Here is a 72,089-nt window from a genome sequence, read left to right as displayed (position 1 = left end):
GTTTTCTTGGTATCTTGTAGGTTGTCTGAAAGACCATGGGGGATCCCATGGAAATCATAGGAGTGATGTATGTCTACGATCTGGCCCATAACAATCACTTGGCTAAGTTAGGCCATTGTAGTGGTGATTGTAAGACCGTAGGAGGACCACAACATTCGATTGGGTTGAGTCAGACCCACCATTAATGTTTAGGCTTGTTTAGCTTCGATTTTGGGCGAGGCCCGTTTGTTTATGTTATATTGGGTGAGACTTGTGGGCGAGGCCCTTTTTGTTTATGTTATCTTGGGAGAGACCCATAGGCATGGACCATTGTTTATGTTATCTTGGGTGAGACCCGTGGGAGAGGCATGTTTTTTATGTAATGTTAGGTGATACCTTTAGGCGAGGCCTGTTTGTTTATGTTATCTTGGGTGAGACCTGTGGATGACGCCCACTTGTTTATGTTATCTTTGATGAGCCCGTGGGCGAGGACCGTTTGTTTATGTTATCTTGGGTGAGACCTGTTGGGTTTTGATCATTCTAACACTCCTATGGTGTACATGCAACCCTATAAACCTTGGATCTATGTTTTCTCTATTATACATGCAAATATTAACTATTCCAAGGTTTCATCCTAACTAGCATATTATGAAGCACCTATACTACAAAGTTCTAGTTAGATGACATACCTTATGATGTAGCTTGATGTCTTCAAGCTTTAAGAGCTTAGCCCCAATAGTGTGGAAGCCTCAAATGGAATCATAAATCACCAAAACACCTTGGAAGAACTTGAGAGAATATGTATGCACACTAAAATCGGCCCACTCTTATTTTCACACACTTGTACCAATTTTGTGAGCCAATGACCCCTTTATATATTATGAAGGATTAGGGTTACATCCATGTAAACCCTAATACCCATGACCTTTCATTTACATAGGATCCATGGGTTAAAAGCTCCATGGACCATCCATGAAAGCTTAGCCCAACCTAAATGAACTTGGCCCATTCCATATATCTAAGAGTCCATATTTAATTAGTTCTTTTTGATCACTTAATTAATTCTAAATTAATTCTTGATCAATACTAATTAAATAATATGATTCAATATTAATATATTAGAATTTATAATATATTAATATAAATCATAAATATACTATTCTCAAAAGACTACCCATATAAATTGTGCCGGTGAAGTGCAACCCAAATGGACCATGCCGGGTAACCCAAATGGACCATTCCATATATCTAAGAGTCCATATTTAATTAGTTCTTTTTGATCACTTAATTAATTCTAAATTAATTCTTGATCAATACTAATTAAATAATATGATTCCATATTAATATATTAGAACTTATAATATATTAATATAAATCATAAATATACTATTCTCAAAAGACTATCCATATAAATTGTGCCGGTGAAGTGCAACCCAAATGGACCATGCCGGGTCGGGTCAAGTACATACCAAATATAGTTATGGACTTAGACATTAATCCAACAGTCTCCCACTTGGATAAGTCTAAAACTATTATTCAGTATGACTTCAAAACCTAACTGGCAATCGTAGCTCTTAAAGCCGCTGTCGAACTCTGACCTTGTCAATGACTTGTCTATTAGATAAGGGATCATATATTCCTCCATTCTCGATATCATATGGACTGAGACATGGATTATAATCATTCTCTCTGTCCATTTGTTGTTTCCTGATTTTCGATTTATGATGACTGACTGATTGAACAAATCAAATCAGTCCTGGCTTGGCCAAGCACTCACATGTGTCATCGCTAAATCATCGAGGGGCCCACAGATATCGCTTTTATCCTGAAGGTAAAAGGAATGGATAAACTTCGACTCATATGGCTTGTTCTACTACTTGTTGAATCATACACAAAGGCACGTTTTATAACATCGAGTTACCAAATGCGTTTTCGTGCAATCAATGTATAACTGACTCATAGTAATAACTCATATCTCTAGGTTTGAAGAATATAAGATATTATCGTCTCATGATCACTCGTGATAAAATCCATGAAGTGATTCAAATGAGCGCGGGTTGAATCCAATACTCAGAACTTATGAGCACTCATGAGTGTTGTAGCACCACTTTGTCCACCAACTTGGACCTCTACAAACCAACCCATGACAGTCTTGATTCATATCTACTTCCAACATATGACCGACTGTGGATGGTTTGAATAACTTAATCATTCAGGAAGAGCGACTTAGTTATTCTGGAAGTCAAAACATGCAAAGTGAAACACAAGAATAAATGAATCAAATATGGTATCAAACCCTATGAATATAAATAAACACTTTTATTTATCACCATACTGATTACTCATTATTCATTGTTTCGGTTTTATCAACTTTATACTTGAATTAAAAACACTAGTTGTCCCTGTTGGGTTTTGAGCATTCTAACACTCCTATGGTGTACATGCAACCCTATAAACCTTGGATATATGTTTTCTCTATTATACATGCAAATATTAACTATTCCAAGGTTTCATCCTAACTAGCATATTATGAAGCACCTATACTACAAAGTTCTAGTTAGATGACATACCTTTTGATGTAGCTTGATGTCTTCAAGCTTTAAGAGCTTAGCCCCAATAGTGTGGAAGCCTCAAATGGAATCACAAATCACCAAAACACCTTGGAAGAACTTGAGAGAATATGTATGCACACTAAAATCGGCCCACTCTTATTTTCACACACTTGTTCCAATTTTGTGAGCGAAGGACCCCTTTATATATTATGGAGGATTAGGGTTACATCCATGTAAACCCTAATACCCATGACCTTTCATTTACATAGGATCCATGGGTTAAAAGCTCCATGGACCATCCATGAAAGCTTAGCCCAACCTAAATGAACTTGGCCCATTCCATATATATAAGAGTCCATATTTAATTAGTTCTTTTTGATCACTTAATTAATTCTAAATTAATTCTTGATCAATACTAATTAAATAATATGATTCCATATTAATATATTAGAACTTATAATATATTAATATAAATCATAAATATAGTATTCTCAAAAGACTATCCATATAAATTGTGCCGGTGAAGTGCAACCCAAATGGACCATGCCAGGTCGGGTCAAGTACATACCAAATATAGTTATGGACTTAGACATTAATCCAACAGTCCCATGCTCCAAGCATGTACACTATGTTTTTCTTAAACAATAGCTTTGCCATACACCAAGTATGCACTCTATGTTTGTCTATGATCCTTACTTTGTGAAATAAACCAATTAAACATAATTTCAATGATTCTAATTTCACACTCCCAAATCCTTATCGAAAAATGTGAGAATTTCAAATTCCTATCATTTATCGAAATCTGTTTAGATTTTAAACTTATATGCACTGACCCTCCTGTAAAGAATATGTACAAAGTCACAAAGACTTGTCAACAGTCATTATAAGGTATTCCAATGGAGATCAATTCCATGGAAACTAAGTCTCATATTCAAAGTACATTGCTTTGGACATGCTTCTTGCATTAAGTTTTCTAATCTTACATAGATAACTTCCACCTATGGAGACAACTCCATATTCTCATTTTGACTATCACTTCTGAATAAGAGATGCCTCTTTTCAGAATATGTCAATATGGTCCTTCCAAAATTAGCACTATACTTCCAACTGTCCCTGAGCAACCAATCTTTGGTAAACCTCAGATTGTCCTCGACAATTGCTTAATCATTTTAGTCATATCCAATTCTAGACCTTTTCCCTTCCTAATGCCTCTGGGCATTTGGAAAAATTTAGAAATGACAAATATTATAGCACATGCAATCGATCCTGTACCCAAAGCAAATGGTACACGATTCATGATGTCTCACATAAAGACATGATTCTAGACCAGTCTTTTGCTACAATATTTTTATTTGCCATGTTTTCAAAATTTGACTATGAAGAGGGATGCCGTAATCATAATCGAATTTTGAGAACGCAATATATAGAATTTCCTTAAGTTGAACCAATCCAACATGAAATTCATATATATATATATATATATATATATATATATATATATATATATATATATATATATATATATATATATATATATATATATATATATTCTTGACTAAAGATGATTAAGGTCTCAATCTAAGCCTTTAGAACTGAAATGAAGTATATCCTCTCCCTTAATTATAGCAAAACAACTTTTTCAATCCCTGCAGCCTCACGAATTGAAACTTTTGTTTTCTATAATTAACATTGCTAACTTGCAACACTAACAATAATTATCATGCTCCCACTAACATGATGATTATTAGCATAACACTTATGCTCCCACTAGCTTTGACATGTACTCAGAAATCAGCTGGACTTCTAGAAATCAATACTTTATTGACTTTCTTACCAAAGTTCAGATTTCTGATACGAGATGCTTTGATAAAACTTTATCAAAATCATACACCTTTCGTTAGATAGCATGCATGTGTGTCTAAACAATTTCAGAACTATGAAAAGGGATGCCGTAATCATAGTCTCAATTGTTTAGACCTTTTGCCATCTGCTTCAAATCTACTTGGTGGAAGTGTTACCTCACCATCATTTTCATGAATCGGAGAGAAACCTTATGACCCTTAGATTTTATGGTGTATGTGTTCTTATCCATGTGAATCGTCAAAACCATAGTCACAAGACAAGGATAATGACAAATCCAAACTCATATGGACTGAACTTATGCAATCTTAACTTCTTGCCACCTGGCAGTACAGGGCCTGCCATTGCTTCCAAGTTGTTATGCAACCAATTGAGAACTTTCAGAACTCCTATGCAAAGCCAACTTTAACTGGAATGGGCACAGAATATGTCAACACGATAGGTTATAAACCTCAAGTCGTGTGCTAGTGAAGAACCTCAGGTTTTATTCTTGATTAGTTCTTGAAATTCTTTTTAGGATCTTTAAGACTCCCACTATCATCTTGACATATAAGACTATCTTGCCAAATATTCAAGAGATAGTGCGGATTCTTTATCAAGACAAACACTTCACACAATTGGCCTTAGTTGGTCTTTGTTTTATCCAAAACATCACAACTTACCAATTTCAAATGTACAAGAGTAGGACACTTTTACTCTTACATTTGACAAGTGTTTTAAACCTTTCTTTAAGATATGTCACTCAAGTTACAATCTTGGAGTATGACTCTAAGAATTGTTTTGGAACGAAGTATGACTCATCTTCCTGATCTAACCATTTCAACAATTCATGACTCCTCTTCTTAGTCATAAGTATGCACTAAGATGACCTTTAGAGGACTAATTGTGATATGATTTCTAAATCATTAAGATGATCACAAACATGATACTAAAGTACTCTCCCATCTTTTCAGATTTGAGAAACTTTTATCTTTCTGCCTAATTTGATTCTTCCCATTCGTTCTGCCATACATTGAGACTTTTCCAATGTTTCAGAATTATACTTAAACTTGTAAGTATAACCATATTTACTAAACTTTAGTAAATCAGATAGTCTTAACGAGCTTTGTGGTGGACATGACCAGTGCACAAGAATGTGTACTCGATCCCTTTAGTCCTTCACTTGACTCACACATCCATGTGAACAAGTAATTAGTCTTGATTTTCCAATGCTTGAAAGTTCTCATTCATCATACTATTCAACTTGCATGATTCCAAGTTTCGGCCCAATTGAAACTTGGGTGATGAGGAACTTTCCTGATTTGGTAAATTTAGACACTACCACAAATGAAAGAATCAAATCTATTTTCCAATATTGCTGTCAGTGGAATCATATAAGCAACAATTTTCCACAAATGCCATTGTAAGGATACTTCAAATAAATAAAATTAAACAATTTTCTTTTATTTTAAAACTTTGCGGAAAAACTTATCCTTACAATCCACATGGAAAATTGTTGTTATCTGTTCCTTAGCAATATATCATAACTTCTTTAGCAACTGCTCAAAATTCTGATGCGATCGAAATCCACCTTCACGATCAGAATCAACATATACTTCCTTTAAGATTTCTCTCTGTTCTTTGATTCTTAAAACATCAACATGTGACCCAGTCACATCATGTAATGAGGATCTCAGAATAGAACTTAACAGAGTTAGATAATGGGCTCTACCTGATGTAGAGTCAAACTTATTGACTTTAACATCCTTAGGTAAATTTGGCAGCTTTGCAATCAACGCCCCTTCCTTTGGCAAAATAAACATATGGACCCTTTGGTAATGGGACTATCTCAGACTTAGCCTTTCTCTTTACCATTTGGTCAACCGGGTTGACTACAGCCAATCCCTTTCCATTGGGAAGAGAATGCTTTTTCTGGATTTCCAGTGTCACCATTGTCACTGTCCATAAAGTTTTTGGGAAGTTGATCTTCTAATCAAATTTGCTTTACTCTCGTTCCAAATCATTGCTGATTCAGCAGCACCAAGCAAATAGATATGATCATTAAGGTTCATGTCATAGTCTGTTTCATAGTAGTCCCAAAGGAACTCACTATGTGACTTAGAAAGTGATTGAACATCCAACTTTCTCAAGACTTTGACACCCAACTCTCCCGGCTTGTCAATATGTGACTTCATCTCTAAGATGTGATCACACATAGACCTTGCTTGCCATTAGGGCTTGAGTGACCTTGAACTTGTGGGTTAGGGAGAATAATTGGAGGAGGTGGAGGAAGAGAAGTATGACTTCCATGAGCCAAACTTGGGAAGTCATATTCATTAGGAAAGCTTGGTTTGGGAAGATCGTTGTTGTCTAAACTAGACATCAACAATGAGAGAAATTCACGTAAAGTTGATTTAAGTCCTTAATATAACACCCAATATGATATATTAAGGCTAGGACCCAACAAACTATTTTATAACATGGAAGAGGGATGGCGTAATCCAAACTATAAAATATTTGAAGGTAGGTGAATGACGATTCACCAATTTCCACCAAGATAAACGAAATGTATTATTAGGTTTTAATTGGTTTTGAAACTCCTAGATTCTTTTGAGATTCATTGAACTTTTCAATGGCATGTTTCAATCTCGAGTGTGCCCTTCAGGTTTTGTGACTGGGATGCCGAGGATCACAAAACAAGGTGTGAAGTAACCATGCAAATATACTTGGTACCCTTAATATTTACCCCTCAATCGATGTGCCGGTTAACCACACGAGCTCCACCGATACTATGATAAATATTAAGTTACCCTTTGCCTACTTTGTTAAATCCAGGTTAGTGTGCCGGTTAACCACACACGCTCCACTAACGGTTTAAACAAAGTGCAAAGTGTAATTTCATGGATTAGCACCTTATTCACATTTTCCTAAGTAACTAAGATTGGGAATTAATAAAAGTTTTAGTTACTTAGTATTTATCATTAATACTTTTAATGAAGGGAGAATTATAGTCCTTGTCCTACCTGTTCGGCTAACGACCCTCCACCAGTCAAGGAAGCGGTGGGTGAGAGTGGACACCCATTAAACTGCCATTTTATAGGCAGTAACCTTATACCCCCCTTATAGACCGGCTTCGTGAATGAGGCCTACTAATGGTAAGACGACTTGCTCTTATACATATAATATATTAAACTTTTAATATTATAATAGTATAAGGGTGTATTTTAGACATTTAAAATACTTGGTGGTTTAATCTATTAATTAAACTATACTCTTAATTTAATTAAATTTAAACCATGTCATTATGGAATTATTAATTCTCTTTTAATTAAACACTTTAATTATCTATTAATAAAGTCCATAAGAGTTAATTGAATTATTCAATAAAAACATCATAATTCCAATTAATAAATTCAAAATTAAAACCATTTAATTAATTGTTTAAGTTATGAACCCAAGAGTTTTAGAATTCAATTCTTTTTTTTTATCATAAAAAAACTTTTTCCAAATTCCAAAACTTGAGGGCAAGTTTTGTAACTCTTGAAAACTTTTGGATTCCATAACTTATGGAGTTAAATACTTGTTTTATGATGAAACTTTTCATGTTCCATAACTTAAGAACAAGTTATAGAATTCTTTAAAACATTAAGACCAAGTTTTGTAACTCCATAAAAAACTTTGAATCAATTTTTTTTAAAAACCTTTTCATATCCATAACTAATGGAGGTTTCAAAAAACTCTTTAGATCAAACTTTTAAAACTAATAAAATAATCATATCATTTTATCTTTTACTAAATTTGACCTAATTCAACTCATATAGCAAATGATTCAAATTTTACAAATAATTAGTTTTTCACAAAAACAAGTAATTATCTTAAAATTTGAGAAACGCCATGTTTTTTTTCCTTTTTTTTTCCAACTTGAAAATAAAACATTTGCATCAATATAACAAAAAACAACCCATGGCTCTGATACCACTGTTGGGTTTTGAGCATTCTAACACTCCTATGGTGTACATGCAACCCTATAAACCTTGGATCTATGTTTTCTTTATTATACATGCAAATATTAACTATTCCAAGGTTTCATCCTAAATAGCATATTATGAAGCACCTATACTACAAAGTTCTAGTTAGATGACATACCTTCTGATGTAGATTGATGTCTTCAAGCTTTAAGAGCTTAGCCCCAATAGTGTGGAAGCCTCAAATGGAATCACAAATCACCAAAACACCTTGGAAGAACTTGATAGAATATGTATGCACACTAAAATTGGCCCACTCTTATTTTCACACACTTGTGCCAATTTTGTGAGCCAAGGACCCCTTTATATATTATGGAGGATTAGGGTTACATCCATGTAAACCCTAATACCCATGACCTTTCATTTACATAAGATCCATGGGTTAAAAGCTCCATGGACCATCCATGAAAGCTTAGCCCAACCTAAATGAACTTGGCCCATTCCATATATCTAAGAGTCCATATTTAATTAGTTCTTTTTGATCACTTAATTAATTCTAAATTAATTCTTGATCAATACTAATTAAATAATATGATTCCATATTAATATATTAGAACTTATAATATATTAATATAAATCATAAATATACTATTCTCAAAAGACTATCCATATAAATTGTGCCGGTGAAGTGCAACCCAAATGGACCATGCCGGGTCGGGTCAAGTACATACCAAATATAGTTTATGCACTTGGTTTCGAGAATCCTTTTGTTGGTGATTGTAGATTTTTTCAATCGGAGTGGTTTTGGCTTATGGAAGGAAGTAGACTTGGAGGAACCTATAATGGGTTTAGAGGGTGTTTTATGAAGTAGATGGTAATGACAGATTTCAATGATGAAATTTAATTTAAGTGGGGGAGAGTTGTAACACCCATTATCCAGAATGGACCAATTGATGATACAAAGGAGTCAAAGGCATGGTTTTTGATGAAAATCATATGACATGACGTGATATGAAGTGTGTCATGATGTGACATGTCAATTGAAGAACGCATGCATCAGATGGACACCATGACGTGATATAAAGGGTATCACGACGTGGTGAACGTTGCAGCCCAATCCCATGATTTTTAGGGTTCCTTCCATATTTAAATCTATTAACTCATGACTTAGGGCATCCTTTTCAGTCTCCAACCTCCCTCAACGAAACCCTATCCCCATTTCATGTTTGTGAGCTTTTTTGATTGATTGGAGGCCTCATTCTTGGTTTTTGGTGAAACTTGAAGAAGAAAGAAGTTCATTGTGGTGAAAGGAAACAATGAGCTAGCTTAGATCTATCATTATCTATAAATTTCTGAGTTGTTGGAGGTATAAAGTTCACATATTGATCCTTGTTCTTCTTGTTTCAAGTTGATGTTCATTTTAGATGATTTTGGTCCCATCCATGAATGTTCTTGGAGTTTGAAGAGCTCTAGAGCTTTTTGTGACTCTCAAATGGTCCATAGGTTTGTAAGAATGAAAAAAGAGTCATGTTTGAAGCTATTTTTGGGTCCATGAACAAGTTAGGGTCATATTAAGGACTTAATTGATTTAGGGCTTAAGATCTCTTCTTTTGGTGAGGTCCTAATGAAAAAAATAGGAAACTTTATCCATTAAATCATTATGAAGGATTAGATCTTATGTTTTAAGCCTTAATCTATAAGGATTAAGCTCTTAATAAAGATTTGAGGAAATCTACCAGTTATCATGATGTAGCCAAGGATTGGCTACGACGTGATAAGTTTCCTAATCGTGACTGTTTTGATTTCTCACGATGTGGTGCATGGAGTGCCACCACGTGGTCTTTACTTTGTCATGGTTGATCGTTGACTTTTGACCAGTTTGACATTGGGTCAAACTTGGAGGATTTGGGTTTCTGATTAAGGATTTATATGTCTTGGTCTTAGTCGGTTCGAGGAATCGATCAGTGCAAGGAGTTAGAGTGCTGCCGAGCTTCTTTGATTGTGTGATTCACCTGAGTTTCTCACCATGCCACATATCCCATTGTATATCCTTTGCATGGTAGGATAAATGTACTATTGGAGTACAAGTACACTAGTGTCCTAGGGTAAGTTCTTGTTATGCCTTGCAATTTAGAACAGTTGGTGCTTTAGTATGATAGACTAGTAGGGTCTTGACTGTTGATCGTATGATTCTATTAGGAGTTATTTTTGGTTTATATAACTAGAGTAGGCCAGTTACCAGTATTATATATGAATGACTATCGAATGACTTGTTTGAGAAGTGGTCAATGGAAGGGCAACTAGGGAATGATAGTTGTCAAGGGTATGCAATATTTTAGTATATGTTATGTGTTTCTGTTACCTAATTATGTGGTAGTGATAATTTAGGTTCTATGTAGTCTAAGTTAGATAGCCTACAAACTCTTGGTCTAATGCCTTATTGCGATGTTTTTGTTTGAGCGTTCGATCTCGGGTGGATCATCTATTTGACTGTCTATCTGACCCCTAGTTACATATGACTTTATGGATAGTATGGAAGATCAGGATGTGGATCCTGGTAGTAGAGTCTAGGTTGGGCCTGTGTACTCCTTGGGTGGGGCCTGTTATGTATGGTTGGACGAGGCCCATTATGTATGATTGGGCGGGGCCCGTTATGTGAGTTGGGCTGGGATGTGAACTCTTGGATTGGGCGCGTTGCATATGATGCATGTATACGTGGATAGGAGTTTGGTTTGCATGACGCTAAAGTTGAGAATTTTACGTGGATGCATCGTATGTATGGTGGAATTTGTGATATACTGGGGAACTTACTAAAATTTATGGTTACAGTTGTGGATTAAACTTGTTGCAGGTCATTTGTGAGAAGGCTCAACGGGACTATACACATGCATCAATGATATTTGTTTTCGATGTTTTTTTAAACTTAACTATGATAATGTATGGTTTCCAATAAATCAAATGTTACTTAATGGCTTTTGAAACAAAGGTTTTAATTAGTTAATTTGTTGTAAAACAAAAAATTTCTTTTTAATTTCTTTGGGACATTAGACCTGAATCAACGAACATCATTGATAAGAGATATATCTAGTTTTTCTAGCACCTGATAATGGATTTTGGGCCCTTGTAGTCCTTTATTGATAAAGTAGATGGGAATTTTCCAACCTTCTCTTCCAACAATTATTACGATGCGGATAGCCTCTTTTCTGGTTGAACAGTGCATGTATAGATCTCCTTTCTGTGGGACTTGCCAAATTCAACTTTTATTTAACCGCTGTACTGCATCCCTAGTTTCCCGATTCCACCCAAAATCATACTTCTTCATACATCCCTTCAAAGCATGGAATAATGGTAATGACATATCTACCGACCGATGATGTATCGGTTGAGTGTTGTGAACATTCCATTCAACCGATATATTCCTACATTTTACCAGAAAAAGGAGTCTAATTTAAATCATTTACTTTGGCTAGGTTAGTTATTATTCCTTTCTTTGTGATGTAGTATCCCAAGAACTGTCTTTCGTCTACCCTAAAAATACATTTTGATGGGTTAAGTTTCATCTATCTCATCTTAATGTTTGGAGGGTTCCCTCTTTTTTTTCATTAAGTTTCTTTCATATATTATCTCCATGACCATGCCATCGAATTATACATCTTCACTTGTTGCATCCGCTATTCTAGGATATTTTGGGGTACAATGCAACTAGTTATATCTTGGGATTGGATTTCATAATATTCACAATATATGGTGTGTCACATATGTGTGGTTTTCAATTGGATTTGGGTTGAATTTAGGCTTTTCGGTTACTTCCTCGATTTTTTGGCATAATAATTGGTGTTGTTTCTCGATTGAATGGTTGGGACTTGGAATTGTCTTTTTGTCCTCATGAGTTTCATCCGCCTATATAATTTTCTTCGTTTGATCCATGTTGCCATCCTCTATATTTTTTATTTTAGAGTCACCATGGTTGAGTGGCTCTAATGGATTCACCAATTTCATTTTGAGTTATGGAGATTATATTGTACCAAAGATATTTAAAGTCATGGTTATAATGCAAGCAAAGAGGTGTGCGGTGCACACTTGCATAAACCTAAACTAGAATATGTATATAAAATGTTTAAGGAAAATGAAGAATGTTTAAACTCTTACACTAAATTTGTAAAACATGATATAAATTAAGTTAAAATGGTTTCGAATGAAAGATATTGTATGCCCAAGAGTCATTATAAAGTGATATTGCTAATAACATATGATCCTAATTTCTCGGCTAGAAAAGACCGATTTAATTTATGCTTTTTAAAATAAAATCAGAGAATTTTAAAAGATGTTGCGGAATTGGTCCCCAAAACAAAACATGATAAAAGTTTGTCAAAACCTTTCTTTAAGAAATATATAATTTCCTTTTATATCAAAACCTCGGGATGCCATGTTCCGATACAGATCAAAATCATAAACAAGACATTATAAGCCTTACAACAGTTATTTATAACTACTGGCCTATAATCCAAAAATCACTCATCATCATCATCCGACTATGCTCGGGGTCCACTACCTGTAATATAAAAAGCTGAGTGGGTCAGGCTTGGGAGCCTGGTGAGCATATAGGGTTTTCAACCCACAATAATAATAAACTTATTAAATTCATCAATCAACAATAACTCTCATTACCCGTTCCCGTTATCCTCACTTTACGTCCCTAAACACTTATCACAAGGGACCTAGCCTAAAGAATATCATCGGGATGGACACAACTGCTAAGGGGTTTCCTCAGCCATACATGTCCTAAAGGCAACCATGAGGGGGGTGGAGTACAGCGAATGAACGCTCAAGTTCATTAACACCTACAGGTTGCGGGCCTGCTAGCGTTTCCACTGGACTGTCTAGAAAAGTCCGTGGTCGTCATCCAAACTCCGCTAGATGACTGAATCTCAATCACATCGAGGCCTCTCATCGCTTTATTTCATCACTCACCAACTATCTACCCATGTTTTACCCAACATATTTGTAGATAAAAATACATATACAGTTTAAAACTAGTATAAAACATCTATTCAACAGTCACCTCAAATAAACAATTAATATATTTACACATAGCACGTATTTTAAGGTAAATACTTCATATCTATGTGTAAGGAGAAAGTAACTACACACTCACCTGATTTAATGAAAATCGGGCAGCAATTCGTTTCCTAAAACGATCGTTTCTAATAAAACCGGGAGTTTTATTGAGAAACCGAGCTCTGCGAGGGGTCGGGCTTCGCAACCGAAAAGATAAATTTTCCGGGCTTTCGGGTACTTCGGGACGTGTTTCGGGTGCTATAATCGATACCGGGGCTTCGGGGGATGTGAAAATAGCCAAAATATTGAAAAAGGGGCCAAAATTGCCAATTTTCCAAAAGTACCCTGGAAGGTTGGCAAGCCTTCTATATATAGGCCCGAGGCTGCTGATCGGACTGTTGAGAAGAGTCCACGCGGCAGCAGATCCGAAGAGTAGTCCCTATGGCTCGCACGTGGGCTGCGCATGCGAGGGCCTCGCTGGCAGTTCCTGATTGGACCGAAGTCCGGGTCCGAGGAGGGGGGCTCGTGGCTCATGCGAGGCTCGGATGTGATGAGTCACTGTACACGCGTCGGACGTAGGCGAGGCGGCTTCAGACAGCTCTCCGGATTCGAACACGCGTCTGCCAGCTGCTCGGATGACTCAGCCATTTCGGACACGTGGCAGATTTTGGGCGAGGGTGACGTGGCCGAAGCCACCTATGCGAAATTTCTCGATTTTTGTGCAAAAACTTCTAAAATCCATAACTTTCGCATACGAGCTCCTTTTTTGACGTTCTTTAAATGCACGCGTAGGTAAAATTACGCTCTACAACTTTCGTTTGGACTTCGTTGTCTATATTTAACATTAATTTTTATATTATTATTTTTAACAGACCGGGACAGGAAATCCGTTAAAAATTCATAACTTGTTCATCCGACGTCCGTTTTCGTCAGACTTTTTACTGTTGTACTGCTATGGACGAGACCTTCGATTCTCGTTTAGGTCGTGTCTGCTAAAAATCACTCGATCTAAAATTCGAGTTTTTAGCTGTCTACTACAAAGCTGAAACTTCGAAAAATCATAACTTCCTCATACGAAGTCAGATTTGGGCGTTCTTTTTATACATACTCTCGGTTTAACGAGCACTACGAGTTTCGTTTAGATCACTAAGGCTAAAAAGTAGTTTATCAAAAACTCACTTTTTACGACATTCGGCACCGTGCCAGTTTATCGCGAAACTTCGACAGGTCATAACTTCTTCGTTATAACTCGAATTTCGGCATTCTTTATATATCCGTAATCCTTGTCACGACCACTACAACTTTCTTAATAAATATCGGCTTTATCTAATATTTATTTTCGACGCTCATTTTTAGTCTTAATTAATTAAACCCTAATAATTAAGCATAAAACACATAAAACACATAATATTCACATAATTCCTTTTCATTTCTTTAAAATGAGTCACAAAGGTTAACCTAGACTATCATGTCAATATTAATGCCTAGCCTAGAAAAAAAGGCATTACAATTCTCTCCTCCTTAGAATGATGCCGTCCCCGGAATCACACATCAGCAAACAAATACGGGTAGCGATTCATCATGTCACTATCCGTTTTCTCCCCAGGTGAGATTTGACCCATTCGTATGTTTCCAACGCACAAGCACTAAATCGACCATCTTGCGTCACAACTTTTTAGGCTTACGGTCAACGATTGCCTCAGGTTCGTCCATTAACCTCTTGTTTTCATCCAACCTTAATTCAGAAATGGGAATTATGTCGGACACATCTCCCATGAACTTTCTCTATTAACACACATGAAAGGTATTATGAATACCCTCCAGTTCTTCCGGTAATTCTAGCTTGTAAGCTTGATTCCCGATCCTCTGAAGAACTTTAAATGGTCCAATAAACCTTGGACTCAAGTTTCCCCTTCTACTAAATTTTATAAGTCCCTTCCACGGCGAGACTTTAAGTAAAACCGAATCTCCAACTCTGAATGATATCGGTTATCTTTTCTTGTCAGCATAGCTCTCTTGAGCAGCTAACATCCTTTCCCTAATCACTTTCAACTTTTTAGCAGTCTGATGGACTATTTTAGTCCCATAAACTGCTTTTCCCCAGCTTCCAGTCAACATGACGGCGTTCGACACTTTTCTCCATACAAAGCGTGATAAGGTGCCATATAGATGCTTGAGTGGAAACTATTATTATAGGAAAGTTCTACTAAAGGTAAATGTTAATCCCAGTTACCTTCGAATTCCAGGGTACATGTTCTCAGCATATCCTCCCAGGTTTGAATTGTTCGTTTGTTCTGACCATCGGTTTGCGGATGGTAAGCTGTATTCAAACACAACTTGGTACCCAATTCCTCTTATAAACTCCTCCAAAACCTTGAGGTAAAACGGCTATCACGATCAGATACAATCGTTAACGGAACACCGTGAAGCCTCACAATTTTCTTCACGTAAGAATTCGCAAGTTTATTCATAGACCATTTCCCGTTGGCGGCTATGAAATGCGCACTCTTAGTGAAGCGATCAACGACCACCTAAATCATGTCGTGACCGTTCCTTGTTCTGGGCAGTTTAGTCACAAAATCCATGGTAATGTCCTCCCATTTACCCATGGGTATAGGTAAAGGTTCTAAACCCCCATACGGTTTCTGATGTTGTGCCTTAACCCTAGCACAAGTTACACACTCGGCCACATACTTAACAACATCGAGCTTCATCGTCGGCCACCAGTAATAGGGTTTTTAGATCCCTATACATTTTCGTACTGCCGGGATGAATCGAGTACATGGTTTTGTGAGCTTCTTCCATCAGAAGACCTCTTACTCCTCCCGTCTTAGATACCCAAATCCTATCTTTGAATACCTTCAATCCTTGACCGTTTGTATCAAACACCAACGTTTTTCCCAAACGTTCCTCCTTTCGGTCATTTTTCTCTAAAGCTTCCTCCTGAGCTTTCTTTATACTTTCCATAATTGTCGAGACAACTTCAATTCTCAACGCTCTTGGCCTTTTCTTTTCAAGATTTACCTTCTGATTGAGAGCATCAGCAACAACATTTGCTTTACCAGGGTGGTAAAGTATCTCACAGTCGTAGTCCTTGAGTAATTCTAGCCAACGCCGTTGCCTCATGTTCAATTCCTTCTGAATAAAGAGATATTGAAGACTTTTATGATCAGTAAGAAGTTTGCACTTAGTACCGTAAAGATAATGCCTCCATATCTTTAAGGCAAATACTACCGCTGCCAACTCCAGACCATGAGTGGGGTAGTTCTTTTCATGCTCCTTCAATTGCCTCGATGCATTCGCTTATCATTTTATCCCTTTGGGTCAGAACACAACCAAACCCAACTCCAGAGGCATCACTATAAAATGTGAAGTCATCAACTCCTTCAGGTAACGAAAGAATCGGTGCTTCGCATAACGTCTTCTTAACTTCTCAAAACTTCCTTATGCTTCTCATTCCAAGTAAAAACAGCTCCTTTGTGGGTCAAAGCTGTCAATGGAGTCGCGATCGAAGAAAAGCCTTGGATAAATCGGCGATAATATCCGGCTAATCCTAAAAAGCTTCAAATCTCCGTAGGACTTTCAATCGTAACCTTCAAGTTACAAGATAAATCCTTGTTGAGGACTCCTTCTACTTAGAATAAGTACTTTCCTTCATTTATTGTAACAGTCCGATGGGTCATGTTCTAATGATCTCTCATTGTATAATTCACTACTTAGACTCAGATCTCCTAGGGACAAATTTCAGAACAAACTATACCTACCTTCATGTTCTAATGTGATACAATCACAGTTCAACATGTATCATTTCTAACTACCAACTTCTTCAACAATGAGTGCGATACTTCTATTGATCGCTTTGATCATCTTTCACTTCAATCATTTGGCTTAAGTCAAATGCTACATCGAACTTGGTTCTCTGAACCACATAATAAACTCATCTTAGTCGGACTCGATTCGATATGACCTCTAAGGTCGGAATAACAATAATCTTCTTAGTCATTACCAAAACGATGGTAACGGCAGACTAGAATAAGACAGAATCAATTACTAGCTCCTTGGTAACCTTGTGAATTTCCCTAATCCAAGTGTGAGTCATGTGCTTCCAGTAGTATAGATCTCTACTACTATTCACACCTACTCATACTCGTCCCAAGTACTGTCTCGCAGTCCCCAAGTCCGAAAACCACAAAACAATTTAACACATACGAATGTGTCCAATTAATCATAAAATTTTCCTAGACTCTACTAGGACTTCTTCCATGCGTATCTTCAACCATCAATTCTACTTCAACTTGGTTGGTGATGGAAATTCCAGACGATGGGACAACTTCAAGAATTACACCAACCATTCCATTCATCAGATGACAAAACCAGGGTTTATATTATTTCCTTGAAACGATTACACAAAAGTTCAAGTTTACCCTATACTATGCCTCTAATAGGCTAAACCACTTGTTACTATTCACATTACTACTTCGTAACTTGATCTTCGGATATCAAGTCTTTACTTCTACTTCCTAGCGTTATTATTTGCTTCGTCAAGGATATTCTGAAATTCCCTTGGCGTTGGCGGTGCACTTGGCCTTGTTACTTCATTTTTCTTCGGACAGTCCTTAGAAATATCATCTTCTTCCTTACATACGTAACACACCCTCTTGGGAATCGTACACTCATTAGCGTAATGCCCAATTTCTCCACACCTATAGCACTTCACCTTCCTGTCACAATTCCCAGAGTGTTTATTTTTGCACTTCCCACACCATTTTCCTTTACCTCCTCTTTTGCCAGACTTTGAGAATATGTTGCTCTTGTCGGGCCTTGAAGACCCCTCAAATTTCCTCTTTTTGTCAACTTCAACCTTGTTGGCGGTCCCGTCATTGATCATTTCTTCAATAGACTTAGCAACCCTGATAGTTGCCTCAAGAACAGATGCCTGACGTACTGGCACAGTAAGTTCATCCTTACTTTGTTGAAGTAAACGTTTTATTTCTTCCATCTGTTGATCCAACACCGTACGCACCATTGCCTGCACCCCAGTCATCGTGATTGGCTCAGGCTGCGGATTATCGTTTCCGAATTCACTTTGCGTACTCGCCATTTCGATCTATACACCGATCGTAGGTGATTTTAGATCTTTATTTTCGATAGACGCTACGTCTTCATTATTACTCCGAAACGTTTATATGTTATTTCTAATATCGTAGTCATACGTTTAGAATCCTACACACATAAGGTTTCCAGATCCGGTCGGCAATAGACCATAGATCCGAACAATTAATGGCATATATGGCAAACATATAGCATTTAGCACATAAAATCATTTTAGGCACCTTTCCTAAAATAAACTAGTGCTCGTGTCTAAAATATGGTAGACACTCATCTCACAATCATCACTTAGCATTCTAAGTTTAAGTCTAGAAATCCTATAATTTCTTAGTTCACTTAAACTAATGCTCTGATACCAACTGTGACATCCCCTAATTTCTCGGCCAGAAAAGACCGATTTAATTTATGCTTTTTAAAATAAAATTAGAGAAATCTTTTTAAAAGATGTTGCGGAATTGGTCCCCAAAACAAAACATGATAAAAGTTTGTCAAAACCCTTTCTTTAAGAAATATATAATTTCCTTTTATATCAAAACCTCGGGATGTCATGTTCCGATACAGATCAAAATCATAAACAAGACATTATAAGCCTTAAAACAGTTATTTATAACTACTGGCCTATAATCCAAAAATCACTCATCATCATCATCCGACTATGCTATGGGTCCACTACCTGTAATATAAAAAGCTGAGTGGGTCAGGCTTGGGAGCCTGGTGAGCATATAGGGTTTTCAACCCATAATAATAATAAACTTATTAAATTCATCAATCAACAATAACCCTGATTACCCGTTCCCGTTATCCTCACTTTACGTCCCTAAACACTTATCACAAGGGACCTAGCCTAAAGAATATCATCGGGATGGACACTACTGCTAAGGGGTTTCCTCAGCCATACATGTCCTAAAGGCAACCATGAGGGGGGTGGAGTACAACGAATGAACGCTCAAGTTCATTAACACCTACAGGTTGCGGGCCTGCTAGCGTTTCCACTGGACTGTCTAGAAAAGTCCGTGGTCGTCATCCAAACTCCGCTAGATGACTGAATCTCAATCACATCGAGGCCTCTCATCGCTTTATTTCATCACTCACCAACTATCTACCCATGTTTTACCCAACATATTTGTAGATAAAAATACATATACAGTTTAAAACTTGTATAAAACATCTATTCAACAGTCACCTCAAATAAAAAATTAATATATTTACACATAGCACATATTTTAAGGTAAATACTTCATATCTATGTGTAAGGTGAAAGTAACTACACACTCACCTGATTTAATGAAAATCGGGCAGCAATTCGTTTCCTAAAACGATCGTTTCTAATAAAACCGGGAGTTTTTATGAGAAACCGGGCTCTACGAGGGGTCGGGCTTCGAAACCGAAAAGATAAATTTTCCGGGCTTTCGGGCACTTCGGTACGTGTTTCGGGTGCTATAATCGAGACCGGGGCTTCGGGGGATGTGAAAATAGCCAAAATATTGAAAAAGGTGCCAAAATTGCCAATTTTCCAAAAGTACCCGGGAAGGCTCGCAAGCCTTCCATATATAGGCCCGAGGCTGCTGATCGGACGGTTGAGAAGAGTCCACGTGGCAGTAGATCCGAAGAGTAGTCCCTATGGCTCGCACGTGGGCTGCGCATGCGAGTGCCTCGCTGGCAGTTCCTGATTGGACCGAAGCCCGAGTCCGAGGAGGGCGGGCTCGTGGCTCATGCGAGGCTCGGATGCGATGAGTCACTGTATATGCGTCGGACGTAGGCAAGGCGGTTTCGGACAGCTCTCCGGATTCGAACACACGTCTGCCAGCTGCTCGGATGACTCAGCCATTTCGGACACGTGGCAGATTTTGGGCGAGGGTGACGTGGCCAAAGCCACCTATGCGAAATTTCTCGATTTTTGTGCAAAAACTTCTAAAATCCATAACTTTCGCATACGAGCTCCTTTTTTGACGTTCTTTAAATGCACGCGTAGGTAAAATTACGCTCTACAACTTTCGTTTGGACTTCGTTGTCTAATTTTGACATTAATTTTTATATTATTATTTTTAACAGACCGGGACAGGAAATCCGTTAAAAATTCATAATGTGAATTATTATTTCTATGAAATAATAATAAAGAGAACAAAGCTAGTCACATATATCATATAGTATGATTATTTAAGTTGTGTACAATTTTTTGGGCACTTTTAGGTAACCAATTTAGTTACATCAACTAGCTAGATGTGCATAAGGTAACTGGCAATTGAATCTTGTCTTTTTTTACTTCATGGCCGAATTCTAGAGGGGACAAATCATGGGTTGCTTTTCATCAGTTTAATCTCCATGCCATGCTTGTAAGACTGTCATACCTTTTACTTTATTGACTTGCTTTTTGCCCATGCTCTTAGATATACACAAAAGGCTTAATCTGAGAAGTAAGTTGATCTTTTTGCACACTCTATACAACCTTTAAGGGTTGCCAAATGCTGAGGGCATTCTTGCTTCCATCTCCTCTTATCTTTTGAAATTTGGTGCTACAAGTGAAGGCTTAAAGTGTTACTTCTCTTTAAACATATTTTGGAATATGTATTAAGCTTAAGAACAAGTTTTTACAAGTGAATGACTAACATCTAATGGTGGTTTCATCTTGCTTCCTGGATACTTCTAGAGAACTTTTTCTTTGGAGCTTAAAACCATCTTCATCAACTTTCTAATTTCCAAAAGGAACCATAGTTTTCAAAGGTTATTTTGCTTTCCGTTCTATAGTTGTTTTAATGTTTCTAAATCTTGCAAAATGATCTTTTAGTGGGAATAAAACAAGTAATACTTTGTTCAAAATTAAAGTCTTCCGTTGTTATCATTGTGTTTATGAAACAATTTTTGAATAAAAACCCAATAGTTAGTACCAGAACCATTTTTGCATGATTAGTTGGATTATTCTTAGGTTGATGAAGCTTTGTTTTTAGAAAACATGAATGGTTTTATATTTGCATGAAAAACACACACACACACACACACACACACACACACATATATATATATATATATATATATATATATATATATATATATATTTTCTTTAACAACCTTATAATTGTTATTTTGTGGTGACAAAAGTTTACATGCATTTTTGTCACAAAAGACGTTTTTGAAAAATAAAGAGTTTTTTTTTATATAATTTTGAGTATATATATATATATATATATATATATATATATATATATATATATATATATATATATATATATATATATATATATATATATATATATATATGTAGTGCATAAACTAGCCAATGATCATTCTGTTGTCGCATGTGTTGTTTTATTGAAAAATGGTTGTAATATTTATTTATTCATATGTTATAATTAAATGTATTAGTTTTCTTTGTTTATTTTTGTAAGTCATAGATTAGTTTTAGAAATAATTTATTTTGTACAAAAATTTAACAAGAAATGAAGATGGAGCCATTTTTGAAGATCAAAAGTTGATTTTCACAACTTTAAAGTGTGCAGGGGCTATTGCAACCTTTTCTGTAAACTGTTGCTAAAAGCGTTGATGTTGGCAGATTCCCTTGGAGCTGCTGGTCCTAATGCAACACTTTGTGCAACCTTTTCAGAAAAGTGTTGCATATCCTTCAAGAAGCTTTTCAACTTTTTTTTGCAAACAATGAATGTTTTCTTAAGTGGGAGCTTTTACAACAACATTACTAGAAGTTTTTTTGGCCCCTTCAAATGCCCCTTTAGGAATGGACTTGTCATTTTGTGATGATTTACAAAATGTCATTAGATGGTTGGTTTATGCGCATATGTTTTTGCATGTTTGTGTTGTTTAATATTTATGTTGTTTAATATTTATGTTGTTATTATTACGTTATTGTTGATAAATTAGTTTTTCAAATGCAAAATAATATTTGAATATAAATAAACATCACAAAGGAGTTTCGTTTTAATGAAATTTACCTTTTAACATAATATGATAAAAATATTTTTAAAATAAAACAAGCTTTATTTATTGAAATTAATAACCGATAAAACTTTGGGATTAAAATTATAAAATTATAAAATAGAGATTTGTAAACTTATTAGACCCAAAACCTTATTTTATAAAAGGAAGTTTTGTTAAAAGGCTTACAATTTTTCTAAAGAGCTCAAACGGTATAACTTAATACTAGGTATTAATTTAAAATTTGATTACTCCAATTATATAAAACCGGGTCTTATAAAAAAACATTATTAAAATCTGATTTACATAAAATAAGGTTTTTTTAAGTATACCATGGCTTATTAGATGCATGCAATCACCATGATATAATATGTTTTAAAACTAGAATTATAAAAATATCAAAGACCCTCTATAAACCTCAAATCTATGCTGTCCATTTTGAAGAACACCTGTTCATCTCTTGTATGCACTAGTGGGATAAAAGATACTTAACCGCTTCGTGTTATCTTTGGATGGTCGGGGAGTTTTCACGTTTTATATAACCAAGTTATAGGTGGATTACACAATTTTTTTTCAAATTGGATTATTTGATTGGAAATCTTTTGTGATAAAGGATACGTAAGCAAGAGAGTTCCGAGGCATAGATTGGATCAAACATGTCCAATTAAATTTTTTATTAGCGATCCCATAAATCTAAGAATTATATAGTATAATATAATTAATAATCGATATCTACCGGGTTGAATTCAAATGAATGGATAAATGATACCTAACAATTTATTCGTTTTGCAACTGGATCATAGACTTGGATAATTAATGTTTTTCGAAACTAAAAGGGTATTAATTATTAAAGATTAAATATTGAAAATACTAAATAAATTTGTTTAAATTTTTTTAGATATATATAATCCACTCTCATAACTATGAATTGTCATTTTATTTAATGACTTAATAAAACAATAACGTTCAATAGATACAACTTCAATGAATAAGTTAATATCTTGAGAGACAATCTCGCGAGATATGTGAAATTGTATACACTTAAATGTCCTAGTCCTAAACAATGTGATTTGAGTAATAGACCTGAAAATGATACCTAGTAAAGACATCAATATGATGCTAAAGATGCTTCTAACATCATACTAGGACCAAGTTATCCCATATTTCCAAGAAGTCTTGGATAATGTGTGTGTGTATATATATATATATATATATATATATATATATATATATATATATATATATGATAATATAACAGGTTAATAAATATTCAAATACATACAGTGAGATTTGATTTAAGCCAGTTCAAACAATGAAATAATGTAAGGTTGAAAAGGGTCACACTGTGTGATCTCAGAGGCTCATGTTTTATGGACTGAACACTTTTAAGCCCAAAAAATCGAAGAAGACCCATATAGATGGATCTTGTTTATTTTCTAGAGAAACTGGACAGTGGAAGAGGAACTGCTCCTCTTATCTAAAAAGAAAGTCTGGAAGAGACTAGTACTTCAGGCATCTACTAGATATAAGTTATACTTTTTATATAACACTCAAGTACTTGGTACTTAATGTTAATCTAATATTTGTAAATGGCTTGAAAATATTTACAAAAGAGTAACCAGCTGAGCACAAGCAAATTAGAACTACACTCTCGGAGTTTAGTTTATTTTTTATGCTTAGAACATAAATTACTTGTAATATAAAAGAATGTTTGTTTTGGAAAATTGTATGTTTTAAATTTAGCATGTCTATATATATATATATATATATATATATATATATATATATATATATATATATATATATATATATATATATATATATATATATATATATATATATATATATATATAGATCCGGTAAGAAATTTTTTTTGGTAGGAAGGTAAGAAGTTTTTTTTCTACATATTTTTATGACGAACAAAAAAAATGAATCACTAGATGATTCATTTGTAAGATGATTCACAAGAAAAAATTCCCAAAAAAACATCTTTATGATTCATTTTTAAGTAAATTAAGAAAAAATTCACTTTTATGACAAATTTAGTGAATAACAACCAAATCATTGTATAAATGAATCATCGGGATGTTTTTTTGAGAATTTTTTCTTGTGAATCATCTTACAAACGAATCATCTAATGATTCATTTTGTTTGTTCGCGAAAAAAATATGTAGAAAAAAACTTCTGACCTTCCTATCAAAAGTTTTCTTCTTATTTGATCTTGACTCTATATATATATATATATATATATATATATATATATATATATATATATATATATATATATATATATGTCTCAATTATTTTATTTAAATGTTTAATTATTTACTTGATCGTTTTTTCATAACGACAATATTTATATTCTGAAATGATTAACTTCTATTTATGAGACTAGATCACTTAATAGAATTATAAAGTAAATATCAATATTTTATAAATAAAATTAAGTTCTATATGCAAGATCTTTTTACTTAAACTTGTTTTAAATCAGATTCATCTATGACATTGTTATCTTTATTATATAAATGAAATATAAATATTTCAACTTCAAGAAGGGATTTTTAAAGGCAAATAATATAGTTTATTTGACATATGTGAATCTTATTTATATATAAAAGATTTCTAATGATATTTTCACTAAAGCGTAGAGAATATAATTATTAAAGAACTTTACACTATGGTATATGACTTCCCTTTTAATGAATATCAAAGATTAAGCACAAGATACCAAATCAACTTTATTGACAACTACAATAGTTATAATTATATTTTACATGTTAAAACATAATTGTGAAACCTTTGTTGAAGTTTTTAGATATAAAGTTGAAATATAAGACAATAATACGATCTAAAGCCTTAGTGATAATAAATGATGAATTAAACTTTACTTGATATAGTTTTCTTTCTAATCGGTAGAAATATGCCCCTTTAATCTTTTTGGGATTATATACTACAATTACTATTAATTGTATCTTGAATAAAATGGCCAACTAATTACATGTCTATAGAATATTCTGAAAAGGGAATTTAGATTATTATATACAAACCATCAATAATAAGTTCTCTTATTCCCCTGAAAGTTGACTTAGCAAAAAGCATGATTCTATTGACAAAGCAAGTGAGAGGCACATAGAACTTGAAATAGCTCAAGAACCATAGCATGATGTAGCAATTGTTGGCACCAATTTCAACTAGTAATTGTTGAACTTGAGTAGTAGCTATTCACAAACACAATCTTTGACTTGAGAAATGTGGAATCTCTCATTAATGAGTTCTTATTGAGGCAAATCCATCATCTACCAAAATGCTATATCAAATCTTGAATTTGATAAATGACTTAGAGTCAAGAACATTGAGATGTAATCCATGTATAAAAATAAAGTATGGGCTTGATTAATCTTCCTCCCTATAGCAAGGCTAGAAGGAGTAAATCAATCTTTAGAAAGAAGGCATACATGGATATCATACACATTTATGAAGGCTTGTTATGAAAACGACTTTCTCATAATCGTGTCAAAACTATGGTCCTTATCATACTCATGACATTAACTATGATTAAACCTTTTTGATAAGTAGCTATGATTAGATAAATGAGGATATTGTTTTCTATAACTACGTAATCTTATTATGAGATATGACAAATAAATTTCAAGAAAACCGCTTTTCTTAATAAATATATACTAGAAGATATCTATATAGCTTTTTCTGGAGGTTTTCTTAATCCATGTTATCCTAATAAAATGTGTAATGCTTAAGATCCATTTTTGGATATAAAGCAAGAATCTCGAGGTTGGAATAGTCATTTTAATATGAAGACATAAGGTATGATTTTAGATCAAATTGAAGATAACATTTGTGTTTACTAAGAACTATTGGGAGCATAGTGATATTCCTAATCTTATATGAATGAGACATACTTAATCATTTGAAATTACATTACGACTATGCAAGGTTGTTTCACCTTGACTCGGAAAATGTTTCTAAATTGAAAGACTTAGGAATGGTAAGATACATTCCTGGAATGTAAGGATAGATAAAGATGAATGTTTAAAGTCTTAAAATTTTTATGCATATATTGACAATGTTTTGACAGAGATCAAGGTACAAGATTCATTTGGAGATTCTTAGCATTGTCACATGGCACGATTTTGAGCTAGCCTCAAAAGGATCTAGAAAATAGGGATAAGCTAGATAAAGTGATTTATATTTAGTTTGCTTGGCAAATGAATCCCTCATTTATGTTATATTATGTAGAAGACTAGGTATATGATTATGCTATGAACATATCATGAGATACCAATTGAATACATGGTGAAGTAATTGGATGACTATATGAGCGTTCTAAGAGTACTTAAGAAGAACTAAGAGAATGTACACGAGATAATCAGCTTTGAAAAAAATGTTCATGTAAAGAGCTACATAAGATTTTGACTTTAAAACTGATAGATATAATTATAAATTATAATCAGATTATGACTTCATTATGGAATGAAGGGTAAGTTTTATAGGAATGAGGTCCACATAAAACATAATTTCATAATCTACTAAATTAGAATACACTACTATTTTAGAAGTTGAAATCAAATATGATTGGATGAATGAGTTCATATCGAAAAACTATGTTCATTTTTGTAATTACTATTAATAATAATTCATCTTTGTAAATTCTTACTATGTAATTAGCATTATTCTTCGCTATCCTCATTGTAGATTCTTATTTATCATTCTTATTTGTAATTACTATTAATAATAATTCATCTTTTTAATTACTATTATTATTAATCCATCCTTTATAATTAATTGTGCTTGTTCCTTTTTGTAATTACAATTAATAATAATAATTCATCATTGTAATTACCGTTATTATTAATTCATCATTGTAATTAAAATTATTATTGTTTCATCTTTGACTTATTATTTTTCATCACTAATGGTATCTACATCACTAACCAATAAGGAATAACCCCTTTCACTACTAGCATGATCGGATCGGCCCAATGCACTAAGTAAGGCGCATCACTCACCTGTATCATTGCCCCCCGATACCCCGCATTCGCTACTTCAACATTACATATATAAGTACACAGTTGTTATATGAGAGTGGTACTTATAATTATTTTTTCGACACTTAGATACTTCCTACTCAAACATGATGTTTTCATTGGCTCCACCACGTAGCCAACATCACTCTAGTCCACCCACCGTAGGGACCATATCCTGAATGCTTTTCTCGAAAAATTACTCAACATGCTTTTTAGCTTAAGCTCTTATCCTATAGGTATATTCCTACATATTATGCTAATACATAATCCGAATAGGATACACACATAAGTCTAGTTTGCTACCCTTAGCCTTACTAAGTGTCTTACACTTTTTAATTAGTAAGTTATTGATGAATCGTGGAATCAAGTATTAATCAAAATCAGAGTAAAACGAATGCAGATTGAACAAACGATGTAAATAAGATCTGGTTTGTGCTCATTTATGCTTTCAACGTTTACAGAGAAAAATAGACAGGTTCTGTAAAGTACTCTTATCTAACTCTAGTAAAGTTCCATATTTATAGGAACAGTGAAAGGATACAAAAAATACTAAGGCAATGACACTTAAGCTTCGTACGAAATACACCTTAGTAAATAAACTTAACAAACATTCAAAGGGTACAAAAGACTTCGACATATTACAACTAAATTTGACTCTTACAATCTCCCCCTTTGTAATAATGTCGACCTTCGTCAGTTCAAGAGTATCTGTATCGCATACAACATTACCCTTCGAATCTCAGTGTACCACGAGATAATCTTCTTCAGCTCCTTCTTATCTCCTTCGTTATTCTTCTTGCAGCTATTCATACGAACAATGAAATTCGTATATTGGGATGTTGTGTATCTTTCCACTTCGGAAGCTTGGAATAAGAATCTTTTAGCCTTCCCTGCAAAGACCAAGCCAAACGGCTTCAAACAAATTTCCCCGTCTGCATACTTCTTCAACTCAGGTTGAGTTAAAGGAAGTTCCATTGGCACTTTCACTTTCAATCCCTTTGCAGTAGCTAACTCAACATCGGTAAGAGCTAAACACTCATAGTAGTTGTCAATGAAAATATTGATGTGAGCAAGCCCAAGTCAAAAAACTTCAGGATCAATTTCTCGAAGATATGAAGCATCTTTATCCTTTAACAACAATGCAACTTGTATCAGATCATACAAGTTCATCAAAGGAAAATCTGCCACTGAGAAATCACAAAGTTGACCATTTGTCCTCGAAACAAAGAAGCGAAGATTCTGCATCATATTTTTGAATAACACATCCCTTTTTATACTTATCACCTTCTTTATCTTCACGAGTGACCAAATTTCCTCTGGAAGCTTTCCAAGTACAGCATGAAATCTGATTTTCATGTATGTGTACTCATCATCATTTTCAAACTTCTCAGCAATTTTATACTGAGCCATAATAAACATCATCTCATTAACAGGAAAATCCAGTTGATTCATGTTTGTGTTGAGAACAACATAGCTCTGCTTCGGCTTCTTTTCAAAAGTACATACGATTATATGAAACTTTCGACTCAATCGTTTCATAGTTGTAATGCTTTGAAGGATCACCCTTGTTCATTCCAGGTGGATCGTTCGCACGAAGTCGCATTATGCTTTGCACAATTCGTAACTTTTCAACCTCAGCCTCTGCTTCAACTTTCTTTTCCTCCTTCGATTTTTCGATCAAAATTGTTTTTCCTTTATCTTTGATCGAAGAGCCACCAAAATTTTCTTTAGGCTTTAAACTACTGCCACCTTCTTCAACATAATTCCTTTAGAGATTGGCTTCGTGAGAATTGGCACCGTAGTGACAATTGTTGAAGTAACTGGCCCAGCTGTTGACATAATTGGTTTTGTTGTTGGAATCTTCGAAGAAAACACCGTTCCAACAACCTTTGCATCTGCATGCAAATCTTCACCACCAGCCTTCGTACCACCAACTTTCTTCTCTCCCCCTTGCACCCCTGTGTAAACAGGTGGGGCATCTGTTGGAAGAAGGCTCAGAATTTGAGAAAGAGGAGCCAATTGCTTGTGTAAAATGACTTCGAAATGGGTGAACTTCTAAGATAAAAATTCCGGAGTAATCAACGAAGATGAAACTAATTTTACAGTTATATCTTTCAGCTCCTTCAGCAGCTTCAGCACTTCCATAAAACTTTGATTTACCGTTGTAGAAAGTTGAGTAAGTTGAGGACTCAAATTTTCATACAACTTGACATATTTGGTAACAGCATCACAAATAATGTCAACTTTTTGATTTATCGAAGCATAATCCCTTTGCACGATTGCAATCTCCTTTTGCATATCCTGACGAAGCTCCTGAATTTGCGAATTCACATCCTCCCTGGCTTTCTTTACATCCTGAACGAATAACACATGTCGTTCCTTCACCAAATTCTTGAATTCTTTCATCATTCTGATCATTGTGATCAACCTTCTCCAAGAGTCTAGTCTCCGAGTCTCGAACCATTCCAGAAACTTTACTCACCACCTTTGCTTCGAACGTTTTCAACAAACTGTCAACTTCCATACTTGACACAGACGAACTACTCCCCAAATCTGCTTGAGATTGAAGAATAGAATTCAATTTCTTGTTTAGAATCTTGAATTGTTTCATCGTCATCAACATATGATCAGGAAAGTTGTCTTCTTCATCATAAAACTCCAAATCTTCAAACATTCCTCCAAAACATTCGTTGTCACTATCAGTTTCAACAACAGGTGAACCTTTAACAGGTGAATCGATTTTGGGTGGATCAGTGGATTGAGATGGAAAAAGAGTTGTAAAAGGTTGATGGAGAATGTTTTCAAAGGTAGGTGAATTTGTAGTATTCGGAACAACGAAAGTATCCTTTATCGAAGATGCAGGAATACCTTGAGTTGTAGCACCAACTTCTTTGTTAGACCCTCGTTCACCCATATTGACATTTACAACCGTATCAGATATGTGTGTAAAAATGCCTGAAGTTCGAACCTCCTCAGTATGTGATTCAGTTAACGAAACTTCGGGTGGTATGTGTGACAACCTGAAATTTCTATCTTGTACAACACTTAAACTCAATCAAAGTCAGACTTGTTTATGCTAACTTATAGCACTGTTTAGAGTCTGTTTGAGCATTCTGAGCCTAGTACACCAAAGGAATGAGTGAAAAGAAGTGTCAATTGAAGTTGTAACCTAACAAGAAAGCCCTAAACTTTATCATGGGGAGTTTACGGCCACATCATGTGAGTGTACGGCCGTAAACACATGGTGGCCGTAAACTCATGTTATATACATGATATTCATCCATTACTTCATCATTCTTCACCTTTTCAAGCCTAGAAACCGATTTCTCTCTCAACTATCATCAAGAACGTTCATCTCAATCTTCAATATAGTAAGTAATCTTTCCATTTTCAAGTTGATATCCTTCAATATCTAGTGAATACACATGATTTCATCCATGAAATCTCTTCTTTTGGTTAGATCTTCAAGTGTTCTTCATTTCTTCAAGAACACTCTTGTTCTTTGGGCCGAAAACTACTCTTTCAAGCTTCTACATTGTAAGTACCCTCTTATATACTTACTACCTTGTAAAGACCCTTGAGTTACTCCTTGAAATCAAGCATTTCCTAAGAACATGAGGTGTTTACGGCCAAGAGCATCTCCCTTGGCCGTAAACCCTAATTAGTGGTGCATATGGACCATAACTTCTTCCTAAGGCTTGATTAAGAGTCTATAACACTTCGTTATGATTGTAAGACCTTTAAAACGCCTTTGGTAAAAAATACCATGAGTTGATGTGACAACCCGAAACTTTTATCCTGTACAATTGATCTTTATATCAATATTAAACTCGATTTTATCACCATTTTAAACCATTTAAGGGTTCGATAAAGCGTTCTAAACCTCGTACAGTCAAAGTTTAGGTCCTAGGTCGAGTAACACCAAGTCATAGTACAACATTCGGGCCATACACCCTCTCGGGAGGAGTGTACGGCCGTACACATGGGTGTGCGGCCGCACACCCACCCTACAACCGTACACCCACCTCCATATATAGGAGGAGACCCCTTCATTTACTCTTTTTCCATTTTGGCTGCACCCTACTTTCTCTCACTACTTTCTCTCTCTAAAAACTTCATCCAAGAACACTCTAAGGGCCTCAAAAACGTGAATTACTCCATCCTTCAGCTTGTTATACTGGTAAGACACCTTGATCTAAGATTAAAACTCTTCATGTTCTTCGTGTTCTTCATCACTTGAAGGTGTACAGCCGCACACCTTCATAAGGTGGCCGTACACACCTTAAAGACTCTCTAAAGTGAGAGTTTGGCCTTTATTTGGTAGTTGGACTTGGTATTGGCTTTGAAACACCCGAAAATCGACATTTTGAGCATGAATGAAGAGTGTACGGCTGCACACCCCTATGTACGGCCGCACACTCCCGTGTACGACCACACACGCCCTCTGTACGGCCGCACACTCCGGTGTGCAACCGTACACGCATGCTGACCGCACACCCTGGCCGCACACACACTCTTTTGGCCGTACACCTCCCTCGTTTGATCATATAGGGTCCCGACAAGCATTTCCAAGTCTTTAGGTTGGTTTCCCGTATTGTTTAGTCATGAAACACCCTAATTCTAACACACATATGTGTTACCATATGTTAAATAGGATCCAATTGCGTACGAAACACAAGTTGACACTCAACATCCACACCGATCATACGCTCGGATCCTACGTCAAAACTGTGAGTTCATACCCCTACGCTTTTTCAGAGTTTTTCATGTTTTCAGGGGGGGGGGGAATACAAGCAAAATTACAAGGAAACTTTTACTCAAACTATATTATTTTGTTTAAGATAATTATACTTTCAGCATGTTTTTAACACGGAAAACAGTTTTACCAAATCAACTCGTAGAAACAGTTTTTCAAAACTAGAACAATGAATTGGTGAATCATGTAGTAATATGTATTATTTTGTAAAGGATTCATGCAAATCATAAACAAGATTTTCAGTATTATTACTTGTAAATTTGTTAGACTAAGTTTGAGACACTTCCTTGGTAACACTCCACCGGATTCGCGAGTGTAGGACTACCCCTTGTAACCAGAATCTCTTGTAGGGAGAGCGTGACTATTGTGTATAGATCTATACGGGACTGACTATCCCGCACCTTTGCTGCCAGCTACAGCGGGACCGTTAGGTTCAGGGGTGACAAAGTCATAAAAAGATATTGGCCCCGTTACGTGCCATATCCAGTCTAAGTACGGTTGTGACACTCACAACCTAGATAACGGAAATTTACTTTTGTAATAATGAAACGAGTGAAATAACCTCAAAGTAATAACCGAATTGATTACTAGAGGGTGTTAAAAATACCCTTAGGGCTTAATTCACCACTTATTTATTAGTTTTATTTATGTAATAAGGCTAATACACTTCACAGGGAACAAACAGGGGTTTTCAAGAAAACTACGTCTAACGATACAAGTATGGTAGATACTTGTACACCTCAGACAAGAACAGATAACCAACTATCAACTTTTAAGGAAAATATAGGATTTTCCTGGGATAACTCGATCTTAAATAAACAGGCTGTTAAACAAATAACTAATGGATAATCAAACATCTTTCATAAGAAAATATAGGATTTTCTTGAGGAACACTTTTCAAAAGGATCAAAGAACATTTCCTACTAAAAACTAAAACGCTTATGAACTCACCAGCTTTATGCTGATATTATTTCAAAACTGCTTGTATTCTCAGGGTATTAGTAGACAGGTACTTTCAGGAGTTCGGAGAAGTTGGAGCGTTAAAGTCACATCTTTACTATTGTACTTTTGCTATGTACTAAACTATGTAATAAACAATGTAAACCTTTTTCACATATGTATTCAATGTCTAGTTGTGTTTACTATGCTTGCTATGATACAATTGTTGTGATACTACATATGACGTCCTCCGCCCCAGTACGTTTCCGCCGTTCCGGTTTTGTGGTGTGACAGATTGGTATCAGAGCTCTTATTTATAGTGAGCTAAGTATACCGAACCATACATGGTATTCAACTATTAACATTAATGGGCCTAAGTGCTCTAAACTAAAAGTATACTTTCAAAAATATAAGTATTTTTATAAAAGTATACAAGTATACCTAGGTACGAGAATCAGTGTCATAGGTAGAACAAAGCAAAAGTATTTGGATATTGGGACGCTGCGGTTAAACCTGGGCAGTTATGTAATCATGTCTAGGGTGAATATAGCCTGATCAACTATATTCAGTCGAGACATGACCAACATGTGCTTGGGAGTGACTGTGGTGTTGCAACAGGCCTAAAACTTACCTAGATACCAGAAGAGTTCTAGAACCGAACATAAGGATTAAAATACTATAGGAGTATTTTAGGATGCTATAACGACCAAACTAGAAACTTACCCAAGGATCCATTCCTCAAGGATCAATCATGTAGCTATAATACATTGGAAGTATTATTAGATTCGATGCCTATTAACTATCCATTACCATCACCTTGCGTAGATAGCATGGCTGGATTCCATCTTCCTAGCGACCCGTACTTTCCCAACCAAGGAGATGGCGGATGGATCGAGCCAGAGCCAGAAGGAAACCATGAAATTAGTTTGGACGATGGCTTTGTCGAACCATTTCCTGAAGAGACTGACTCGGAACCCAAAGTCGAGAACCTACCCCAAGTGACCCCAATACCAAATCCTAACCCTCAAGTTGGATTCCAAGGTCCAACGCCCATGTGGGTCGGGAGCTTAAATAAGTGGAGCCATGAGCAAGGCCAACCCTTCCCATACAACGGTAACCGCAACTTCTACAATCTGGATAGAGGAGGTCCTGCAGACAGGGCTTTTCCAATCCTGATACGCCGAGTGGCTCGCAATGTGGAACTAAGTGTGGCAACCCTTCAGCGAACTATGGAACTTGAGGCAGACTCGGATGCCAACACAAACCACATTCGTAATCTTGAAGTTGCTCACGGGAGAACTATGAGGGGCAATGAAGCTCTGCAGCGAGAGTTAGCTACAACCCGAGCCGAGGTCATAGAGCTCCGAGCCCGCTAGTCAGAGTATGAAGGACGCCTGCTTGACGTGGAGCGACAGCTGGCCAAATTAGGATTCCACTTGAGGAGTGCCCGTCGCCAATAGAGGAACACTCTACTCGTTCTTCCTTTCTGGTCTAAGGAATAACTTTCATGTTTATGTTCTGAGTAGCCCTTTCCCGTAAACATCTCTGTCTTCCATATTGCCGAAATTTTCTCTTTGATATTAGGACTTAGACCTATTGTTAGGTCCTGAGTTCCGAAATATGTAATCTCAGTTTCAGTTATGATGACAACAATCGTATTTTAGTTAAAGCATGTATCATAGGATGTGCTCTTACCTTAGACGATCATTCCTTTTCCCCATCGATTTCATATCAGTATCCATGAAAAGCTTTAATGTCCTAATTGGCATAGGACGAATGAGCCTCACATCGTGCTAATGTCCTTTGCTTCGAGAAAGCGATTCGTCTCAATCGTCCCTCTGACGGAGTCCTCACTGGTTTCAGTGATAAGATCGTTCGAACCTTCGTATCATTTCCCGCGTCAAAGCCTAGGAGCATCTACGAAAGGAATGTTATGCATTCCTGGCTCGTGTTGTCGATGAGACGCAAAAAGTTAAAGACCTCGAGAGCATTTCCGAAGTCCACAACTTTCCCAATGTCTTCCCCAAAGACATTCCAAGGATTTCTCCCGAGCGTCAAGTTGAATCCCGTATCGACTTGATCCCCGGAACTATCCTTATAGCTAAATCTCCATATCGTCCAGAGCCGACGAGAATGTGAGAGTTATCCAACCAGCGCAATGAACAAAACAACAGGGAGTTCGTAAGTTTATCGTATGTAAACTTTATTGCATTCAAATCGTTTTCTATTCTTACTAGGACCATATCATGGGGATGTGGGTCGAATAAATGAGAGTCATATAGCAAAAGCGGGAAATCCCATTGCATAGATAAATATTTAGGATTCATCCAAAGGCAACCGTTGGTGCTCACAAACTATTTTCTTGAATATAGCAGATCATGCCTCCGAAGAAGCAGAACCAATCCACCAGTAAGGCACCAATCCCCCAGATGGACTCAGCTACATTCCAAGCTACTGTCACAGCAGCCGTAGCAGCCGCTCTAGCTGTTCTTAATGCCAACAACCTAAATGGGAATGGGAACGACTTCCACACCTCAAGCTGTAACAACACACCAGGAAATTAACAAGGGCTTGTCCAAGAGAACATTCCAACTCCCAAACCTAAGAGCCCCAAACGGAAATTTTGGTCCGAGAGGAAGAACAAGTCGTCTTAGAAACTTGCCAAGAAACGACAACTCGAGATAACTTCTACAACCGCCACATCCGCCCAACCAGTGCCAACGCCAGCGCGACAATATGCTGGAAAAGTTCAAAGTTGCGAGAAATGCAACTTCCACCACGTAGGAAAGTGCCGCAAACTTCGATGTGAGAACAACAATAGGCGAGGACACACCACGCGATGCTGCAGGGCTCCTGCACAGCCAAACACCTCGATTCCTGGCATACAGATGGGCCAGGTTTGCTACAATTGTGGTGAACCCGGACATTACAAAAGAAATTGTCCAAGGATTAAGGATGGCCAGGAAACTTGTTCCGTACAGTCAACACATCACTTCCACTACCGATGCTAGCATAGTTCAAGTATGCGGTGCATGTGGCAAAACGGGACATTTCAAAAGAGACTGCCCAACAGAAAAGAACAATGAAGAAACAGGAGGAGTCTAACCTCAGGGGATGAGGAAAACATCAATGAAAACCGCGGTGTTTTGGTACGTTTCCGAAAACCCCAATAATTGCTCATAATCGTGATTATTTCCTCGTCCAAATTGAATCACGATGTTCTTATAAGATTTAAAAGCTCTAATGAGTAAATTATGATAGCTTAGTAAATACCTTAGGTTCAGTTGTAGTTATACCTGGTTTGTGTACACCAAACAATCATAGGGAAATCTAGTAAGAACCATTTCATGAAAGTTCATAGCTTCAAAACATCAGAACCCTTGTGTTAGTAGTACCTGTTAATTTTGAGTCAAACACAGAAAACACCATAGACATTCACCCAGGGGCATCAATGTTCTAACAAAGCGATCCTTCCAAACCAACTTAACGTGCGATTCTACGACGACATCCTGTTTAGTCCGACTGAGTCTATGTTATACCAAACCCTGTTGTCTTAAATCGTTCAATCGCAAAACTCCCGTCGCTCGTAACGACAAATTAGATGCGAACTTCAAAAATTCATCACTCTTCGAAAAACCCGAAAGTATTCATACGAAGGGTACCACCCACAAGGACATGGACAAAGTAAGAGAACAATTCGGACAATTGTAGATACGTCGTGGCACACTCATCTACCCTTAATCGAATTTTCCTACAACAACAGCTACCATACCAGAGTCAAGACTGCGCCGTTCGAAGCCCTCTATGGCCACAAGTGTAGATCCCCTCTATGCCGGGCTGAAGTGGGTGACACGCAGCTAGTCAAGGGTCAAGTCTCCGACAGCACTCTCACTGGCCCAGAAATCATCCGCAAAACCACCGAAAAGATCGTACAAATCCGAGAACGACTGAAAGCCTCACGAGATAGACAAAAGAGCTACGCCGATAAATGACGAAAACCCTTGGAGTTCCAGGTTGGAGACCGTGTTCTGTTGAAGGTCTCGCCCTGGAAAGGCATGATACACTTCGGAAAGCGTGGAATGCTAAATCCAAGATACATAGGACCATTCAAGATCCTCGCTAGGATCGGTCCCGTAGCCTACAAACTTCGTTTACCGCAAGAACTTAGCAACATTCATCCTGTCTTTCACGTTTCGAATCTTAAGAAATGCGTATCCGACGAAACCCTTACGATTCCTCTTGACAAGATTGAGATCAACGAGAACCTGAACTTCATAGAAGAACCAGTCGAAATCATGGATAGAGAGATCAAACGAACAAAACAAAGTCGCATCCCGATAGTGAAGGTTCGCTGGAATGCCAAGCGGGGACCTGAATTTACTTAGGAGCGCGAAGATCAGATGAAAGAGAAGCATCCACATCTCTTTTCTATTCCATGATTTGTATTCTATGTTCAAATTTCGGGACGAAATTCCCTCTAACGGGGGGATGATGTGACAACCCGAAACTTTTATCCTGTACAATTGATATTTATACCAATATTAAACTCGATTTTATCACCATTTTACACCATTTAAGGGTTCGATAAAGCGTTCTAAACCTCGTACAGTCAAAGTTTAGGTCCTAGGTCGAGTAACACCAAGTCATTGTACAACATTCGGGCCATACACCCTCTCGGGAGGAGTGTACGGCCGTACAAATGGGTGTGCGGCCGCACACCCACCCTCCAACCGTACACCCACCTCCATATATAGGAGGAGACCCCTTCATTCACTCTTTTTCCATTTTGGCTGCACCCTACTTTCTCTCACTACTTTCTCTCTCTAAAAACTTCATCCAAGAACACTCTAAGGGCCTCAAAAACTTGAATTACTCCATCCTTCAGCTTGTTATACTGGTAAGACACCTTGATCTAAGCTTAAAACTCTTCATGTTCTTCGTGTTCTTCATCACTTGAAGGTGTACGGCCGCACACCTTCATAAGGTGGCCGTACACACCTTAAAGACTCTCCAAAGTGAGAGTTTTGCCTTCATTTGCTAGTTGGACTTGGCATTGGCTTTGAAACACCCGAAAATCGACATTTTGAGCATGAATGAAGAGTGTACGGCCGCACACCCCTATGTACGGCCGCACACTCCCATGTATGACCACACACGCCCTCTGTACGGCCGCACACTCCGGTGTGTAACCGTACACGCATGCTGACCGCACACCCTGGCCGCACACACACTCTTTTGATCATATAGGTTCCCGACAAGCATTTCCAAGTCTTTAGGTTGGTTTCCCGTCATGTTTAGTCATGAAACACCCTAATTCTAACACACATATGTGTTACCATATGTTAAATAGGATCCACTTGTGTATGAAACACCAGTTGACACTCAACATCCACACCGATCATACGCTCGGATCCTACGTCAAAACTGTGAGTTCATACCCCTACGCTTTTTCAGAGTTTTTCTTGTTTTCAGGGGGGGGGATACAAGCAAAAGTACAAGGAAACTTGTACTCAAAATATATTATTTTGTTTAAGATAATTATACTTTCAGCATGTTTTTAACACGGAAAACAGTTTTATCAAATCAACTCGTAGAAACAGTTTTTCAAAACTAGAACAATGAACTGGTGAATCATGTAGTAATATGTATTATTTTGTAAAGGATTTATGCAAATCATAAACAAGATTTTCAGTATTATTACTTGTAAATTTGTTAGGCTAAGTTTGAGACACGTCCTTGGTAACACTCCACCGGATTCGCGAGTGTAGGACTACCCCTTGTAACCAGAATCTCTTGTAGGGAGAGCGTGACTATTGTGTATAGATCTATACGGGACTGACTATCCCGCACCTTCGCTGCCAGCTACAGCGGGACCGTTAGGTTCAGGGGTGACAAAGTCATAAAAAGATACTGGCCCCGTTACGTGCCATATCTAGTCTAAGTACGGTTATGACACTCACAACCTAGATAAAGGAAATTTACTTTTGTAATAATGAAACGAGTGAAATAACCTCAAAGTTATAACCGAATTAATTACTAGAGGGTGTGAAAAATACCCTTAGGGCTTAATTCACCACTTATTTATTAGTTTTATTTATGTAATAAGGCTAATACACTTCACAGGGAACAAACAGGGTTTTTCAAGAAAACTACGTCTAACGATACAAGTATGGTAGATACTTGTACACCTCAGACAAGAACAGATAACCAACTATCAACTTTTAAGGAAAATATAGGATTTTCCTGGGATAACTCGACCTTAAATAAGCAGGCTGTTAAACAAATAACTAATGGATAATCAAACATCTTTCATAAGAAAATATAGGATTTTCTTGAGGAACACTTTTCAAAAGGATCAAAGAACATTTCTTACTAAAAACTAAAACGCTTATGAACTCACCAGCTTTATGCTGATATTATTTCAAAACTGCTTGTGTTCTCAGGGTATTAGTAGACAGGTACTTTCAGGAGTTCGGAGAATTTGGAGCGTTAAAGTCACATCTTTACTATTGTACTTTTGCTATGTACTAAACTATGTAATAAACAATGTAAACCTTTTTCACATATGTATTCAATGTCTGGTTGTGTTTACTATGCTTGCTATGATACAATTATTGCGATACTACGTATGACGTCCTCCGCCCCAGAACGTTTCCGCCGTTCCGGTTTTGGGGTGTGACAGTTTACTGCCGTAAACTCATACGACCGTAAACCCATGAGCCGTGAACTCATGGGAGTCTTACCATTTGGGCCGTAAACTCCAATGTGAGGCCCTACACCCCGTATATAAAACCCTATGTGGTTTAACACTTCATTACAAGTGTTTCCTAGTCCCTAAGGTTGTTCCATTGCATGATTAGTTGTTATAAACACTAATTGTGTTCATATATGTGTCATTATATGCTAAATAGGATCCGTGTGTGCTCAAGCTTTCACTTGATACTTAGCATCCTTTATCGATCTTACATTCGAGTTACTCACTACAGGTGAGTTCATACCCCTTAACTTATCTTTTAAATGATTTTAAATGCTTTTATGGGGGGGGGGGGGGAGTACAAGTTGAACTATTATAGTTATTATATCAATCACATGTGATTAATAACTACCAAACAAGTGGATTTCTTACTTTTCAAACTGTGTTATCAAACAAACTACTTCAAATCATTTTATAAACTCTTTTACATGTTAAATACTTTCTATTAAACTCTTTTAAACTTATATTTTGTCAAAAGCATATCTATACAAATATAGTTATATAAGTAGGATTGAAAGGACTTAGGACTGATAACTCGCCTTACTTCCTGTTCCTTGTTTGGTTGTGGACTTAGGGTATCGGTTGTTTGTCCGAAGGTCGTTTGAATCTTAATTATATATTATGTATATGTGTATAGATATAAAAGTCCTTCATTCAGTTCAATACCTTTGGGTAGCAAAGGTATTCAAACATATTCATTCATACAAACAACATTGCTAGTAAACTATAATAGGTATAGTTTAGGAAGTTACCAATACTATTACTAGAACAATGAAACATACAAAGAGTCAGTTCATACATGAGTCAATACATACTATAACGAGAAACAATACTCACTATAAAGAGAAACAGATAGAGAATAATATGACGAGAAACAATACTCACTATAAAGAGAAACAGATAGAGCATACTATAACGAGAATCAATACATACTACACACTATACACTAGAGAACATACTACATACTAGACAGAGAGAATACTACACTAGTACATACTATACAAATACAAGAATACTATAACATTAATGTGAGATACTACTTCATGGCTCGGCATATACCGCTGTGTCACGTTTTGTACCCAGGATCTCCTGGAGGGAGAGCGTGAATTTGTGTATAGATCTATACGGGACTGACCCTCCTACACCATGCTGCTAGCTAGAGTGGGACCTGCAGGTCTGCGGGTGACGAATGTCATATCTTTTCGACATCTCGAACGTCGTGTTTTACTGGTCAATCGAGTATGGTTACAATCATATCACATTTTACCTTAATTAACTAACATGTTTAAAGATAGTTAGTACATTAGTAGTTAACTAGATAAAACTACAGTACATCTTTATTTTTCCCATTTCATTCACATTGTTATCTTCTCACATAAACAGTAATGAGAAACTATATTTTGATAACGATAGTCATGCTTTGGGAAAACTCATACTTTTACAAAAGAACAAACATAAAGAATAGTTGGGTCTTGGTAGAAGACTGCTTTAGTAGAAAATATAGGATTTTCTAGGAAGGTTTCAAATATTTACATCAAATACTTACAAACTTTTACATCAAACACTTACAAACACTTCTTCAAACTCATACAAACAATGACACTAAAATACTTATGAAGTCACCAGCTTTAATGCTGATCTACGCTTTCAAAATAACTTGTATTCTCAGGTCGCCAATAGACAGGTACCGATGGCCAGGTTTTGAGGAGATGGAGCACATTCAAGACTCATCTTTTATTTTGATATGTATTTTTGGTGTCTTATAAACTTCAGAACACACTTGTATTAAAATATTACTATTAATGCAATGGATGATGTTGTTGCTTGTTTACTATTATGCATTGTTGTGATACTGTACATGATGTCCTCCGCCCCCGAACGTTTCCGCCGTTCCGGTTTTGGGGTGTGACAGATTGGTATCGGAGCATTGTTTATAGTGAATTGAGTATATCAACCCATAAAAGATATACAACTATAAACACAACGGGATAAAATACTCTGACCAAGAGTTTATACTTTTAAATAATAAAATATTTAACCAAAGTATACATACCTGCATTCATACTAAAATCAGTGTCATTAGGACATAACAAAAGTATTACGATTGTTGGACAAAGAGAGTAGTCTTGGGGACATATAATCAGATCTGGGAGTGATATAGCCTGATCAAATATATCTTTCCGAGAAGTGTTTAGCATGTGTCCAAGATTTTTGTGATCTTGCAACAAGTCTAAAAACTTACCAACACTACTACGATGAGAAAATTAGAACATAACATAAACTTAAAATACTATAGGAGTATTTTGTGTTACTATAAATTACTTATGTGCAAACTAAAAAGGTCTTTATTAGTATGTCAATAGTTGCGGAGTGGATACACTAAGGTTACATGTAACTAGGGCTTTATAGACTTAGAATCTATGACCTTTGCTTTACTTCTTGTTCCTTGTTTGGTTGTGGGCTTAGAGTTAGGGTCACTTATTCGAAGGTCTATCCTATTTTGGTTACATATGACTGGTATGCACTACGCAAATATTGGAGTAACTAGTAAGGATCATCTTATAATTATCTTAATTAGTTCGTCTATTAATTATTTCTCTTACCCATTTTCTCGCTTAGATAACATGGTTGGATTCCATCTCCCCGAAGACCCGTACTTTCCCAACCAAGGCAACAGAGGATGGCTCGATGTTGAGCCTGAAGAGGAACTTGCAATTCCACTGGATGATAACCTTGCTGAAAATTTTCCGGAGGATTCTGACTCCAAACCCGAAGTCAACAACCTACCCCCAGTGGCTCAAATCCCAAATCCTAACCCTGGTCCAGCATTTCAAGGTCCCACGCCTCTGTGGGCAGCAAACTTGAACAGATGGAGCCACGAGCAGGGTCAGCCTTTACCTTACAATGGAGATCGAAGCTTCTATGACTTGAGCGAGGGAGGCTCAGCGGACAGAATCTTGCCTATTCTAGTCCGCAGGGTTGCTCGTACTGATGAGCAGGGTAGAGCGGCTATTAACCAAATCATGGAGGTTGATGCTAATGCGGGAGTCAATACCGTACGCATTCGTCATCTGGAGTCTGCACAGGCGAGAACTCAGAGTCAGAATGCGGCTCTACAGGGAGAACTTACTGAAACCCAAGCCGAAGTCAGGGAACTTCGAGCTCGGCAGGCTATGTCTGAAAGGCGCATGAGGGACATGGAGCGCCGTCTGTCAGAATCAAAAACTCACTCTAGTAGTTCTCGTCGCAGATAGAGCTTACTCAACTTTCTCTTTTGGATATAAATTAGGACTATGTAAAAGCTCTTGTTTTAGTTCCTGTCTATTTTAAGACCTTGAACTTTCGGTAGATAGGACTTTATTCTATCAAAATTTTCTCATCCTAGTGTGATGTAAGACCTACTTCTAGGTCATTTTTCCCAAACTTGTTACATCTGTAATACCAGTATTATTGACAGATATCTAATCTATTAGAAATTAAGTATTCAATCATGCTTTCATCCGTGTTGTTGGGCTATGGAGAGTTAGTCCATGAGTCACTCTCATCATACTCTCTATTAAATTCTTATCAATATCTTCATCTTTGTAATCTTATAGCTTCAAGATGCCTCCACGTCGATCAACGAGACGCACTACTCCAATCACTCCAATTCCAACTCCTCCTCCTCAATACAACCCAGCGGCTATTCAAGCTGCTGTGAATACGGCTGTTACGACAGCTCTAGCACAATTCAACTCAACCGGTACTAGCGGGAGTGGGACTAATGTGCCTCCCACCCCAGTTGAAACTCCTGTGCGCTCTAGGGAGTTCTCATACAAGGATTTCACCAGCTGCAAACCCAGGGCCTTCAATGGAACTGGCAGAATCATTGCCCTCTCGCAATGGTTCGAGAAGATGGAGTAGATCTTTGAGATCTGCTCCTGTCCGAAAGGGAGCAAGGTAAAATTTGCTGCTTGCACCTTCGCGGACCGAGCTCTGACATGGTGGAACAGCCATGTCAAGTCACTATCCCTTATAGTGGCAAATGCCATCGGCTGGGAAGCTCTTAAGGAGCTGATGATCGAGGAGTGCGGCCCGAGGGGCGAAGTACAAAAGTTAGAGCAGGAGCTCTGGAGCCTAACCATGAAGGGCTCCGACATAGTCTCCTACACTGCCAAATTCAGCGATCTGGTAGCGCTATGTCCGGGAATGGTCCCTTCTGAGGCCAATAAGGTGGAGAGGTACATATGGGGGCTGGTACCTCCATTTCAAGGGAACGTCCTAGCTTCCAAATGTAGGGTTTTGAGCATTCTAACACTCCTAAGTGTACATGCAACCCTAAATACCTTGGATCTATGTTTTCTCTATTATACATGCAAATATGAACTTTCCAAGGTAATCAACCTAACTAGCATAATAACACTTATTCAAATGAATATCTCAAGTTAGAATTACATACCTCTTTGATGTAGAATGTCTTCATGAAGCTTGAGTGCCTAGTGCCCCAAGTGTGACACCTCAAATGGCTCACACAACATCAAATGCACAAGGAATAACTTGAGAGAAACTTGAACACTCCTTGAAATCGTCTAGCCCTCACACTCACACATTAGTGCACGATTTCTTGAGCCATGGGATTCTTTTATATGGTGGCTATTAGGGTTACACCATGTAACTCATAACTTTACCCATTCCTTATGCTCCATGGATTTTAACCTCCATGGAGTATCCATGGGTCACCCCATGGACTTAGTCCAACATAAGGAATCTTGGATCACAAGCCCACATATATAAGAATGAATGATTTACACAATCAACCCATATATTTAATTAGTCTCCTTTTGATCACTTAATTAATTCCAAATTAATTCTTGATCAATACTAATTAAATAACCTTATTAATATATTAGAACTTATAATATATTAACCAACCTTAAGTGTTATTTCTCTCATTATAGTCTATCCAAATGCATGATGCCATGCAACCCAAATGGACCATGCCGGGTCGGGTCAAGTCTTACCAATTATAGTTATGGACTTAGACATTAATCTAACAGTCTCCCACTTGGATAAGTCTAAAACTATTATTGCGTATGACTTCAGGAACCGATCAGCAATCGTAGCTCTCAAAAGCTTCTGTCGAACTCTGACCTTGTCGATGAACTCTGACCTTTGTCAATGACTTGTCCATTAGATAAGAGATCATATATTCCTCCATTCTAGATATCATATGGACTGAGACATGGATTATAATCATTCTCTCTGTCCATTTGTTGTTTCCCGATTTCCGATTTATGACGACTGACTAATTGAACAAATCAAATCAGTCCAGGCCCGGCCAAGCACTTACATTTGTCATCACCAAATCATCGAGGGGCCCACAGATATCGCTTTTATCCTGAAGGTAAAAGGAATGGATAAACTTCGACTCATATGGCTTGTTCTACTACTTGTTGAATCATACACAAAGGCACGTTTTATAAAATCGAGTTACCAATGCGTTTTCGTGCAATCAATGTATAACCAACTCATAGTAACAGTTCATATCTCTAGGTTTGAAGAATATAAGATATTATCATCTCATGATCACTCGTGATAAAATCCATGAAGTGATTCCAATGAGCGCGGGTTGAATCCAATACTCAGAACTTATGAGCACTCAGGAGTGTTGTAGCACCACCTTGTCCCACATCTTAGACCTCTACAAGCCCAACCCATGACAGTCTTGATTCATATCTACTTCCAACATATGACCGACTGTGGATGGTTTAAATAACTTAATCATTCAGGAAGAATGACCTAGTTATTCTGGAAGTCAAAACATGCAAAGTGAAACACAATAATAATCGAATCCAATATGGTCTCAGAACTTATGAATATAAATAAAACACCTTTTATTTATCACCATATGATTACACATTATTCATTGTATACTGTTTCAAACTATCAACTTTATACTTGAATTAAAACAATAGTTGTCCCATGCTCCAAGCATGTACACTATGTTTTCTAAACACTAGTCATGCCATACACCAAGTATGCATACTATGTTTGTCTATGATCTTTACTTTGTGAAATAGATCAATTGAACATAACTTCAATGATTCTCTTTTCACAGTCCCAAATCCTTACTGCAAATGCAAGAATTCCAAATTCGAGCCATTTACTGAAATCTGTTAGATTCTAAACTTATATGCATTGATCCTCTTGTAATGATTATGCACAAAGTCACAAGGACTTGACAACAAACATTATAGAGCATTCCAAGGAGATCAACTCCTTGGAAACATCCTTCTTGCATTAAGTTTCCTAATCTTACACAGATTGAATAATTTCTAACTTTGAAACATTTCCATATTCCATTTTGACTATCACTTCTGAACAAGAGTTGCCTCCTTACAGATTATGTCAATATGGTCCTTCCAGAATTAACACTATACTTCCAACTGTCCTTGAGCAACCAATCTTTGGTAAACCTTAGATTGTCCTCGACAATTGCTTAATCCTTTTAGTCATATCCAGTTCTAGACTTTTTCCCTTCTTAATGCCCCAGACATTTGGAAAATTTTAGAAAGGATGAATATAGCACATGTAATCGATCCTATATTCGAACCATATGGGACACGGTTCATGATGTCTCACATAAAGACTAAACCAGTCTTTTGCTATAATATTTCCATTTCAATTTGCCAAGTTCTCATAATTCAGATTATGAAAAGGGATGCCGTAATCATAATCGAATTTTAGAACGCAAATAATGGACCCATATATAGAATTTCCTTATGCTGAGCCATTCCAACATGAAATTCATATATATATATATATATATATATATATATATATATATATATATATATATATATATATATACATCCTTGACTAAATACGATTTAAAACCTCAATCTAAACTTTTAGATTTGAGATGAAGTATAATTTCCTCTCCCTTAATTATAGCAAAACAACTTTTTTCCAATTGAAACCTTTTGTTTTCTATAATTAACATTGCTAACTTGCAACCTTTATCAAAATTATCATGCTCCCACTAACACGATGATTATTAGCATAACACTTATGCTCCCACTAGCTTTGACATGTACTTAGAAATCAGCTAAACTTCTAGAAAAACAATACTTTATTGACTTTCTTACCAAAGTTCAGATTTCTGATACTAGATTGCTTTGATAAAACTTTAACAAAATCATACACCTTGCCTTAGATAGCACACTTGTGTGTCTAAACAATTTTAAGAACTATGAAAAGGGATGCCGTAATCATAGTCTCAATTGTTTAGACCTTTGCCACTTCTCACAAGTCCATGTTAGTGTGCCGGTTAACCACACATGCTCCACTAACGACTTTGAGAATGCAAATATCACAATTGCTATCTAGCTAAAATCTACTTATTGAAAGTGTTTCCTCACCATCATTTTCATGAATCGGAGAGAAACCTTATTACACTTAGATTTAATGGTGTATGTGTTCTTATCCATGTGAATTGTCAAAACCATAGTCACAAGACAAGGATAATGACAAATTCAAACTCATATGGACTGAACTCAATCTTAATTTCTTGCCATCTGGCAGCTCAAGGGTCTGCCATTGCTTCCAAGTTGCTGTGCAACCAATTGAGAACTCTAAGAACTCATATGCAAAGCCAACTTTAATTGGAATGGACACATAAATAGTCAACACGATAGGTTATAAACCTCAAGTCGTGTGCTAGTGAAGAACTTTAGGCTTTACTCTTGATTAGTTCTTGAGACTTTCAAGACCTTTTAAGACTCCCACTGTCCTCTTGACATATAAGACTCTCTTGTCAAATATTCAAGAGATAGTGTGGATTCTAATCAAGACAAACACTTCACACAATTGGCCTTAGTTGGTCTTTGTTTTATCCAAAACATCACAACTTACCAATTTCAAATGTACAAGAGTAGAAACCTTTTACTCTTACATTTGACAAGTGTTTTTTAAACCTTCTTTAATACATGTCACTCAAGTTACAATCTTGGAGTATGACTCTAAGAATTGTTTTGGAATGAAATATAACTCATCTTCTTGATTTAACCACTTCAAAAATTCATAACTCCTCTTCTTAGCTACCAGAATGCACTTAGAGGATGAATTGTGATAAGGTCTCTTAATCATTAAGATGATTATATAACATGATACTAAAGTACTCTCCCATCTTTTCAGATTTGAGAAACTTTTATCCTTCTGCCTAATTTGATTCTTCTCATTCGTTCCACCATACACTGGTATTTTTTCCAATGCTTCAGAATTATACTTAAGCCTGTAAGTATAACCATATTTACTAAACTTTAGTAAATCATGACGAATAGTCTTATCGATCTTTTGTGGGGGACTTAATCAGTGCACAAGAATGTGTACTCGATCCCTTAGTCCGTTACTTGACTCACACATCCATGTGAACAAGTAGTTAGTCTTAATTTTTCCAATGCTTGAAGGTTCTCATTCATCATGCTCTACAAATTGCATGATTCCAAGTTTCGGTCCAATTGAAACTTGGGTGATGAGAATCTTTCCTTATTTGGTAAATTTAGATACTACCACAAATGAAAGAATCAAATCCATTTTTCCAATATTGCTATCAATGGAATCTTATAAGCAACAACTTTTCACAAATGCCATTGTAAGGATACTTAAAATAAATAAAATCAAAACCTTTTTCTTTTATTTTAAAACTTTGCGGAAAAACTTATCCTTACAATCCATATGAAAACCTTGTTGTTATCTATTCCTAAGCAATATAAATATCATAACTCTTAAGTAATAGCCCACAATTCTGATCACCGAACCATGCGATTGAAATCCATCTTCGCGATCAGAATCAGCATGTACTTAATAGAGTTAGACAATGGACTTTACCTGAAGTAGAGCCAAACTTATTGACTTTAACATCCTTAGGTAAATTTGGCAGCTTCGTAACCAATGCCCCTTCCTTTGGAAATAGTTATCTATGGACCCTTGATAATGGGACTATCTCAGACTTCGCCTCTCTCTTTACCATTGGGTCAATCGAGTTGACTATGGCCGATCCCTTTCCATTGGGAAGAGAGAGCTTTACTGGATATCCAATGTCATCATTGTCAATGTCCATAGCGTTTTAGGAAGTTGATCTTAGCAAATAGATAAGATCATTAAGGGTCTTGTCTTAGTCTGTTTCATAGGATTCCCAAAAGAACTCACTATGTGACTTAGAAAGTAGTTGAGCCACCAACTTTCTCAAGACTTTGACACCCAACTCTCCCGGCTTGTCAATATGTGACTACATCTCCAAGATGTGATCACACCTAGACCTTGCCTTGCCAATAGGGCTTGAGTTACCTTAAACTCTTTAGGAACTTGTGGGTTAGGGAGAATAATTGGAGGAGGTGAAAGAAGTATGATTTCCATGGGACATCATCTTCATTTTAGGAAAACTTGTTTCAAGAGATTTGGGAAGATCATCTTTTGGGAGATATTCAAGATAGTTGATTTAAAGTCCTTAATATAACACCCAATATGAAATATTAAGGCTAGGACCCAACACAATACTTTTATAACTTGGAAGAGGGATGCCGTAATCCAAGCTATAAAATATTTGAAGGTAGGTGAATGACGATTCACCAATTTCCACCAAGATAAACGAAATGTATTATTAGGTTTTAATTGGTTTTGAAACTCCTAGATTCTTTTGAGATTCATTGAACTGTTCAATGACATGTTTCAATCTCGAGTGTGCCCTTCAGGTTTTGTGACTGGGATGCCGAGGATCACAAAACAAGGTGTGAATAACCATGCAAATATACTTGGTACCCTTAAGTGTTTACCCCTCAATCGATGTGCCGGTTAACCACACACGCTCCATCGATACTATGATAAACATTAAGTTACCCTTTGCCTACCTTGTTAAATACGAGTTAGTGTGCCGGTTAACCACACACGCTCCACTAACCGACTTAAACAAAGTGCAAAGTGTAATTTCATGGGTTAGCACCAAATTCACATTTTCCTAAGTAACTAAGATTGGGACTTTATAGATGTTTAGTTACTTAGTATTTATCATTAATACTTTTAATGAAGGGAGAATTATAGTCCTTGTCCTACCCGTTCGGCTAATGACCCTCCACCAGTCAAGGAAGCGGTGGGTGAGAGTGGACACCCATTAAACTGCCATTTTATAGGCAGTAACCTTATACCCCCCTTATAGACCGGCTTCGTGAATGAGGCCTACTAACGGTAAGACTGACTTTCTCTTATATATATATATATATATATATATATATATATATATATATATATATATATATATATATATATATATATATATATATTATTAACTTATAATATTATAAAGTATAAGGGTTGAATTTTAACTTTTAAAATTCTAAGGGCTTAACTTGGAATTAAAGTATTCATAAGAGAAAACTTTTCAAATTCCAAAACTTGAGGGCAAGTTTTGAAACTATTCAAAACTAATTAATTCCATAACTTATGTGTTTAAAGTAGTTTTAATTAAAAAACTCTTCAAGTTCCATAACTTGAGGACAAGTTATGGAAGACTTTAAACTAATGAAAGAATGTAACTTTTCTTTATTTTTGTAACTTATGGAACTAATTAAGGTTACATATTTTATTACTTAATGAAGTGACTCTTGAACCTCCATAACTTGAGGACAAGTTATGGAGTCATAAAACCATTCAATGAAGACAAGACTCTTCATTTTGTAACCTTTGCCAACTTTTATGAGTTTTAAGAAACTTTAATGTGACTTTTCATGTAACTTGAGGACAAGTTACACAAACACATTTTAGAATCATCTCTTAGATTAAAATGGATTGAAAACAACAATTTCTAATAATTTTTCTATTAATCTAAGCAACTCATAAGAACAAGATAATTTAATCAAACTTTTTCATGTAATTAGACTAACCATTAAACTAATACAAAACATGAATCTATTGACAATTATCTTTGAAATTGGATTAGAATGAACATTACCACATCAAAAACAGGTTTATAGGTTCAAAGACAGCTTATGGTAATGTTCCTAGTTCATTTCTAGCCAAAAAAACTCGAAGATATGCTGACAGGGGCTCCTACTCGTCGAGTGTATGAACCTACTCGACGAGCAGGATGATTTTCTTCATGGACTCGGCGAGTTCATCAGTGGACTCGGCAAGTCCAGCGCCCAGAATGCCCGGAATTCGACTTTTTCAGCATTTTTCAGCAATTTGCATCAAGTATAATTGAAAACAAGCCTAGGCTCTGATACGACTGTAGGGTTTTGAGCATTCTAACACTCCTAAGTGTACATGTAACCCTAAATACCTTGGATCTATGTTTTCTCTATTATACATGCAAATATGAACTTTCCAAGGTATTCAACCTAACTAGCATAATAACACTGATTCGAATGAATATCTCAAGTTAGAATTACATACCTCTTTGATGTAGAATGTCTTCATGAAGCTTGAGTGCCTAGTGCCCCAAGTGTGACACCTCAAATGGATCACACAACATCAAATGCACATGGAATAACTTGAGAGAAACTTGAACACTCCTTGAAATCGTCTAGCCCTCACACTCACACATTAGTGCACGATTTCTTGAGCCATGGGATTCTTTTATATGGTGGCTATTAGGGTTACACCATGTAACTCATAACTTTACCCATTCCTTATGCTCCATGGATTTTAACCTCCATGGAGTATCCATGGGTCACCCCATGGACTTAGTCCAACATAAGGAATCTTGGATCACAAGCCCACATATATAAGAATGAATGATTTACACAATCAACCCATATATTTAATTAGTCTCCTTTTGATCACTTAATTAATTCCAAATTAATTCTTGATCAATACTAATTAAATAACCTTATTAATATATTAGAACTTATAATATATTAACCAACCTTAAGGGTTATTTCTCTCATTATAGTCTATCCAAATGCATGATGCCATGCAACCCAAATGGACAATGCCGGGTCGGGTCAAGTCTTACCAATTATAGTTATGGACTTAGACATTAATCCAACACCAACCCCACTACCTTCGATAGTGCCAAACGATTGGCACAAAGGCTCATCGACCATAAGGTCCGTACCCCGTCAGCAACAACAACCCTAGCCATATCAGAACCCTCCAAAGCCGCCGACAACAAGCGAAAATTCTGGGATGACAAGAAGAAGAAGAAGGCTGCCAAAAAGCAGTAGGTCGTAGCTGTCCACACTGCGATAGCACCTGCCGCTGCTGCACCGGTAAAGCAGTACGCGGGAAACTTGCCGAAGTGCAACAACTGCAACTTCCACCACAACGGACCCTGCCGTGAAATGTAGTGCTCTAACTGCAACAGGAAGGGGCACACTGCCTGTTTCTGCAAGGCTCCGGCAAAGCCAATTACCCAAGTCCCCGACGCTGGTGTGGGCGAGGCTTGCTACGGCTGTGGCGAGGTGGGCCACTACAAGAGGAACTGCCCGAAGGTAGGGAATGCCGGCGGGGTGGGAAGAGTTTTGGCTATAGGCCACGAGGAATCGGTTGTCGACCCTACAGTGGTCACTGGTACGTTTCTCCTCGATAACTCATATGCATGCATTCTGTTTGATAGTGGAGCGGAGAGGAGTTTCGTGAATCAGAAATTTGCTCACCTGCTTAAACATAAGTCTCATGCACTTAAAGAACCATTCACAGTAGAAATGGCTAACGGAAAGACAGAGAGTACTAGCTGCATATACATAGGTTGTTCACTAACAATAGATAGCCATTCATTTCCAATCGACCTCATGCCAGTATCAATTAAAAGTTTCGACGTCATAATCGGCATGGATTGGTTGAGTTCGCATCGTGCCCACATCATGTGTTACGAAAAGGCTGTTCGCCTTAATCTGCCGTCTAGCGAAACCCTAGTGATCTACGGCGACAAACCCGGCACCAACCTTCGCCTCATCTCGAGTATCCAAGCCCATAAATTCTTGCGAAAGGAATGTCGCGCATTCCTTGGTCATGTTGTCGATGTGAGCCGAGAAACGAAAGACATAAAGAACATTCCAGTAGTACGCGATTTTCCCGACATCTTTCTAGAAGAACTCCCTGGATTACCTCTGCAACGTCAAGTCGAGTTCAGAATCGACTTAGTTCCAGGGGCTACCCCCATAGCCAAATCGCCCTATCGTCTAGCACCAGCTGAGATGTAGAAGCTATCCGGTCAACTTAACGAATTGCTTAGCAAGGGCTTCATTAGGCCAAGCTTCTCACCCTGGGGAGCACCGGTCTTGTTCGTTAAGAAGAAAGATGGATCGTTCCGTATGTGCATCGACTACAGAGAACTTAACAAACTAACCATCAAGAATCGTTACCCTCTGCCTCGCATTGACGATTTGTTTGACCAATTTCAAGGGGCGAACTTCTTTTCAAAAATAGACCTAAGATCCGGGTATCACCAATTACGAGTGTTAGGAGAGGATGTTCCAAAGACAGCCTTCCGAACTCGTTACGGACACTACGAGTTTGTAGAGATGCCGTTTGGATTGACCAATGCGCCCGCAATATTCATGGACTTAATGAATTGGGTGTGCCGTCCTTACTTGGATCAGTTCGTCATCGTCTTCATCGATGACATACTTATCTACACTCGTAGTAAGGAGGAGCATAGTCAACATCTTCGACAGGTCTTAGAAACACTACGATCGGAGAAGCTCTATGCGAAGTTCTCGAAATGCGAATTTTGGATCCGAAGAGTCGAATTCTTAGGGCATGTGGTTAGCGAAGAGGGAATACACGTGGGCCCTTCCAAAATCAAAGCCATTGAGAACTGGTCAGCTGTTAGGGTCGAATATTGTTGTAATATGTCGAAGTCTTTTTTACCGTTAGTATGTTTTGTTAAGTTTATTTACTGAGGTGTATTTCGTACAAAGCTTAATTGTCAATGCCTTAGTATTTTTTGTATGCTTTCACTGTTCCTATAAATATGGAACTTTTACTAGAGTTAGATAAGAATCTTGACAGAACTTGTCTATTTTTCTCTATAAAAGTTGAAAGCGTAAATGAGCAGAAACCATATCTTATTTACATCTTGTGTTCAATTTGTGTTTGTTTAACTCTGATTTTGATTAATAATTGATTCCACGATTCATCAATTGGTATCAGAGCAGGAATCATGATCTGAGATCTAATTTTCATTCTGTTTCAAAAGGTTTTTGAATCAAAATTCTGGTTCAAAAAGTTCCGCATCTTTTGATGTGAAAAAGTTTTCTAGATCTTGAGTTGTGATTCGATTCTGCAACAGATTTGTTGAATCGAGTATTCTACTTTATTTTTCTGTTCAATTCAGCAATTTGCTTTCAAATTCTCTTTGATTTCTCATAAATTCTTAAAAATTTTCTTCCGTACATCAATGGCGAACTTCAATCTCAACTCGATGACTCCATACTCTCATCTGCTAGGATCTTCAACTAAGATACCTATGCTTATTACTGAATACTATGATCAGTGGTCTGATCGTATGCAAGATTACTTGAATGGAATCGATGAAGAGCTTTGGACTTGCATCTCAGGGAATGTTACTCTTCCAACGAACTTTCAACCAATTGGATCTTCATCCAGTACTACGAGTGTGGAAAATCAAAATGATCGTATGAAGAAACTTGAAAAACGATGCATAAGGGAGTTGCGTGGTGCATTGCCTCCGGTGGTGTATAACTATGTCAGAAGTTGTACAACTGCAAAGGAAATCTGGAATAATCTCAAAGAAAAGTTTCAAGGCAGCGAGAAGACGAAAATCAATTCAGTTAAGCAATGTTTGATTGAATTGAAGGATTTCAAGCAAAAAGATGGTGAAACGATTGAAAGTTACTATGATAGGCTGAATGAGCTGATATACAAATGCAATCGTTATGGAATCACAAGGTCTGCCATGGAATTCAATCTCACTTTTGTTATGGGACTCCGTAAAGAATGGAGAAGCGTTAGCATGATGGTGAAAAATCAACAAAGTTTCGACACATCTTCTTTGAATGATTTGTATAATCAACTGAAAACTCACGAAAGTGAAGTAAATGAAATGGTAGAAGAGTCAAAGATCAGTCTAGGAGGTCCATTAGCACTTGTCTCTAAAGTGACTGAAAAGGAAACTGTCGAGAAAGATGATTCTGATGATGAAGAGGGGTTTATAATGAATTCGGATGATGAGGCAATTGCTTTTTACTCTAACAATCGAGTCAAAAAGTTTTTCAAGAAACCGTTTAATTCGAAGGTGAAGCAAAGTGAAGTAAAAGGAAGTTTCGTGAACAAAGCTGCAGGAGAAGAGAAGAAGAAGTATGAGAAGAATGATGTGAAGGGTGCTGAGGAAAAGAAAGAGAAGAAATTGAAAGGAGATTCTGGTATGGATTGTCACTATTGCAATGGAGCCAATCATTTAGCAAATGATTGTATGCTTCGAAAGAAAGATGAGAAGAAAAATAAAGTGAAGGATGAGGCGTATTATGTGGAGAGGTTGGAAGAAGTACGTACGAAGGCGGAAAATCTATCTTTGGTGGCTTAAGGTGAACAGGAGAATGATGGCACATATCAAATCTGGTCTTCGGGCTCCGATGATGACGAAATGCGTAATCCTACGCATGGGGCAATGTATGCGAAGCTGGAGGAAGATTCAGACGAAGAAGATAAGGGCCGTTGCTTTGTGTCAAAATCTGCTGATAAGTCTCCAATGACAACAACGGTACGTAACATTCTTCAATGTTTCAATATTCCTTTGAGTGCATATGATTCTGAAATTGTTGCTTTTGATGATACTGTTGCTTATTTCGATAATTTGGTTGTTTCTGATAGTAATGAAGCTAATAAATTAAGCAATCAGTTGTTAGAGACACAGAAGAAGTTAGATTCGAAAGTGGTCAAGATAGAATGTTTAGAATTGCAAATAACAAACATTATGTGTGATCGTGATTCGTTATCTAGTGATGTAAAACTTTTGTTAGCTCAATGAAATATCTACTGCAATTCTGCTAAACGTCTGTATGCGAAATTAACTGCATTGCATCATTCGTGTGATATTAGCAAGGAACAACATAGGAAAGTATTACCTTTTCTAGCATACGAAAGAGCGAAGGTAGATAATATTTCATATGACTGTGAGAAAAACATTGCTGAGTTTGACAAAATTCCTGATGATAGATATGCTTATGGAATTGTCAAAATTGATGAATGCCTTGATACAAATGAATTGGTTAACATTGTGAATGATACTTTGACAAAATCATAACAAATCAAAATTTTGAAAAAGACTGAGAATTCGACATCTGATTCTCAATCTAATTTTGCCGATATTGAAGATAACTCTGACAATATTAGCGAAATTAGTGATATTGAGGATGTTAATTGTTCTCAGTTGTCTGTCATTAATGTTGCATCAAAATCAAAAGGAAAAGAAAAACTTAAGGATTTGGAAGTTAAGATTGACACTGACAAACCTTCAACTTCAAAAGATTGTGATTCTGAGTTTGTGGATATCCGAGATAGTCAAACGGATAGCAATGATGATGAAAATGATGATGACGAATCGGACAAAAAGGTCTCTTCAAACAAATATTCAATAGAAAAAGAAATTCCTCGTGTTGTTGTTAATCAAGTATTTGGTGACACTGAAAATTTCGAAAAGGTGTTGTCTGAAAAAGGAGCCCATTATTTGGAAACAAATCAAGTGGTGTATCCTAATTTCAAGTGTACTGATGATGTTGTCTTTCCAAATCAAGTGTTTGTTACTACTGGAAATGTTGAAAACATTAAACCAGAATTCATCAAAATGGTCGAAGATGACAACAAGAAGACAACGAGTGAAGGATTCTTTTCGAATCAAAGCACAGTCGAAAATACCTTAACAAAGAATTCGTATGTTTTTCAAAGACAAAAACCACAACGCAAATGGGTTGAAAAATCAAAAATTGTGAAAGAAGTTCCAAAAGAAGTTGTTGTAGAAAAAGATACGATTGTCAAATTAAATTCCAAATAATTTAAAGAACAAATTGACAAGTTGTCAAAAGAAAATGCAATTTCAAAAAGACAAGCTTGAAAAACGATTTTTTGGCAAACAATGGAACTTTGAAAACAACAAAATGGATTAAATTTGAAAACAACTGAAAACAAAAAGACTACATCTGTTGAAAACAAGTCTTCTCATTCAGACATTTATTCTGATCTTAAGCAAAATCCCGCTCAAACAAATAAATGTAAATCTGAATTTCAGCCAAAAACAAATTTTTCGAAAGTTTCAAACTCATCATTTTCAAGAGATAACAAAAATACGTCAAAGAATGTTCAAAATCAATCATCACATCAACGATTTTCTTCTAATCAACAAATAAGGTTTTTTCAAAAACAAAAATCTCCAACTCGATTTTCTCAAAATCGAAGTGTTGGCAACAATGATGTAAGTCGATACGCTATGGCTTGAAGGAAAACCGAATTTTCCAAATCCTACAGGAAAACAAAATTTAAAAGTTTTGTACACAAAAGGGTTGTCTCGTGACAAAAACATTGATCATTGGCTTGAAGGAAAAGGTCGAAAGTATCAATCAAGGAAATATTCTCAACAACAAATTCACGAAGCTTATGAAAATTATGTGAATTCTTCGTCAACTGAAAGCTCGTCATCAAAAGATTCGAATGTTTCAGTTAAAACTTGGCAACCGGTTTCGAAAGACAAGCTTGATCATACTCCATCTAAAAATACGAAGGCATGTGTCAGTGACAATCCCAAACTAACTAAAACTTATGTTTCTGTTTCTTTAAATAATGATGTGGACTTAATTGATAGTCTCAAAACTAAAGTTTGTGATTGGGTTAAAAGTTCCTCATTTCATTATGTGTTTAAAACTAATTTCCAAGGACCCAAACAACCTTGGGTACCTAAATTCTTTCATTGATCGCAGGTATTATGTGACGAGAAATATGATGAAAAATGGTATATTGATAGTGGTTGCTCACGTCACATGACTGGACGAAAGGAAAACCTGAGAGATTTTCGTCGCCTGGCGAATGCAGGAGTTGTGAAGTTTGGCAATAATCACAAATGTCAAGTGAAAGGCTATGGTAAAGTCACGAATGGAAAATTCACTGTTAATCGCGTTGCCTATATCGAAGGTCTTCAACATAACTTGATAAGTGTTTCCCAACTTGTTGTGGGCACTGGCAATCAAGTGGTGTTTAACGAAGAAGGTAGCATCATTTCAAATGTTGAAACTAACGAAGTCTTGCTCAAATCCAAACAACATGGTGACATGTTTACTCTTGATATCAAACCAATCATCGGCAAACCCTTAGTGTGCTTACTTTCGAAAGCTTCCTATGACATCAGCTGGTTATGGCATCGACGTTTATCGCATTTAAACTTTCGAAACTTAAATAAATTGGTTGTTGATGATCTTGTTCGAGGTTTACCTGTACTAAAATTTGACAATGATACATTATGTGCAGCTTGTGAACAAGGGAAACAGCACAGGAAAGGCCATCCAATTGTGATCGATTCGAAAATTGTAGAACCGTTGGAACTTCTACACATTGATCTTTGTGGACCATCGACTGTTGAAACACTCAACAAGAAACGGTACATTTTGGTTATTGTTGATGATTTTTCACGATTTACTTGGGTATATTTTCTCAGGTTAAAATCTGAAGTTGCTCAAACAATGATCGAGTTTATTAAGAAGATTGAGATGAGTCTGAAGAAACATGTTCGAAAGATCAAAAGTGACAAGGGATCTGAGTTTAAGAACAATGTGCTGGATTCGTACTTAACAGAAAAAGGAATTTCGCATAATTTCTCTTCACCTTATACACCACAGCAAAATGGTGTGGTTGAACGAAGAAATAGGTCACTTTGTGAAGCAGCCAGAACTATGTTGACATATGCGAATCTTCCTCAATATCTATGGGCTGAAGCAGTTTCGACAGCTTGTTTCACTCAAAATCGATCTTTCATTCATCGTCGATTCAATATCACTCCGTATGAAATTATCAATAATCGAAAACCTAATGTCAAATTCCTTCATGTTTTTGGCTGCAGGTGTTTTATCATGAATCTCAAAGATAACCTTTCAAAATTTCAAGCTAAAGCTGACGAAGGCATATTTTTGGGATATTCGCATAATTCAGTTGCATACAGAGTGTTAAATAAGCGAAGACGAAAAGTCGAAGAAACTTTCAATCTTACTTTCGATGATTATTATGTCAAACAAGTTGAAAAGCAATTTGAAAAAAACCAATTATTAATGAATCATCTGATGAAACTGAAGAATCCAATTCATCTGATTTTGATTATGATTTAATTTTGGGTATTCCTGACGGGGCTGTGGATGCTGAAGTTCATGCGAATGATAATCATCACTCTGAATCTTTGAAGCATGATGATGACTTGGAAAATCCTCAAAACATCGTAGATGTTAATTCAACAACAAATTCTCTTGGACTTGGCGAAAGTATGCTTGATAATCCAGTCGAAGGCGAGCACTTGGATTCGAATACTCTGGTTGAGGGGGAGCATTCTTTCGAGGGGGAGAATGGGAGAATGGATGATGTTGTTGAGGGGGAGCATCTAGTTGAGGGGGAGCATCTAAATGATAATAGTGTTGAGGAGGAAAATGATACAATAAATTTTAATCCAAATGATGATTTTCATGATCTAAATGATAATGTTTCTGTTGTAGGATCTGAAAATGAAGAGATATATGAAGATGAACCTTTGGAATTTGATCCGGCTTATCCACCGTTAGAGAAATGGACAAAGACTCATCCAATAGATCAAGTAATTGGAAATCCTCAAGATGGAGTTTTAACAAGAGCTCAGATTCGTGCGAAGAATGAGGTATTAAATACTCATCAAGAAATTTGCATGTTCAATGTTTTTATATCTAAAATTGAACCAAAGACAGTTAAGATGGCAATGGAACACTCAGATTGGGTTGTTGCAATGCAATCAGAACTGGCTGAATTTGAAAGAAACAAGGTTTGGAGATTAATTCCTAAACCTGAAAATGTTTCGATTGTCGGGTTAAAATGGATTTTCAAAAACAAAACCGACAAAGATGGAAATATTGTACGAAATAAAGCACGTTTAGCTGTAAAAGGATATTCGCAACAAGAAGGAATTGATTATGAAGAAACCTTTGCCCCTGTTGCGTGACTCGAGGATGTTCGAATATTCTTAGCATATGCAGCTCATAAGGATTTTGATGTCTATCAAATGGATGTGAAATGTGCCTTTCTCAATGGAGAACTCGAAAAATGTTTACGTAGAACAACCTCTAGGTTTCGTCAATGAAATGCATCCTGATCATGTATATATTTTAGATAAAGCTGTATATGGGTTAAAACAAGCACCAAGAGCATGGTATGCAACTCTTACCAGTTTCTTAAAACAGTCGAAATATAAGCAAGGATTAGTTGACCCCACATTATTTCGAAAGAAAGTTGGATGTCATCTGATGCTTGTTCAAATTTATGTTGACGATATTATTTTTGGCTCTACTGACCCTGCTTTGTCTAGAGCATTCAAAAACTTGATGAAAAGCCAATTCGAAATGAGCATGATGGGTAAAATCAATAATTTTCTTGGCTTAAACATATGTCAAAACAGAGAAGGCATATTCATCAATCAAGAAAAATATACAACGAATTTGCTCGAAAAGTTTGGAATGACAAATAGCACGAAGTTAAGAGTACCAATGGCTGTTGGCACAAGGCTAACACCTTTGTTAGACTCGCCTGCGGTTGATCTTACTTTATACAGAAGCATGATAGGTTCATTACTTTATCTTACTGCAAGTAGACCTGATATCATGTTTTCTGTATGTAATTGTGCTAGGTATCAAGCAAATCCTCGAGAACCACATTTAACAGCTGTGAAGAATATCTTTTGTTATCTCAAGGGAACAATTTCGTTAGGATTGTGGTATCCTTCGAAAACAGGATTTTTCATTCAGGCATTTTCAGATGCAGATCCAGGAGGGTGTATATTGGATCGAAAAAGTACAAGTGGTGGTTGTCAATTTTTGGATGGAAAGTTGGTTAGTTGGCAGTCGAAGAAGCAAACGTGTGTTTCGATTTCTACTGCTGAAGCCGAATATGTAGCAGCTGCTGCTTGTACATCACAAATTATTTGGATTCGAAGTCAGTTGAGGGATTATGCAGTGAATATGAAACAGATTCCATTGTACTGTGATTCTCAAAGTGCTATACACATTTGTCATAATCCAGTACAACATTCGAAAATTAAACATATAGCTCTTCGTTATCACTTTATCAAAGATCATGTGGAAGATGGAAACATTGAAGTTCATTTTGTAAAAAAAACTGATCAGCTTGCTTATATTTTTACAAAAGCTTTGGATGAAAAATCGTTTGTTCGAATTTTGACAGGTTTGGGAATGATTGAAGCGAGTTCAGTTCCAGGACGGATTTCAAATGTATAGCAAAGGTGTGTAATATAAATGTGTCGATTCAGAGGCAATAAGACGCCATTCAGCGGTTACTGTTCATAGTCAACGCTTCGACACGCTTCGAATTCGACAATTTGCATGATGGTTCTGTGGTACAAATTTTCGGTAGTTTGTCAAATTTTCGTAAGAATGGCGAATTATAGTTTGTTTACAAATTTTCGTTTGTTTGTAAAAATGTTTTTTCGTACGTTTGTATCTTAGTTTTCTTTTCGAAAAATCAAAAACTACAAAAAGATTTTCTTTTCGTTTTGTTGTTATCTTTTCGAAAAATCAAAAATTCCAAAAAGATTTTCTTTTGTTAATTGTTTTATTTTTCGAAAACATTCACAAAAACTCAAAAATATTTTTTTAAAAAAAAATCAAAAAAAATCAAAAAGATTTCTGTTATTCTCTTTGTTTCTTTTTCATTGTGCAGATAACACGAACATTTTTTCAAAGGTCATGCTTATGTTTCTATGGGAAGGTAAACTTTCGTCAACTTAGTACTAATTAGGTTGTCCCTAGAAGCATGCTGCAGCATGTTGACCCAAGCCTCTGTAGACTTAATGTGTGTTTATGAAAGCCTTAATGAATTTTTTCATACGAAAATTTCTTCCCAAGTCAGGCTTATATTCACATTAGTCGATTGAGCTACCTTACTCTTCTCACATGAGTTAAGAGTTATCTGTTTTGTCCAAAAATAACAGAGGTACAATTCGTTCTTCATAACCACTCTTTTTCATCACAAAATTTCTTACACTTGCACACACGAAGACATATATCCAAGAGGTCTTTGATTCAACACATCAAGATTTAGATATATCAAAATTCTGTGTTAGTGATCTGACATCATGAGGCCGTGATGAAAGTGAAACCCAACTTCATCTCTTAATAAGGAATTGACGGGGAACTATGTTCCAGATTTGACGAAACCTTTGTTTCAGTACCATTTTTCGAAACACAAAATCATATTCTGTTCTTATGCGTGATCTTGATCAAACTATCGAAACCCACGATGTTTGTTACCCAACAGGATCCATAACAAATATTTTTTTGAATTTGATTTATGTATGAGTTTCATTTGCTTTCAAAGTTACTATCAACATATTTCAAAGCATACTTGTCACTGACTACACTGGTCAAACAAGTAATTTCTGTTACAATTACTCACCTTATGTTTAGGATGATATGTAACGAAATTTTAAACAACTGAATAAGCCTAACAAAAGAAGCCCTTCGATACTTCTCTACAAGTATTCGATTGTAATTCATGGGACAATATACAAGCAGTTGATTATCTCTCTTGATAAATAATGAAGTAACCTCTGCCCGGGGTTTCTCTGCTTTTATGTCGAAAATTTTGACATCACAGATCCAAATTTTTGTAAATTTGTTTCTTATCTTTTCTTTGGCACACATCACACACGAAATCCTTGAGGTTCTGAGTAACACCAACTCAGGCTGATGATTTCCACAGTCTAGCAAATGACTTCGTCTCTAAACCCAAAGACGAAAGAGCTTAACTTCCATCCGAAGGTTGCTGACGGTTACTATTCCTTGACGAGACATGAACAGACTGTGTAAGGAGACGTTTCCTGGTTTCAAGGCGATGTGACAGTTACTTTTTGACGCATGGCAACTTTATTGGCAGACTGGTGCGACTTTTAAGGTGCCACATCTGATCTCAATCAATGCCTATCCCGCGTTCAATTCAAATTAAGGGTTACATATAAAAAGGGCATTTACGGGTTCTTTATCTTTTTCCGCACACAAAAGAACTCAAATAACCAAATTCTCTCTGTTCTTCAAAGCTTCTAAACCCTAATCATGGCTGGCGTTGATTCTACTTCTCGCACAACTGAAGACATCACTTCTCAACCGATCATGAAGATTCAAAGCACAAATTATCAAGTGGAAGCAGATGTGTCTTTGTATCCAGAAGAGTTGAAGATGCTAATTGTCGCATTGAAGAGTTCTGTTCTTTCTGAGGCGATGTTCAATTCTTTCTCAGTTCCTCTCTCATGGCTTTCTCAGGCAGGATCCACTGCTACTTATAGCAAAGTAATGGATATCATCACCTTTCAACTGGTGAATGACAAGAAAATCCGTTTGTCCAAGAAGATCTTTTGTCAGATTCTGGATATTCCCAATTCTCAACTTGTTACTGATCTTTCTTAAGCACAAGTTAGTCATATGTTTAATGAGATGGGTCATCAACCCCCACTCACAAAGATCAGTGATTTCAAGAAATCAGCCCTGCCTACTGTTTGGAATTTCTTGTTTGGAATTTTTCTTCGATGCTTGACAGGTCGAAGTGTTGGCTTAGACAAAGGTCGCATGGAGGTTTATGCGATGGTGGTAGGATTGTATTATGATATCTCTGTCGACTACTCTACTCAACTATGGAAGGAATTCCAAAAGAGTGTCGAAAACACGAATGTGGTTCAAGGTATTTCGTGTGCTAGATATTGGAGCTTAATCCTTGGTTATTTCTATGATAAAGAAGGAATTGCTTTCCCTGCTGATGAAGAAAAGGTTGAGTTTCTGAAGTATCACTTCCCAAAGGAAGTTTCAGATGATATGGAGGTATTCACACACATTGCTCGGATTCCTGATGCAATGTTAAAGAGGGTTGAGCCAACAAATTCAGTGTTGGTTGAGTACTTGAAAACCATTAATCCAGATGTTAAGACTGGAAAATTATTGTCGAAAGAAGAAGCTGGTCCTTCCAAGAAGTCTAAACGTTCTAAAAAGGATGTAAAAGCTACACCAGAAAAGCCAGTGCACGAATCAACGAAGTCTCCTGAGAAGACTGTGCATGAATCTATGAAGTCTCCAAAGAAGCCTGAGACGGCTGAAGTGAATGTCTCGACTGTTGTCATCAAACCAGTGGAACCTGTTGATGATATTGTAGTGGCAGAGAAAATTCCTTCGAAAACTGGTGTTTTTCGTCATTTGAAGAAAAGGTCTAGGGGTTCTAGAGAATCTTCTGATGGTGCATCAAAATTTTCTCCTTCTAATGTTCGTAAACCACAACTCTCTCATCAAGGAGTTATTTTTCGAGAGGTTCCAGCTCCAGTCTCGCCTCTATCTAAGAAACGAAGAGATGAAGATGTGGCTAAACATATTTCGAAGAAGAAGAAAAGACAAAGAAAGTTGGTTATTCAAGAGGCATCTTCTGAAGAAGAAAATGTTCGTGAAACACCAGAACCAGTTGTTTCACAATATATATCTACTCCTGAGAAGACAATCGTCATACCACCCAAAGTCTCGTTAACTGAATCACATACTGAGGAGGTTCGAACTTCAGGCATTGTTACACACGTATCTGATACGGATGTAAATGTCAACATGGGTGAGGGAGAGTCGAACAAAGAGGTTGCACCTACTAATCAAGGTATTCCTGTATCTTCAAAACCAGACAGTTTCGTGTCTTTACCACCTTTTATTCTTCCGAATACTACAAATTCCCCAACTTTTGAAACCATTCTTCATCAACCCTTTACCACTCTTTTTCCATCTCAATCTACTGATTCTCTCAAAATTAATTCACCTGTTCAACCTTCACCTGTTGTTGAAGTTGATACTCATAATGAAGGTTTTGTAGGTGCCTTTGAAGATTTACAGTTTGATGATGAAGAAGATCACTTCCCTGATCATATGTTGATGACGATGAAACAATTCAAGATTCTTAACCAGAAGTTGAATTCTATTCTTCAATCACAAGCATATTTGGGGAGTAATTCGTCTGTATCTCATCTGGAAGTTGATAATATGCTGAAAACATTCGAAGGAAAAGTGGTAAGTAAAATCTCTGGAATGGTCCGAGATTCAGAGATTCGTCTGTTGGAAAAGATTGATCACAATGATCAAAATGATGAATTACGGGTCAATTCTCTCAATTCGATGTTCAGAGGGGAAGTGAAAGAATTCAAGCATTTGATAAAAGAACGACATGTACTATTCGTTCAAGACGTCAAGAAGGTGAGGGAAGATATAAATTTGCAAATCCAAGAACTTCGACATGATATGCAAAAAGAAATCTCAATCGTACAACGTGATTATGCTTCAATCAATCAGAAAATTGACATCATTTGTGATGCTGTTACCAAATATGTCAAACTGTACAAAGATTTGCGTCCTCAACTTACTTAATTGTCGACCAAGGAAAATCAAAGCTTTGTGGAAGTGCTTAATTTAATGAAGGAGCTTAAAGACTTAACTGTTAAATCAGTTTCTTCTCCATTAATAACTCCGGACTTTTTGTCTCAAAAGTTTGTTCAGTTTGAAGCGATTTTGCAAAAACAACTTGCTCCACTTTCTCATATTTCTAGCCTTCTTCCGAAGAATGCCCCACCTGTTTTCACAGGGGTGCAAGGGGGAGAAAAGAAGGATGGTAGTACGAAGGCTAGTGGTGAAGATTTGCATGTAGATGCAAAGGTTGTTGGAAATGTGTTCTCCACGAAGGTTCCAATAGCAAAACCATTTGTGTCTACTGCTGAGCCAGTTATTTCGACTGTTGTAACAACAATGCCAGTGACAACGAAGCCAATTTCAAAATCAATATCCAAAGGAATTGTGATTGGAGAAGGAGGCAGCAGTTCGAAGCCTAAGGAAAGTGTTGACAAATCCTCTGTAAAAGATAAAGGCAAAACTGTTATGGTCGAAAAGTCAAAGGAAGAAAAGAAAGCTGAAGCGGAAGCTGAGATTGAAAAGCTCAGAATTGTACAAAGCATTATGCGACTTCGTGCAAATGATCCACCTGGGATGAACAAGGGTGATCCTTCAAAGCATTACAATTATGAGACAATAGAGTCGAAAGTTGCATATAATCATATGTATGCTTTCGAAAAGAAGCCAAAGATAAGCTATGCTGCTCTCAACACTGATATGTGTCAATTAGATTTTCCCATCAATGAAATGATGTTCATCATGGCTCAGTACAAAATTACTGAGAAATTTGACAATGATGATGAGTACACATACATGAAGATCAGATTTCATGCTGTACTTGGAAAACATCCAGAGGAAATTTGGTCTCTGGTGAAGATAAAGAAGGTGATAAGCATAAAGCGAGATGTATTGTTCGAAAATATGATGCTGAATCTTCGCTTTATTGTTTCGAGGGCAAATGGGCAAGTATGTGATTTTTCGGTAGCTGATTTTCCCTTAATGAACTTGTATGATCTGATACAAGTTGCATTGTTACTAAAGGATAAAGACGCTTCATATCTTCGAGAAACTGATCCTGAAGTTTTTCGACTTGGGTTGGCTCACATCAAGATTTTCATCGACAACTATTATGAGTGTTTAGCACTTACTGATGTTGAGTTAGCTACAGCAAAGGGATTGACTGTAAAAGTGCCAATGGAACTTCCTTTAACTCAACCTGAGTTGAAGAAGTATGCTGACGGAGCAATTTGTTTGAAACCATTTGGTATGGTATTTCCTGGGAAAGATAAAAATGGGAAGGCGAAAAGATTCTTGTTTCAAGCTTCCGAAGTGGAAAGATATACAACATCCCAATATACGAATTTCATTGTTCGTATGAATAGCTGTAAGAAGAATAATGAAGGAGATAAGAAGGAACTGAAGAAGATAATCTCGTGGTATACTGAGATTCGAAGAGTTATGTTGTATGCTATACAGATACTCTTGAACTGACGAAGGTCGACATTATTACAAAGGGGGAGATTGTTAGGGTCGAGTATTGTTGTAATTTGTCGAAGTCTGTTTTACACTTCGTATGTTTTGTTAAGTTTATTTACTGAGGTGTATTTTGTACAAAGCTTAATTGTCAATGGCTTAGTATTTTTTGTATGCTTTCACTGTTCCTATAAATATGGAACTTTACTAGAGTTAGAGAAGAGTCTTGACAGAACTTGTCTATTTTTCTCTGTAAAAGTTGAAAGCGTAGATGAGCAGAAACCAGATCTTATTTACATTTTGTGTTCAATTTGTGTTCGTTTAACTCTGATTTTGATTAATACTTGATTCCACGATTCATCATCAGCACCGAAGACGCCTACAAAAATTCGTCAATTTCTAGGCCTCGCTGGCTACTATCGCAGGTTCATTCAGAATTTCTTGCGGATTGCGAAACCTCTTACAACATTGACCCAGAAGGGCGTGGCCTTTGACTGGGAAGAGAAGCAAGAGAAAGCGTTCCAAACGCTAAAGCGAGCCTTATGCACCGCACCGATATTGTCCCTCCCCGAAGGGACAGAAGACTTCGTGGTTTATTGCGATGAGTCCAATCAAGGGCTCAGCTGTGTTCTGATGCAACGAGGTAAGGTCATCGCCTATGCCTCAAGACAGCTGAAGACACACGAGGTGAACTACACCACACACGATCTTGAGTTAGGAGCAGTGGTGTTTGCTCTGAAGATCTGGAGACACTACCTGTATGGTACAAAATGCACTATCTTTACAGACCACAAAAGCCTACAACATATATTCGACCAGAAGGAGCTCAACATGAGACAACGACGGTGGGTCGAGCTACTCAGTGATTACGAATGCGAAATTCTTTACCATCCCGACAAGGCCAACGTAGTAGCTGACGCCCTGAGTCGGAAAGAATACTCTGGTCGTAGAGTCAAATCATTGACTATGACTATCCATTCACACTTGTCCACACAGATTAAGGAAGCTCAGGTCAAAGATTTGAAACCTGAAAATGTGGTGAGTGAATCCCTGAGAGGGATGGATAAGAACTTAGTGGTCAAGGGTGGCGGAGCCTTATATCTCGTGGATCGGATCTGGACACCGAAACACGGTGGTTTCAGAGACTTGATCATGACCGAAGCTCACAACACTCGATATTCCATCCACACAGGTTCGGATAAGATGTATCTGTATCTTAAAAAGTTATACTAGTGGCCTAACATGAAAGCAGAGATTGCTACCTTCGTGAGTAAATGCCTTACTTGTGCCAAGGTTAAGGTCGAATACCAGAAACCATCAGGTTTACTTCAGCAACCGGAGATACCTGAATGGAAGTGGGTGCGGATCACGATGGATTTCATAACCAAATTGCCCAAGACAACGGGTGGTCTCGATACCATTTGGGTGATCGTAGACAGGTTAACAAAGTCCGCACACTTCCTGCCTATCAAAGAGACTGACAAGATGGAGAAACTAACAAGGACATACATCAGAGAGATTGTACGACTACATGGTGTTCCCATATCTATTATCTCTAATAGGGATAGTAGATTCACTTCGAGGTTCTGGCAGTCGCTACAAAGTTCACTAGGAACTAGGCTGGACATGAGTACAGCCTACCATCCACAAACCGACGGACAAAGTGAGAGGACTATTCAGACTTTGGAAGATATGTTGCGAGCCTGCGTGATTGACTTTGGGAAGGCATGGGATACTCATTTACCTCTTGTCGAATTCTCCTACAACAATAGTTATCACACGAGCATAAAGGCTGCTCCATTTGAAGCCCTCTATGGCCATAAGTGCAAATCCCCTATGTGCTGGGCTGAGGTGGGTGACACTCAGTTAGCTAAAGGACGAGTTCCTGACAGCACCCTCACAGGTCCGGAGATCATTCGGGAAACGACAGAGAAGATCGTTCAGATTCGTGAACGATTGAAAGCCTCTAGAGATCGATAGAAAAGCTACGCAGACAAACGAAGGAAACCGTTGGAATTCCAGGTGGGCGACCGTGTTCTATTAAAGGTCTCACCTTGGAAGGGCTTAATACGCTTCGGAAAGCGTGGAAATCTAAATCCAAGATACGTATGGCCTTTCGAGATTCTCGGTAGAATCGGCCCTGTAGCTTACAAACTCAAACTACCTCGCGAACTTAGTAACGTACATTCTACTTTCCACGTCTCGAACTTGAAAAAGTGTCTGTCCGACGAGACTCTTGTAATACCCCTCGACGAGATCGAGATCAACGAGAGCCTCAACTTCGTGGAAGAACCTGTAGAGATCATGGACCGGGAGGTCAAGCAAACGAAGCAAAGCCGTATCCCGATAGTGAAGGTTCGCTGGAATCCCAAGCGAGGACCTGAATTCACTTGGGAGCGCTAGGATCAAATGAAACTGAAATATCCTCATCTTTTCGTTTAGTTATTTGTAATAGCTTATTTGTTAAACTCTAACTTCGGGACGAAATTCTCTCTAACAGGGGGATGATGTGACAACCCGAAATTTCTATCTTGTACAACACTTAAACTCAATCAAAGTCAGACTTGTTTCTGCTAACTTTTAGCACTGTTTAGAGTCATTTTGAGCATTCTGAGCCTAGTACACCAAATGAATGAGTGAAAGGAAGTGTCAATTGAAGTTGTAACCTAACAAGCAAGCCCTAAACTTTATCATGGGGAGTGTACGGCCATAAACACATGGTGGCCGTAAACTCATGTTATATACATGATATTCTTCCACTACTTCATCATTCTTCACCTTTTCAAGCCTAGAAACCGATTTCTCTCTCAACTATCATCAAGAACTTTCATCTCAATCTTCAATCTAGTAAGTAATCTTTCCATTTTCAAGTTGATATCCTTCAATATCTAGTGAATACACATGATTTCATCCATGAAATATCTTCTTTTGGTTAGATCTTCAAGTGTTCTTCATTTCTTCAAGAACACTCTTGTTCTTTGGGCCGAAAACTACTCTTTCAAGCTTCTACATTGTAAGTATCCTCTTATATACTTACTACCTTGTAAAGACCCTTGAATTACTCCTTGAAATCAAGAATTTCCCAAGAACATGAGGTGTTTACGGCCAAGAGCATCTTCCTTGGCCGTAAACCCTAATTAGTGGTGCATATGGACCATAACTTCTTCCTAAGGCTTGATTAAGAGTCTAGAACACTTCCTTATGATTGTAAGACTTTTAAAACACCTTTGATACAAAATACCATCAGTTTACGGCCGTAAACTCATAGGGCCGTAAACCCATGGGTTGTGAACTCATGGGAGTCTTACCATTTGGGCCGTAAACTCCAATGTGAGGCCTTACACACCTTATATACAACCCTTTGTGGTTTAACACTTCATTACAAGTGTTTCCTAGTCCATAAGGTTGTTCCATTGCATGATTAGTTGTTATAAACACTAATTGTGTTCATATATGTGTCATTATATGCTAAATAGGATCCGTGTGTGCTCAAGATTTCACTTGACACTTAGCATCCTTTATCGATCTTACATTTGAGTTACTCACTACAGGTGAGTTCATACCCCTTAACTTATCTTTTAAATGATTTTAAATGCTTTTATGGGGGGGGGGGGAATACAAGTTGAACTATTATAGTTATTATATGAATCACATGTGATTAATAATTACCAAACAAGTGGATTTCTTACTTTTCAAACTGTGTTATCAAACAAACTACTTCAAATCGTTTTATAAACTCTTTTACATGTTAAATACTTTCTATTAAACTCTTTTAAACTTATATTTTGTCAAAAGCATATCTATACAGATATAGTTATATAAGTAGGATTGAAAGGACTTAGGACTGATAGCTCGCCTTACTTCCTGTTCCTTGTTTGGTTGTGGACTTAGGGTATCGGTTGTTTGTCCGAAGGTCGTTTGAATCTTATTTATATATTATGTATATGTGTATAGATATAAAAGTCCTTCATTCAGTTCAATACCTTTGGGTAGCAAAGGTATTCAAACATATTCATTCATACAAACAACATTGCTAGTAAACTATAATAGGTATAGTTTAGGAAGTTACCAATACTATTACTAGAACAACGAAACATACAAAGAGTCAGTTCATACATGAGTCAATACATACTATAACGAGAAACAATACTCACTATAAAGAGAAACAGATAGAGAATAATATGACGAGAAACAATACTCACTATAAAGAGAAACAGATAGAGCATACTATAACGAGAATCAATACATACTACACACTATACACTAGAGAACATACTACATACTAGACAGAGAGAATACTACACTAGTACATACTATACAAATACAAGAATACTATAACATTAATGTGAGATACTACTTCATGGCTCGACATATACCGCTGTGTCACGTTTTGTACCCAGGATCTCCTGGAGGGAGAGCGTGAATTTGTGTATAGATCTATACGGGACTGACCCTCCTACACCATGCTGCTAGCTAGAGTGGGACCTGCAGGTCTGCGGGTGACGAATGTCATATCATTTCGACGTCTCGAACGTCGTGTTTTACTGGTCAATCGAGTATGGTTATAATCATATCACATTTTACCTTAATTAACTAACAAGTTTAAAGGTAGTTAGTACATTAGTAGTTAACTAGATAAAACTACAGTACATCTTTATTTTTCCCATTTCATTCACATTGTGATCTTCTCATATAAACAGTAATGAGAAACTATATTTTGATGACGATAGTCATGCTTTGGGAAAACTCATACTTTTACAAAAGAACAAACATAGAGAACAGTTGGGTCTTGGTAGAAGACTGCTTTAGTAGAAAATATAGGATATTCTAGGAAGGTTTCAAACATTTACATCAAATACTTACAAACTTTTACATCAAACACTTACAAACACTTCTTCAAACTTATACAAACAATGACACTAAAATACTTATGAACTCACCAGCTTTAATGATGATCTACGCTTTCAAAATAACTTGTATTCTCAGGTCGCCAATAGACAGGTACCGATGGCTAGGTTTTGAGGAGATGGAGCACATTCAAGACTCATCTTTTATTTTGATATATATTTTTGGT

Source organism: Lactuca virosa, chromosome 8 (genome assembly GCF_052849685.1).
Source record: "Lactuca virosa cultivar CGN04683 chromosome 8, Lactuca_virosa_CGN04683_v6, whole genome shotgun sequence".
Taxonomy (NCBI): Eukaryota; Viridiplantae; Streptophyta; class Magnoliopsida; order Asterales; family Asteraceae; genus Lactuca; species Lactuca virosa.
This window is presented reverse-complemented; position numbering follows the sequence as displayed.